General features: G+C 40.2%; 32 non-coding genes across 32 annotated transcripts; 18 read left to right on the top strand and 14 right to left on the bottom strand.

Moving 5' to 3' along the window:
• Window positions 1–31127: 31127 nt before the first annotated feature.
• trnaa-agc lies at window positions 31128–31200 on the bottom strand. The gene has a single exon. It is a non-coding gene; the product is annotated as a tRNA-Ala (tRNA).
• A 122-nt stretch (window positions 31201–31322) lies between these two features.
• On the top strand, window positions 31323–31404 carry trnas-gcu. Its single transcript has one exon. It is a non-coding gene; the product is annotated as a tRNA-Ser (tRNA).
• A 669-nt stretch (window positions 31405–32073) lies between these two features.
• trnaa-ugc lies at window positions 32074–32146 on the bottom strand. The gene has a single exon. It is a non-coding gene; the product is annotated as a tRNA-Ala (tRNA).
• Window positions 32147–32268: 122 nt separating this feature from the next.
• Window positions 32269–32350, top strand: trnas-gcu. The gene has a single exon. It is a non-coding gene; the product is annotated as a tRNA-Ser (tRNA).
• Window positions 32351–33019: 669 nt separating this feature from the next.
• Window positions 33020–33092, bottom strand: trnaa-agc. Its single transcript has one exon. It is a non-coding gene; the product is annotated as a tRNA-Ala (tRNA).
• A 122-nt stretch (window positions 33093–33214) lies between these two features.
• On the top strand, window positions 33215–33296 carry trnas-gcu. The gene has a single exon. It is a non-coding gene; the product is annotated as a tRNA-Ser (tRNA).
• A 669-nt stretch (window positions 33297–33965) lies between these two features.
• On the bottom strand, window positions 33966–34038 carry trnaa-agc. Its single transcript has one exon. It is a non-coding gene; the product is annotated as a tRNA-Ala (tRNA).
• A 122-nt stretch (window positions 34039–34160) lies between these two features.
• trnas-gcu lies at window positions 34161–34242 on the top strand. Its single transcript has one exon. It is a non-coding gene; the product is annotated as a tRNA-Ser (tRNA).
• An 860-nt stretch (window positions 34243–35102) lies between these two features.
• Window positions 35103–35180, top strand: trnas-gcu. Its single transcript has one exon. It is a non-coding gene; the product is annotated as a tRNA-Ser (tRNA).
• Window positions 35181–35847: 667 nt separating this feature from the next.
• Window positions 35848–35920, bottom strand: trnaa-agc. Its single transcript has one exon. It is a non-coding gene; the product is annotated as a tRNA-Ala (tRNA).
• A 122-nt stretch (window positions 35921–36042) lies between these two features.
• On the top strand, window positions 36043–36124 carry trnas-gcu. Its single transcript has one exon. It is a non-coding gene; the product is annotated as a tRNA-Ser (tRNA).
• Window positions 36125–36793: 669 nt separating this feature from the next.
• On the bottom strand, window positions 36794–36866 carry trnaa-ugc. Its single transcript has one exon. It is a non-coding gene; the product is annotated as a tRNA-Ala (tRNA).
• Window positions 36867–36988: 122 nt separating this feature from the next.
• On the top strand, window positions 36989–37070 carry trnas-gcu. Its single transcript has one exon. It is a non-coding gene; the product is annotated as a tRNA-Ser (tRNA).
• A 318-nt stretch (window positions 37071–37388) lies between these two features.
• On the bottom strand, window positions 37389–37461 carry trnaa-agc. Its single transcript has one exon. It is a non-coding gene; the product is annotated as a tRNA-Ala (tRNA).
• A 442-nt stretch (window positions 37462–37903) lies between these two features.
• On the top strand, window positions 37904–37985 carry trnas-gcu. The gene has a single exon. It is a non-coding gene; the product is annotated as a tRNA-Ser (tRNA).
• Window positions 37986–38654: 669 nt separating this feature from the next.
• On the bottom strand, window positions 38655–38727 carry trnaa-cgc. The gene has a single exon. It is a non-coding gene; the product is annotated as a tRNA-Ala (tRNA).
• A 122-nt stretch (window positions 38728–38849) lies between these two features.
• On the top strand, window positions 38850–38931 carry trnas-gcu. The gene has a single exon. It is a non-coding gene; the product is annotated as a tRNA-Ser (tRNA).
• Window positions 38932–39598: 667 nt separating this feature from the next.
• trnaa-ugc lies at window positions 39599–39671 on the bottom strand. The gene has a single exon. It is a non-coding gene; the product is annotated as a tRNA-Ala (tRNA).
• A 122-nt stretch (window positions 39672–39793) lies between these two features.
• Window positions 39794–39875, top strand: trnas-gcu. The gene has a single exon. It is a non-coding gene; the product is annotated as a tRNA-Ser (tRNA).
• An 852-nt stretch (window positions 39876–40727) lies between these two features.
• trnas-gcu lies at window positions 40728–40809 on the top strand. Its single transcript has one exon. It is a non-coding gene; the product is annotated as a tRNA-Ser (tRNA).
• An 859-nt stretch (window positions 40810–41668) lies between these two features.
• Window positions 41669–41750, top strand: trnas-gcu. The gene has a single exon. It is a non-coding gene; the product is annotated as a tRNA-Ser (tRNA).
• A 668-nt stretch (window positions 41751–42418) lies between these two features.
• On the bottom strand, window positions 42419–42491 carry trnaa-ugc. Its single transcript has one exon. It is a non-coding gene; the product is annotated as a tRNA-Ala (tRNA).
• Window positions 42492–42613: 122 nt separating this feature from the next.
• trnas-gcu lies at window positions 42614–42695 on the top strand. The gene has a single exon. It is a non-coding gene; the product is annotated as a tRNA-Ser (tRNA).
• Window positions 42696–43364: 669 nt separating this feature from the next.
• Window positions 43365–43437, bottom strand: trnaa-agc. The gene has a single exon. It is a non-coding gene; the product is annotated as a tRNA-Ala (tRNA).
• Window positions 43438–43559: 122 nt separating this feature from the next.
• On the top strand, window positions 43560–43641 carry trnas-gcu. Its single transcript has one exon. It is a non-coding gene; the product is annotated as a tRNA-Ser (tRNA).
• Window positions 43642–44308: 667 nt separating this feature from the next.
• trnaa-ugc lies at window positions 44309–44381 on the bottom strand. Its single transcript has one exon. It is a non-coding gene; the product is annotated as a tRNA-Ala (tRNA).
• A 122-nt stretch (window positions 44382–44503) lies between these two features.
• Window positions 44504–44585, top strand: trnas-gcu. The gene has a single exon. It is a non-coding gene; the product is annotated as a tRNA-Ser (tRNA).
• An 860-nt stretch (window positions 44586–45445) lies between these two features.
• On the top strand, window positions 45446–45527 carry trnas-gcu. Its single transcript has one exon. It is a non-coding gene; the product is annotated as a tRNA-Ser (tRNA).
• Window positions 45528–46194: 667 nt separating this feature from the next.
• trnaa-agc lies at window positions 46195–46267 on the bottom strand. The gene has a single exon. It is a non-coding gene; the product is annotated as a tRNA-Ala (tRNA).
• A 122-nt stretch (window positions 46268–46389) lies between these two features.
• Window positions 46390–46471, top strand: trnas-gcu. The gene has a single exon. It is a non-coding gene; the product is annotated as a tRNA-Ser (tRNA).
• Window positions 46472–47140: 669 nt separating this feature from the next.
• On the bottom strand, window positions 47141–47213 carry trnaa-agc. The gene has a single exon. It is a non-coding gene; the product is annotated as a tRNA-Ala (tRNA).
• Window positions 47214–47335: 122 nt separating this feature from the next.
• On the top strand, window positions 47336–47417 carry trnas-gcu. The gene has a single exon. It is a non-coding gene; the product is annotated as a tRNA-Ser (tRNA).
• Window positions 47418–70552: the final 23135 nt, after the last annotated feature.

The following is a 70552-nucleotide window of genomic DNA, read 5'->3' as shown; positions in this document are numbered from 1 at the left end:
TATATTCCTATTCTGTTTTCCTCACTAAAAATATTTAAATATGCTGAACCATGAACCAATCCAATTCAAAAATACTTAAACATAAATGCCCTGTCTATCTATCTAATATATGTATAGATTAATAGAGATATATAGATCAAAAGATACATTTATATACAACAATATTTGACGTGGGGCGTTTATATTTTTGTTCAGTATATTTCAATTCAGCAAAAAAAAGCACATCAACTTTCTGCAAAAACACTTAGCAAAATATTTTTATTTTTTTATATATTTGAATTGGTGAATCTATTTGTATAATTTCAATTTTCTTAATTCTAGGGTTTAATGAAAATGCAGCATAAAGGGACTGAAGTCATTTTACCCCGGGTTCATTTTAGCAACATTGTTAGCAGTTCAGTAGGCAGAAGAAATAAAACAGAGACAAATAGAGGTTCCTGATTAATTTACTCTTAAACTAATATCTTTTAAATTAGCACTAATTTGGCTAATTTAAATAATAAATATTGCCAAACTGACATCTTTAAGTATATGTATTAATACCGGACTGTGATATTATTATGAATTTTCCCAACTTATTTCTTACATATTTTGTGTTGCAGTTTGAGTTATCCACAACATATTGATCTGATCATAATTGATCATAATTGATCTGAATTTGCTGAAAGCTTATTTGGGCTTATTTCCTAATTCATCTTAAATAAATCTGGATTTTCAGCATCCACAGTTCATAATGAACGTTGACATCATTGCATCATGATTGGCTGTTTATTAATAAGCCTTTGTAGTAAAATATGTGCATGAAAAACATCAGCTGAAGAGCTCCAGCTACACAAGCAGATTAGTTAAAGCCGGAGTCTCGGGCGATGAGTGCAGATCAAATCCTGAGTCTTCCATTGGTGAGTCTAAGCTTAACTTGATGTCTTTGTGACTTTTTGCACGACTCTCTGAGTGCAAAACTGCAGTCATCAGTTCTGATCGTTGGCTTAAAGCAACATGAACACTGACTTTAGGCTTGAATCTGCTGAAAGGTTGGAAAACACAAGGTAAGTTAAATGGATTCAGCAAGTTATTAAAGTTTGCTTCAAGGTAGATAACAGTAACGATTCCTCCATCAATCCCACTTAATTCATCTTACTATTTTAAATCCAAAGGTGCAAAACTCTAATTTTATCAGACGGCTGGGCTAACTCTGTCTGACCTTGAACTGGTGGGTGTTTTCTAAACCATGACGACTGGGCACTGTGAGTTCTTCTTGTTCAGGAGTGTTGTCTGCTGTTTGTTTTGTTCATTTCCACTTTCTTCACCTTCTGATCCGAAAAAACTACCGTTTTTAATCAAAGCCCCTATAAAACTATCTTTAAGAAGAACATAAACATAGGAGCTCATATCCTCTCATTTTTTAGGAATACATTTATGACTAAGTGATTAAATATGGCTGAATCAATTTCCTGATTACATGGTTTAAGAAACAAGCTGAAGTCCCTAAGCATATTAGGCTTCCTGGCATGACTTTGAGTGCATGTGTGTGTGTGTGTGTGTGTGGGTGGGTGTGTGTGCGTGCGTGGGTGTGTGTGTGTGTGGGTGTGTGAGTGGTAAGTTCGTTTATACCTGGATTATTGCCAGGAAGAGAGAGCCTGGAGTGGAAGTACTTCAAACCAGAAGGTTACTGGAAATCGGTTGCACAGGTAAATAAATAAATAAATAAATAAAGCAATTGTATGTTAAGCTTATAGTGCTGAGCATAAAAGAAACAGAGGAGTCCAATTATCCAATGAAGAATGAACATAGAGCTTCAAGTTTTTTGTGTGTTTTACAGCTTCAATACTTTGAATAAAAAATACAGAAATAGGTTTAAGACATGAATCATCATTCTGTGTTTATGATTCTCTTCGTACATTAGACATCGTAAAATATTTGTTTTTGACACCATTTTACCAAACAAGGAAAATGTCTGTTCCCAGGAAGAAATTGTAAATTGCAGTTAAGTTCTGCTGGCTTCACGCAGTTCAGAGAGCTTTACATGAGTTAGAAAGAAATACAAACAAGACAACAAAACCAAAAGAAAGACTAAACTAAATATTGGTTCCCCATGCTTATTAAGAATAAGTCGGCCATCATTTCTAAAATAATAGCGGTTTCTCTGGATCTTAAGTTTGTTCTGGATTACAGAGGTATAAAACTAAATGGTGGTTAATTATAAAACTAGATGTTGGTTCCAGTTGTTCTGGGTTTTGTTCTAGATTTGTAAAAAGCTAAATGTTGCTTCTCCATGTTTGATTCTTGTTCTGGGTTCCTAAGTAACAAACTAACAGGAGTTTAATATTTTCATAGTCACACAAGTCTAAATCTCTTTGGTCCCCATACAGTTTTGCCATCCAGCCATTAGATTTCTGGTATCAATGCGTTAAGAATTTTCCCAGTAAACTAAAGCTGTGGTGAAGACCACAGCACCACAGACTGATTTTTGGTGCAATGGCAAGAGTGTAGAGCCAAAAAGCAATACATGGTGATTATAGTGTGTGTTTTTTTTGTTGTTGTTATTTACAATGTGCAACAGATAAGAAATACTTAAGAAAATAAGTATTATACAATCAGGTCTATAAAGGTGAATGATACTTAATTCAGATTAGATGCAGTATTTCAGTGGTGAAGAGACCACATTTAACCCAGTTTGTGATGCCAGATAATGACACCTAAAACCTGACAGTGTATGAACTGGTACAGCAGCGTAGCCTCGTTGGAAGTAGCAGCGAGTAACATCCTTTACATGAATTGTTTTTGCCATCAAGGTGGAGGAGCAGATACGAATTTGAGTTATTATCCACAATGTGCAGAATCAGCACTTTATTAGTAATTCGATTACATCCACAAGATGGATTTCTGCTTGAGTATTTTAGGCCCGTCTTTGAAACCACTCGGCATGGTAATTGATAGTTTCCTGCGTTGGAGAGCCTTTCCGTGGAGCAGGTTTTTTACATTCTGGCTGCCAACTGTCCTCCATTGTTGCGCCGAGTTTCCGCGACCGACGCAGCCAAGCCGAGGGGATGAGCCGCTCAAGCTGCTCTGCTTTCTGACATGCACACACAAGCGCTCGGCTCATAAATAAATAAATAACAAATATGAATCCACCTTGTATTCAAGCAAACAGCAACGTGTCCTTCGGTGTTGTTGTCGAGCTGCACAAATGCACACTTAGTGTGACCGGAGACACCCAAAGAGAGAGTGTTAGGACTTGTGTGAGTGTGCTCATGAATATGTGCTTAATTCTCTGTGGCCTGCTGCCTCCTTCTGCTCTGTGTGATTAAAGAGCATCTCCAAGTCTGTAACAGTGCTGACAAGATAGCCGATAAGGTGACATTAATCTAACTCCGTGTCTGCCTTTAATCACTATTTAGGGGAACACGCCGCACACCGAGGCAGCTGCACCGCTGTCAGATCACAGGGACTCTGTGCTGCAGTCTTGATGGTGACCAAAGTCTTTTTCTGTGTTTTTGGTCCTTCTTTTGAAATATGCATGTAAACTTTACTGACTAATGAGATATGTATATAAATATATATATGTATTAGGCCTGTCAATAAGCAATAAATCAATTAATTGCATGATCTCAAACTCAATAACTTCCATTTGCATGATTTATCTCTTTCTCTTTTTTAAAATAAACAAAACTGGATGACAAATGTCTTCAGTCTGGTCCTTTGAGCTCAACTTCCCATTTTTATGAAGGACAATTTTGCTTGCAGATACGACATAATTTATTTCATTTGTTGCTTTTGTTGTTTATTTATTTTATATATTTAAAATGTCTTCCTGTTCCAGTGTTAAATGTTCATTAGAATTAAAAGTTTATTGATCTTTGAGAATGTGTTCTTGCATTATTATGCCATTACCATCATATTACTTGAAAATGGTCTCAAAACAACAATATTATTGTTTGTATTGCAATAACTTCTGGGACAATTTATTGTCCAGCAAAATTTGTCATTTTGAAAGGCATAATACAGTATTACCAGCCACTTAATAAGCATTACTACTTCTATGTCATAACCATGGGGTAAGAGGTTTTTTTTCCAAAATACATCAGTAAGTCACAAAAAATAAACATATCAAACATTTAAACTAGGAGATGTAATCAAAATGATTTTTTTTTAAAAACAAAACATTTTTTTCACCCAAACAGATACAGTATCTCTGAAATGTCAATGTTATATTCAAATGTTCCAGGATAATTAAATCAGCAGTGTAGGTTCAGTAGAGTGGGCAGTCACAACAAAGCAGCTCGGTTTAATTTGCTCTTCATTTGTTTGGCCACCAGAGGCCACTAAAGAGAGCCGTGTTGAAAAGCTTAGAGTTATGAACCTTTTCTATGACACTGCCTTTTGTGCTTCAGGAAGCTTCATTTGGCCATGGCTACTTCACTGCTTGGTAAGCAAATGTTTGTGTGTAAAGTCTAGAGGGGAAAGTGTTTGTGTAAAGAAGGAAAATGCTTCCCTGCCGTGTTTCACCCAGAATCTTTAAATGGTTGTAGACGGGTTTCTGCTCATGGAAACTTTAGTGTTTTTGTAATAGTGCTAAGTTTTAAGTAGATAGTAATTTTTTAGTAAATTGAAAAATGTGTTTATGTTTATTTATTCAAATATAAAGGGCTGAATTCTAGATTCTGGTAAACTTATGAGTAAGTAAATGATGGTTTAAGACTGTAATTTTGGCGTCGTTGGAGGGATTGTCATTGATTGGATTATCCCGATATTTTGACGTACGCCTGTCTGTATTCAAGCTTTCCATCTCTCGTTGTGTCTTATTTAATGGTGCCATATAGCTGATTAAGCTGTACTCTCACCAACTGCGGTGTTAGCGGCAGTCCTATTTAAACATCTTCATCCTAATTCTATTATGTGCTTAGGGCTGGTGAGCTGTCCATCTAATTAAACTGTGTTGTCAATCATCGCTGTCACGTTAAAGCTTGACTGACAATCCGATGCATGCACCAAAACTGTCATGTGTTCATCCATCAAGAGCTGTGGCTGGTGTATTGCACACATCACTGTAGGAAGCACACCCACAAGGATGGAGAGTAGATACGTACACTGTAAAAAGTAATAAGTTCACTTTACTTAAAAAAAGTTAGGAAACCGATTGCCTCAAAATCTTCAAGTAAAGTAGCTAATTCATTTTAAGGTGTTATTGCTAAAAATAACTATGTTTAGACCACTCAGATAAAGGCAGTAAACCTGAGTACCGTTAACTCAAAATCATTAATTGGGTTAACTGTAAAATATTCATTCAGACAACTCATGCAATGGCAGTAAACTTGAGTGCCGTTAACTCAAAATCATTAGTAAAGTTGACTATAAAATGTCAATTATGACTACTTCAAATTGTGAGTTATGTCAATTAAGCAGTACTCATAAAAATAAGTTATACTTACACGTTTAAGAGTTCACATTACTTGAAAAATATCAGGAAACCGATTGCCTTGATATGTTCAAGTAAGATGAACCAAAAGTGTTAAGTTATTGGAACGAAGAGCCAACAGACAACAGTTTGAATGGAAAAAAATGTTTAATAATTAAACAAGTTTACCTTAAATACAAGGTTCTCAAGTGTGGTTACATACACACTAACCTGGAAACAAAGTTTTCCATAGACTTTTATAGGGAAAAAAATGACATGACTTTTTTTGTAGGGTAGCCTTCAATCTAATATTGAATCCTTCAAATGGCCCTCAGTCTTTAAAACTTTGAGAATCCCTGCTTAAATGTCTTTGTTGACTGGTGTGAAACAAAAACTCAATTCTCAATACTAGAGCCCAACATTTATCATAACATTGATAAAGTAAATAGTGAAGTAGTGAAGTGAAGTAATGTTTCTCCTCATTAACATAAAACCATTTAGTAGTCTGCAAATGCAATGATGCTCTCTCCAACAAAAAAAGAATCAAACAAGAAATAAAAATCACTTTTCCAATAAGGGTAAAGGTATCAACGTTGATCCATAATGTCACATCACATTCACTCATTGCATCAGAAGATTTTTGAGTGATTGTATTTTTGGTTTTAGGGATTTATGTCCAAGTGAGAGAAGCACCCTTTGGATGAAGTCAAAGGTGTACTTCAGTTGTTGAGGGTACTCCAAATTCAGAGAATAAATAAGTCCAAAGAGCAAGCACATGGCATGTGGAAGATTCCCAAGATCATTCATGACAAGACTTCCTTCCAAAATGATGGCAGTACTTGAAGACTGGAGGTGCAGTGAGTCAGTGGAGGCCTGCCTGTCCTCAGGAATGATGGTCAGGATCCCAATGGGGGTGTGAGACACGTCTGGGTCTTCGCAGTCCTACCAATAGAAGCAACACCACAATTACATATCAACATAACACTTCTTTAGGGTGACCAGACGTCCTCTTTTTCCCGGACATGTCCTACTTTTCAGACCTAAAAAAATGTCGGGGGGGAATTTAAAAATCGTTAGGGATTTTGGTCAACTGCCTCAAAACACATTATATAGCTTAGAGTGCATTGTGATTACATTGCCACTCCGTTCCACTACTCCATTCCATGTTTCTTTGTATGGCAAAGAAATCGGTAGCACATGTACACACATGTGCTACCGATTTCTTGTGCTACCGTTGGTTCTAACCCCCCCCCCGTTGGCGCATGTGTGTCCGCCGATTCTACCCCCCGCCAACCAAAAAAGAAGTGTCCTCCTTTTCAGAAACCCAAATCTGGTGACCCTACACTTCTTCATCACGGCTGCTTCTCCTACAGTTTACAGCTGTCCCACCTATGGCAGTCTACTCATCATAAGCCTTCTATAACAGTACAGCGGCTTTTTTAACCCGTCTTTATCCTTATCCCTTTTCCTTTTTTTTGTTTTGCGCCCCGGACAGCTTTTTTGCTCTGCCGCTCCATCTTGTTGCCACTAAATAAACATGATATTTTCGACTAACGTTAGTCCCAGGCATCGCTAAATCATTACACATAAAGTTAACCTCAAAACCTGGACTTACGGATGAATTATACGGCCGAGATAACGAATATAAGTTTGCTAAAAAACAGTGGGACTTACTGTGACAAAACTTAGCTGCAGCAACCGTCGTATTGTTGACAGTTTGGTGCTTCTTTCAAACACGTCGTCACTCGTCAGTGTCCAATGCGCATGTGCGTTCAACGAGAGCTGCCGAATGATGCCGAGTTTTTTGCTGGTTATGCAGATGCGTTATGCTCACTCATAACTCCAAGTTCGGGTTACTTGCTGCTGATGAGTTTGATTACTTGCCTTAGTAGAAAGTTGTCTTTGCTAAGTTTAAGTTAGTATAGTCAACAGAGTAAGCTGGAATGAGTTCAGGTCACTTTTCTTTTTGAGTACACTTTACTTTTACATTTTACAGTGTAAATATCAGTATGTCTGAATTAAGAGTCAGCATCTTTCGAAGGACCCGATCTACGTAGGACAGGTCCTTCCAAGTCCACGAAAACCCGATGACCAGAAAAGAGAAGCTGTGAATTTGGACAGGTCTAGCCTTCACCACTTGTCCCTGCCACCACCTCAGCGTAACATATATCGCTTAGCAAGCATGACAGCGTTGCTGTCACACAGTTGGAGAGCTGCAAAAAAGAGATGGATCCTGAAATATTTATCTTCTTTATGTGCACATATTGGAAGAAGTAGACGATTTGTACAGTCGGCTCAGATATTTTCTTTTTTTTATGTAGTGGTATAGAAATACATATATTGCTATACAAATAGCTTTCAGGTGCGAGGTTCCGGTTGGGCAAAGTGGGCGTGATATATAAGAAGCCGCTGCGCCCAATCGGACACACATGTCTTCCTCAAGCTTGGCTGTGACTCGCGTCTCAGGGACTGACAGCCAAAAGGCATAACATCAGGTGCTTGCTGCTCTGATCTTGTGGTGGCAAAACGCTACTCTGCGGCTCTCCTCCTCCTCGTCGTCTGTGTGTGTGTGCGCGCGTACATGAGTTTGTCTGGATTGGGAGATCTCCCCCATATTACCATTGCTGCTCTGTTGACATCCCGGATTCTGCGCATTATCAACCTCGGATCGTGGTGGCGGCTACACGCCCTAATTGAAGTGGTGTTTGGCGTGCGGCATTGGCGTGCGGCACCGGCGCGCTCAATTCACCTCCTGTTGCGGCGTGGCCAGAGGGTCGCACCAGATTCGGACATTTTAATTTGTTTTTCTCTATTTTTGTTCCAGCCTTTTTGGTGTGATCTAACTATTTATACATTTAGGCTGATATTGTTTTCTTTTCGTTGTATATTTTGGATTGTTGTCATTATTGATTGTTCTTTTTTTCTCTTTGTTGGCAGTGCTGAGGCCCGGCGGCGGTGTTGGTGTAGTGACTGTGTCTTCTTTTTTTGTGTGCCGTGATTCCTGAATTTGGGTTGTCTCACTGCGTCTGGTGCTTTACAGGGGTTTTGTTTGCTGTGTTTGGATGGATACCGTCTTATAGTGGCCCCTTCCGCCGGTAACCTCAGCTACTGTAGTTACTTTTCTTTTTTCCATTTAGTGTTATAAAGAATTGGTTTTAAAAAGAATATTTTAAGAAGCATTTAATAAAAAGCTGTTTGTACATTTTAAAATTGTCTCAGATGTCTTAATCCATGCATGAGTGAACTTGTGTGTCCTATCAAAAAGGGGAGTAATATTCCTTGGGTGAAATTCCCAAGGTGGCGCTGTGGAGCAATTTTATTTGGGTTCAGAACTTTACAATTTCCCGATTTCAATCTAGTCTCGCCACATTTTTGGCGCTGTGAGCAGGATTCATGCTTTTTATGAACATCTGAGACAAGTAGTTTTTTAAATATTTGTATTTTTTTTGTGTGTTCTTCTCTTCTTTTTTGTTTGTGCAGATTGGCTAATCCGTCAACAGAGCAGCAGTGGTTTCGTGCAGAGCATCAAAGCGGTGGGTGAGGTGTTAACAGTTAACCTTAGGTTGTAATTCTGCACTGTAGTAATCACAAGAAGCAGAATAAGCTGGTGATAATTATGGAAGAAGAAATTCAGGAACTTAAAGATCTGGTAGCAAGCTTAAGAGCTGACAATGAGCAGTTGCGACAAGGACAGGCTAGTTTAAGTGCTCAGCCATCCACTTCATCAGCATTGCCTAATGCCCCTTCCACACCTAGTCTCCCTGTAGCAGAGAGACTGATTTTTGTGCCTAGAGATAGGAAATGTCCCATCTTTAGAGGAAGGACAGGTATAGGTTTGAGTGAGTGGACTGAGGAAGCGAGGGTGTGTATGAGAGCCCGACATCTGTCTGTAGCTGACCAAGCGTTTTCCTGTTTGACCACCTGGAGGAGAAGCTAGAAATGAAATAAAGTATCGCTCTAGTGCAGAGAGAGAGGACCCTGCTAGAATATTTGAGATCCTACAAGAGTTGTATGGTTGTTCTGAGTCCTATGTGGCTCTTCAAGAGGCCTTCTTTTCTAGAAGACAACAAGAGGGAGAGAGTCTTCAGGAGTTCTCCCTCGCATTAATGGGCCTTATGGAGAGGGTAAAGCAGCGTGCACCTATTGGTATGTTGAATTCTGAGACGCTGCTAAGTGATCAGTTTGTTGAACAGGTGTTGGACAGTTCCCTGAGACGTGAGCTGAAGCAGCTGGTACGCACGAGGCCTGACAGCACTTTACTTGAGGTTAGGGCCGCAGCAATCCAGTGGGAACACGAAGGGTTACCTCATGGTGGGAGGAGCTGTAGCCAGTCGCTTCCTTCAGTTTATGGCGTCCCGTATGGGGTACATGGTGGTCCTCAGGTAGCTTCCTTAACATCAGCAACGGAAATGAGTCAGATAAGAGAAATGCTTAAGTGTCAGCAAAAGCAGCTCCAGCAGCTTAGTGAGAGCATTTCTCATTTGCAGAATCTCCACCGCCCTAATCATCCACGCACCACTGGTCCAGTAATCTGCAGGCGGTGCAACCAGCCAGGTCATTTTGCGAGAGTGTGATGGGGTGCGTGTCCCCGTCCGAACAATGTCTGCCAGATTCAGCTGCCCAGTCCCGTGCTGCTTCTGTGGCGGAAAACTAGTTCCCACCGAACTGCTGAGCCACAGTTTGGGTGGGGATGCTATTGGCTCACTAGCCACTATTGGAAGTTTGGGTGCTTCTAAGTTGATTTCAGATTGCCCTCATGCAGATGTAGTCATGGGTGGGGTGACAGTCCCATGTTTGGTGGATACTGGTTCGATGGTGTCCACAGTTTCTGAAAGCTTTTTTCGTCAGCATATGGAGTCTTGGGGTTCAGAGCACCTCCAGTCGTGTCATTGGTTGGAGCTTAGAGCTGCCAATGGTCTTAAGATTCCTTATATTGGCTATTTGGAACTTGATGTGCACCTCTGTGGTAAATTGATTCCCCACTGTGGTGTTTTGGTTGTGCAGGACCCTGGTGGTGAGGTCCCAGCTAAAGTCCCAGGTGTTTTGGGGATGAATGTGATCAGGAAGTGTTACCAAGAACTGTTTGGGCAACATGGTGTAGCTTGGTCTTCTGTGTCTGGTGTTTCAGAGGCCCCTCAGTCAGTCATGCAGGCACTGCAGCAGTGCCAGTCTGCCAACTCACGAGAGCCTCGAGGTAGTCCTGGAAGGGTTAAGGTCAGGGGTATAATGGGTTGTCGGATCCCTGGTGGAGTCATGAAAATTGTGGCTGCCACATGTTCTGATGTCTACTCAGGTTCTACCGTTTTGTTTGAGCCTTTAGAGTCCGGATTGCCTTCTGGTTTGCTTGCTTCCCCTGCCTTGGTTCAGGTAATCAAGGGTACAGCTTATGTGCTCATTATTAATGTACGACAGAGGTGGTGGTATACCCCTGCACTGTTGTTGGCACCTTAAATGTTGTCAATGTTGTTAGTCTCCCTGCAGGAATTACAGAAGTCCCAGCAAAGGTAGCTACGATGGTGTGCCAGACAGCCTCAGTTAATGTGCAACAGCAGGTGGAGGACCTGGATTTGTCCTCTTTGTCTGTGGAAGGACAGGGTCAGGTAAGGTCATTGCTCAATCAGTATATGACAGTTTTCTCCTCCCATGATGGTGACCTGGGCTGTACTAATGTGATAGCCCACGACATTCCTCTGGTTGATGATGTTCCAGTTAAACAACGCTATCGGCGTATTCCGCCTTCAGATTATGAGGTGGTGAAGGACCATATAAATCAGTTAATTGCTTCACAGATCATTAGAGAAAGTAGCAGCCCATATGCATCTCCCATAGTCTTATTTAGAAAGAAACATGGGAGTATTCATATATGTGTTGACTATAGAAGACTAAATAGTAAGACCCGAAAAGATTCTTTCCCCCTTCCACGAACAGAAGAATCGTTGGATGCCTTGTCTGGTGCATGCTGGTTTTCTACCCTCGATCTCGCTAGCGGATATAATCAGGTTCCAGTTGTGGAGGCAGACCGTCCAAAAACTGCCTTTTGTACTCCCTTTGGGCTGTTTGAATGGAACCGAATGCCTTTTGGGCTCTGTAATGCGCCTAGCACTTTCCAACGGCTAATGCAGCGGATTTTTGGGGACCAACAGTACCAGTCTGTCCTGTTATATCTTGATGACATTGTTGTTTTCTCTTCAAGTGTGGATCAACATCTGGAGCGCTTGAAAGTGGTGCTGGGCCGACTTCAACAACAAGGGCTTAAAGCAAAGCTCAGTAAATGTTCCTTCTTTCAAAAAGAGGTACGTTATTTAGGACATGTGATCTCTGGTGAGGGGGTTGCTACAGATCCTAGTAAAACTGAAGTTGTAGCCAATTGGCCAACTCCCACTAAGGCTTCAGAACTTCGGTCATTCCTTGGTTTTGCCAGTTATTACCGTCGCTTTGTGGAAGGTTTTGCAAAATTGGCAGCTCCATTGCATAAAGCGGTGGCTCAGTGTGGTGGTACCGGTAAGAAACCTGATCGTGGACTTGTTGCATGCTGGACTGATGAATGTCAAAAGAGCTTTGAAGCATTAAAGGCTAAGCTAACAACAACGCCAGTGCTAGCCTATGCAGATTTCACTCAACCATTTATCTTGGAGGTTGATGCCAGCCATGGTGGCCTGGGAGCAGTCCTCTCGCAAATGCAGGCAGGGAAAGTGAGACCGATTGCTTATGCTAGTCGAGGCTTGAGACCCACAGAGCGAAACATGGCAAATTACAGCTCCATGAAGCTTGAGTTTCTGGCCCTCAAGTGGGCCATGACCGACAAGTTTAGAGAGTATCTGTTGGGAAACAAATGTATTGTATATACTGATAACAACCCTCTCAGCCATTTGTCCACTGCTAAATTGGCTGCCACTGAACAGCGGTGGGCTGCTCAGCTAGCCTCTTTGATTTTGAGATCAAGTATCGGTCAGGGCGGTGTAATACCAATGCTGATGCACTTTCTCGTCAGCATCCACCTGATCCGCCAGATGTGAAAGCAATGCTCCCAGGTACAGTTTTGCCTAAAGCATTGCAGGACGCTTTGGGGTTTGAAAAGGTTGAGGCAACCCAGGCGGTTGTTGCAGTTTTGCCGCAGCATACTACGGCTGAACTTTGTGCTTTGCAGCAGGCTGATCCTTTTTACAGGGGCGTGTTGGTGTTCTGGAGGAAAGGACAGCATCCCAGTCGAAGGAGCGAGCCCAGCTGTCCCGTCCACTTTGGTTCTGCTGCGGCAGTGGGACGGTTTGTCGAGAGAGATGGAGTTCTCTATCGAAAGGTATTTAGATCAGATGGTGGTGATGCTGTGTTCCAGCTGGTGTTGCCAAGTGTGCTAATTAAGGATGTTCTGACTAAAGTCCATGAAGAGCATGGTCACCAGGGAGTGGAGCGAACATTGGCGCTCTTACGGTCCCGGTGTTATTGGCCTCATATGGCCTCTGATGTGGCTCAATGGTGCCAGGCTTGTGAGAGATGCCAAGTGGCAAAGGATGTTCACCCTAAAGCTTATGGCTATATGGGACATTTACTGGCATCACGTCCTAATGAAATTTTGGCCATTGATTATACCACCTTAGAGCCCACCCATAATGGTTTGGAAAATGTTTTGGTCTTGACGGATGTTTTTAGTAAATATACTGTTGCTGTCCCTACACGGGATCAGCGAGCTGCCACTGTGGCTAAGGTTTTGGTGTCTGAATGGTTTTATAAGTTTGGTGTTCCTGCTCGGTTGCATTCCAACCAGGGTCGTAACTTTGAGAGCTTGCTTATCCAGCAGCTGTGTAACTTGTACGGCATTGTAAAATCACGCACACTCCTTACCATCCAGAAGGAAATGGCCAATGTGGCGCTTCAATCGGACACTGCACAACCTGTTAAGAACACTGCCTGTGTCCCGAAAAGAGATTGGCATGCCTGTTTGCCCCAGGTTCTTTATTGTTATAATACTACTCCTCACCAGTCTACTGGCGAGTCACCATTTCTCTTAATGTTTGGGCAGGAACCTAGATTGCCCCTGGATTTTCTTTTGGGTAGAGTTGAGAGTCCAGTTGGTGGTTCTGTCCATGAGTGGGTTCAAGAACATCAAGCTCGGTTGCAGGTAGCCTTTGATGGGGCCAGAGAGCACCTGAAACATGCTGCAGATCGCCAAGGCAGACTCATGATACTCAGGTGAAACATCGTCCATTAAAAGAAGGGCAACTTGTGTTTTGCGTGACTTTACTGCTAGGGGGCCTTATAAGACAAGGGACCGATGGAGCTCTGTGAAGTACAAGGTATTGAGAGCACCAAAGGAGGCGGCTCTGTTTACACCATTGTGCCTCTGGATGACCAAACTAAAGTAAGACAGGTGCACCGTACCATGTTAAAACCTGTGGTTGGTGTTGTTCCTCCTGATCACATTTCTCCCCATAACTTGCCTCCTGTAGAAAAGGGACTGTCTGAAGATAGTGGCCCCTTTGATTATGATCTGTTTGTTTGTGAAGAGCAACCCCTAGTGGTTGCTTCTGCCTTACCTTCTGGTAGGTTGCTGCCTCAAACTCCATCCCAGGAACTTGGGTCACCTACTGAACCCTCTACATCTTTGGCTGTTCCATCTACCAGCTATGCTGACCCAGTGGCCCTACGTCGCTCCAAGCGTCCAACTGCGGTCAACATACTAATGTGCACCATCTCCCGAGACATTCATCCTGGGAGCTCTTCTGCATCTTTGTCAACTGTGTCAGCGTTGTTTAGACCTTGGAACTGATTTTATTAGTTCTGAATCAGCCATCGTCGGGTCGACGATGCAAGAAGGGGGGGTAGAATGTAGTGGTATAGAAATACATATATTGCTATACAAATAGCTTTCAGGTGCGAGGTTCCGGTTGGGCAAAGTGGGCGTGATATATAAGAAGCCGCTTGAATCGGACACACATGTCTTCCTCAAGCTTGGCTGTGACTGCGTCTCAGGGACTGACAGCCAAAGGCATAACATCAGGTGCTTGCTGCTCTGATCTTGTGGTGGCAAAACGCTACTCTGCGGCTCTCCTCCTCCTCGTCGTCTGTGTGTGTGTGCGCGCGTACATGAGTTTGTCTGGATTGGGAGATCTCCCCCATATTACCATTGCTGCTCTGTTGACATCCCGGATTCTGCGCATTATCAACCTCGGATCGTGGTGGCGGCTACACGCCCTAATTGAAGTGGTGTTTGGCGTGCGGCATTGGCGTGCGGCACCGGCGCGCTCAATTCACCTCCTGTTGCGGCGTGGCCAGAGGGTCGCACCAGATTCGGACATTTTAATTTGTTTTTCTCTATTTTTGTTCCAGCCTTTTTGGTGTGATCTAACTATTTATACATTTAGGCTGATATTGTTTTCTTTTCGTTGTATATTTTGGATTGTTGTCATTATTAATTGTTCTTTTTTTCTCTTTGTTGGCAGTGCTGAGGCCCGGCGGCGGTGTTGGTGTAGTGACTGTGTCTTCTTTTTTTGTGTGCCGTGATTCCTGAATTTGGGTTGTCTCACTGCGTCTGGTGCTTTACAGGGGTTTTGTTTGCTGTGTTTGGATGGATACCGTCTTATAGTGGCCCCTTCCGCCGGTAACCTCAGCTACTGTAGTTACTTTTCTTTTTTCCATTTAGTGTTATAAAGAATTGGTTTTAAAAAGAATATTTTAAGAAGCATTTAATAAAAAGCTGTTTGTACATTTTAAAATTGTCTCAGATGTCTTAATCCATGCATGAGTGAACTTGTGTGTCCTATCACAAAGGGGAGTAATATTCCTTGGGTGAAATTCCCAAGGTGGCGCTGTGGAGCAATTTTATTTGGGTTCAGAACTTTACAATTTCCCGATTTCAATCTAGTCTCGCCACATTTATCTCAGGCTGAGACAATGTTCAGGTAAAATAAGTTGCGTTTTTCTGCAATCACAACCTGTACAATAGTTTCTGTATAGCTCAAAAGATCACTTACAATTACAAGGAATTACTTATAATTAAAAAAATGTATTGTTCTTCTCCTTCCTCTCCTTAGACCAGATCCCTGTACTGTAGGATAATCTCAGTGTTCCTGTCCTGGACCACATTTTTTTAAAGCATGAGGACACCAAGATCGATTTTCGCCTGAACAGGGAAGTCTTTGGCAGTGCTGTTAAATCTGCTGAACTAAGATTGACAAAGTGAACAGGGTGCTACAACTGACACCTTGGTTTTTCTTCTGTGGTTGATGAATGGCACATCCTACAGAGTGTTCTCCAGAGTATTTGGGATGCCTTGTTCCACTGTCCACTACATCGTCCATAGTGTTACAGAAGAGGTGGTAGCCATTCACCACCAGGTCATCCATCTCCCTAAAACGCCCAGAGCTCCTGGATGCAGCGCCCCCATGGTTGGCACACCAACAGTCTTTGTAAAAGCCGTGGGTGCAATCGATGGCTGCCACATCTGCATCAAGTGTCCAAGCCACCCTGATGGTCGTTGCTATAGAAATAGGAAACTTTTCCCATCCATCATACTGCAAGCAGTTTGTGACCATCAGGGTCACTTTTGATATATTCAGCAGTATTATAAGAACAGAAGGTAAAATAGTTACTTGATTGTGGCAATATGTGCCAGGAAAATACATTATTTTCCCTCTTTTAAAGTTACATCTTTATTTCTTCAGGCTGCGTGGCTGTTTCACCTTCATTTCTGAACAGCATACCATGTATTCATGTCTCACCGTTTTACATTCCCAGACATGTACAGCAGCCAAAGGCGGAAATGACCGGAGCTGAGTAATATTTTCATTAGAGAATTCATTGCGTGATGGAATCCTTGTTTGTTGCATCTCCATAAAATGATTTAGACGTTCGTCCACAGCAGAGAGGGCAGCAACAGCAGAGAGAGACGGAAATATAATCATCAAAGTTGATAACATTAATGATTCCATAGTTATTTTGCTTATCTGGGGACAAAAGTCTTTGTCTCCAAACAGACAAAAAATAAAATAATAAGATACAATGATAAGTTCTGAAGCAGAACACAGATAATATAATCTTTCAGCGAGAGTGTGTCACATTTGTCATATTTTGCCAATGTACTTCTCAAAAATACCAGTTCATCAATATCAGGAATGTTCTGCCCTCATAAGTTCACAAACTCTGAGCAATGAAACCCATTCGTTTCTCCTGCTACAAAACTTTCTCTCTTTTCTAGATTTTTATGAAACAGATACAGAAATACAACAGTCAGGAGAGGCACTTCTGTAAAACTCATTTGTGGGAGCTTTGTTCAGAAAGTGCAAGGAGGGATCAAAGGATGAGTTAAATCAGATCCGGCATCAGGAGAGAGACACTTGTCTCTAATAGCCTCGCTGAGTCACCCTTCAGGTACACAAAATCCATTTGATCTTGTCTAAATGGTTTTCTTGGCCTGTTCAATCCAAACTGGAAACCAACACATATTGAGGATGGAGAGGCAGAGTAGGGAGTGGTGAGCTTTAGATCGGTAGGAAATAAAGTTTCTTCATTCTGCTAAGGCAAATCACAAAGAGCTATTAGTGGAGCTATAAAAGCATTTTGTTCTGCGTACAACATCTACTGTACAGAACATGTCAGTCAGTAAATTCCACAAAAAATTACCTTACCAGTGGAGACCTTTTGAAATCTCAACCTACTACAGTGTTACATGCAACATTGGCTGATATGAACTTTGCAAAAGTGTGGTTTGGAATTTTACACAAAAATATTCTTTGCCAGCAATGTGGATTAATTTCTTCAAAAAATTATACATTCATAATGGCAGTTCTGACTGTCAATTTCAACCTTTCAATTATTGATCATGTTAAAGTATTATGTGCTGTTAGGCGGGTTGTGGAATTTTCCTGGCTAATGAAGCGGACACAACCCATTGTTACAAAAAAATATCAACGTTATTTATGATTATTTAGCAGCGTCAGTCCATAAAGATACAGTTTTATTGTTTGTAATGGCTATTTATAAGAGTATAACTTTAATGGAGCAAATATAAGAAAAGATGTTTTCAGAGGATAAACCAAAACACTGTTTAGTTGTGAGATGGTAAACAACTATAACAACTGGGAATGCAAACGACTCATCGACTTAGCATTAACTGTCAATCAATGGCTCATTAGTTCTAATTGATTAATAACATCTACAGACCACAAAGATGGAATGTGACCTCGAAAATGGACATCGGAGAAAGATGGAGAAACCTAAGATCATTGTTGGTTGCCGTTAGTAGGTCAAGTGGAGAACACATCACGTCCTCCAGCAGAGAAAGAGAAGATTTCTGCCCTCCCAGCTGTCAGTACAACACATCTGGAAGTGTGTTTGTCCATTTACTGGACAAGCACAAGTTCCTATGACGTCAACAGAACATGATTCAAGATACAGATAAAATTTGACCATGACAGCAGGGCGTGCTACGGTACACACACCATATGCTTCCCTGTAGTCAATGCATGTTGCAACTCCCTGACATTTCCAACACACCTCAGCTCATATCCGGGTTAGCACACATCATGACACAGGCCATCAGAAACAGGGAGTTCGGTCGTATGTAGGTGTGCTGTCTTTTGTTTAAGTTTACACCACTATTTATTTATCTATGTATTTATTTACAATATATGAATTTTATCTTTTGAGCCTTTATTTTGAAGGTCAAGCTTTCTGTGTACACATATCACACAAATTACATACACTCGTACATAACTTCCTCTCCCTCACATCACTGTTTCAGTTACATTCTAAAAAGTTGCTGATATTTTCTTACATCTCCTTTGTAAATATTTCCTCTTTTGATATAAACCGGATAGAAGATTGTATGTTCTTGAGTGTTACTGTAATATTTTATTTTAAATACAACTTTAATACAGTTAATACAGTCAACTGTTTCAAGACCTCTTGTGGCAAGTTAGTCAGATGTTATTTCTTTTTTCTTACACTGGTAGCAGAAAACTACACAAAACCAGAAGACAACTGATTTGTGTTTTTCTTTATTGTCTTCTACAGGTATGTGTGACACTATATTTTTATTTGTGTATTTGTCTGTATATGTATTTTTATGCACCTATGTGTGTATTTATTTATTATATAAGAAATATGAAGATAACACAGAATGATGATTCATGTCTTAAACCTATTTCTATGTAGAAGACAAACACCCAAAACCAGAGAGGAAAGCTGATTGGTGCTTTTCTCTATTGTCTTCTACAGATTAAATAATTACAGAAGAAACCACAAACTACTTGTTGTCTGCCTCGTCTTGTGATCCTTCAACCGGGTCTGTTACACAATAACTGCTATTATAGCTGAAGGTTGATTTTTCTTAGCAAGTACTTTTGTTGAAATAAGCAAGTATTGCACAATATTTCATTTACTTTCACAAGTTTTGACAATTTAATACCACTGTATAAAATGTCCAATACTATTTACAAAACTTAAGGACTCATGAAGACACACGTAGAACTCAACAAAACAGATTTAAAGGCCATGCTACATTGGCCATGCTACGGCTTCCAGCACAACCCTTCAGTCTACCTGTTAGAAACACGCACGCACATTGAAAGATAGATAGCCCCCATGTTCTAGTGTTTTAGCAACATTAGCAGAGTGAGCATCGACTGAGCCAGATGGCAGAAAAAAAATAAAAAATCATTATTCAGTCCATTACCTCAGCTAATTGATGCACTTACATACACACCCCACATATTTCAACCCCCTATATGCATTCAGACATCTTGCTAACTTTATCAACCTAACAACACTCGATCACTCACTCGCTTTAATATGCATCGATCAAGTACATCACCTGGACCGCAGCTCCAGATGTGCTGTTAATGGGTTTGTGATAAACATGCCACAGGCAAGCACACCACTGGGTCGGGTTATTAGCTAGGAATGAAGAGACTTTTAGCCTTCCTGTTTCTTCTACGGCTAGCATTCTACCATTAGACTTCTCTAGAATATTGAAAACATGGTTTTGCTGTCAAACATATTTAAAAAGTGTAAACTTACTTCCATAGTATACTACAGGTAGAAAATTGCACATAACTTTTATCAGTAAACTGTTTCCTAACTGATCTTTAGTATGTATTGAATTTGCATCAACAGGCATTGGGTATACATATGCCACATTGGCTGTATGGTAAGGGAAATTCACAACAATGGGATTAAGACAGAAGTAATATAAAGTTGTATCATGTGGATCATGGTCATCTAGCAGGTCCATACCAAGCTTTTTAAGGATCTTGTATTTGCAGATGACATCTGCATTTATTCCACATCCCATTCTCCTTTACACTCTGTTCAGAAAACAACCAGATCACACACACACCATCTGCTTTGTTCCTAGGGGAACTTCATCTGGAATCAAAATGCACCACCAGTTTCTCCTTCCACCCTTCAGATCCAAACCGTTTTTGTGTACCTTTATCATTTTTCTTGTAAATAAACTCCTTTTACCTTTCCATTTTGTATCTTGTTGGTGTTTCTTCATTTGGGTCAAGAACATACATGGAAACATAAAATGTCTACTTAGTGTTGGTGACACTGTCTATGTGGTTTCGTCCTGAAAAACACAAACCTTTTGAAATGACTTAAATGGAAATATTGGGACTGAATCAGAACCCAGACATCTTGGATCAGAGCATTTCTGAAAAGTACAAAAAAAATGTCTAAGTGAGAAAATTACGTTAATACAAGACTGATATCTTGCTGCTGTTTATTCCACTTTAGATTCAGGTTCATAAAGGCCCATGCATATTTTTATGTTACAATAACATGATGAATGATTTTATTTCAATAGAGTTTATCACATATTATTCAGCTGTACAGACATGGAAGCCATTAAAGTGAAATATGTGGGCTTTTTTATACATATACTTCTGACAGCTCTGACTATATGTATTAAGTAGCTGAACTCATTTGGTCCAGCTAAATGAAACCTGTCACTTTCATCATTGGTATAAAAATCCATGAAAATTGCTTTTATTCATAAAACTAATGACCCTGAAACAAATCTGGAAGATTAGAAATCTGAACGTTCACAGATTCTCTACTTTCTTGGCTATTTTAAAACCGTAGCAGCCAGGAGTTCTCTATACAAGCCTTTAAAAGACAGTAAACAAGGTGCAGGAAAGGATGTTGGATGGAAGGCTTTTCTGCACTGAGGCACGCGGTTCTAGGTATTTGCAAATACTCATGTTTTATGCATGAGAGCCAGGATAACAAACAGGAGCTTGGGGTCGGCGAAAATACAAAAGACACACACACAAAAAAAATCTAAACAAGAAAAGCGGCAGAGAAGGAAAGTTCCCCCAAAACTTGGCAGAATTCATCACTGCAGTCTTTCCAAATAGAGAGAAGTTGAGAGTTTCTTTCAACGCAGACCCAACGGAGCCATGTTCAGACATGACGCTTAGAAAGGCAGCAGATTTGTTTCCCTCTGCCCTCCTCTGCCTCGCCGTCTCCTCCAAGTCTTCCTCCCCACTCCAAATCCCTCATATTGTCTCGGTATCTGTTAGGATTAAACGTGTTGGTGTGCCAATAATTCCTCATTCTAATTTGTAAACAATGCTAAGTCCTCCTCTTGGAGAAATAGAGCTAAACAACCAACACAGCCGAAGAGCTATGGACCGGCTGAAGGAAGAGAGGGAAGGATGAGGCACAGAATTGAGAGGAACAGTCAAATGAAAGACAAAAGACGAACCAGAATCCATATTACTGTATTTGTGAACACGTGAACAAGTCCAAATGTCCAAATTTTATTTTGAGAAAAGATCAATCCTCACATTTGAAGTAGTATATATATAGGATGGATATATCCATCCTTGAGTAGCAAAAACCAAGGAGTCAGAAACTGTTGGATGGCTGCATGTTGTGTCTCCCTGAACCAAACGGTGTAACACCAGCTTTCAGGGTGTTCTTACTGTTTTGTTCAAGCAGAAAACACATTTTCGTTGATAGCTTTGGTTTAATGAGCACAACCTAACGAGTAAAAGCTTGTTGATCACTTAATTTTCTCAAGATAAATACTAGGTACGTTATAACATCACCTAGATGCAGAAACTGAATATTTAATGAGGTAACTCCAAAAACACACACCTACTTGGAACTCACTCATAAAAAGTTGTCTACTTTTGAAATATTTAGGTCATCATGGGTAAGACCGGAGGGAAACTAATACTTTAGTTCTGCATCATTTTTTCTGCCAGAGAGTATATTCAGTATCGAATTCAGCCTTACACATGGAAGCTACTTTCAGTGACAAGTTATTCACACAGCAGACAACATGCTCCATCCATTTTGTGCCTTTTTATATTATCTTGTGAATAAAATCCACTGGCTAATTGCTAGTCTTAAGCATAAAATGAGTTTTTTGTGAAGAAAGAAGCTGAATAATTCAGTTCACTTTATTCCCCAGAGGTAAGTCAACTCTCATTTCAGGTATACCCGAAATTATTTATGCGCATGTGAAAATGTGCTAACTGTTCAGACTTCGCTTTCTAGGTTATTTTGAGTTTTTTTTTTTAACCTGATTTTTTCTCAGATTACAAATTCATATGATCATTTCATGCTTCCCCTCATGAAAACCATGAAAAATTTCCCAGTAGCCCACAAACCTCCGTACACTTGGACAGAAGAACTTGACCAGCAGTAGCTTTGATTGAAGATGTTACACGGCGCCATGTGTGCACGTCGGTGAATAATTGAAGAATTTTACATAACAGTCTTATACTCTAAGTGGATTGAACTGCTGTGTGGTTGTGTGTGTGTTTTCTGGGGTGCTGCTTTTGTTGAAATACATCTCCATCAGTATTTAGCCCCATAACAAATGGGATTCAGCAAAATCTGAAGGTCAAATCGAATAGCAAACAGTGCCTCTCGGCATCATCCCTTTCTCCCATGAATCCTTAAAAAGCCACTCAGACTACAGCAAACAACGATACCTTTTGGACAGCAGCCATATCCTCAGCTTGTGGCACCTCTCTAATAACAAAATCTATCCTCCGTCATAAATAATGTAGGTGAAAAACTTAGGATTCTATTGAAAGGTTTCCAGCGTCGACCTGAATCCCAGATCAGTTCCTAAAGGAGGGGAGATTAAAGAGGTCGATATTTTCAGAACCCACGTAACACTTCAGGTATTACAGAGGAAATGTTTAGCAGTCACCAACATGCTAGAGAAAAATATGTTTTCTTTTAAGAAAAATAAGACTATCTGAACAGGATTCAAGAAGTTACACAAAAGAGTCGCTACGTCCAAGCATGTTCAAACTGGAGACGTGGATCTAGCAACAAACAAGGGAGAGTTTTCTTGATTTGTCATATTGCTACCACAAACCTCAGTGTGCTTTAAGATTTTAAGTTATAAGAAACATAAAATACAATGTTTAGTAGCGGAAATTTAATACTAAAGATGATAAAAACATATTTTTTACAAATAATTTTTAGAACTGTGAGATTAGGATCCTAGCTGTGCAGAGCTCGACAGAAGGACACATTTGTACATTCCCAATACTTCCTTTAACTCTTCCATTGGCGAAGTCTCTCCCGCGCAGACCGCCATGCCAGTGCCCGGACTGAAGACTTCTATGCAGAAGTTTTTACTGGGGCCATAAAGTTTGTTCAAAAATGTCTTTTTGAAAAATTTTAATTCTGATAGCTCAGGAAATCCATGAACTACATCTTAACATGTTTCATAAGAGATGTAAAGAGAAGCATCACGTGGTTACAACAAACTAAAGATAGTTCACATCAGGAGGTTGTCTCTGCATGACCAGGGTCAAATTGAGAAGAAGTTAATGCAGAAAACCCAATATCAGCTATTCCTGTAGTGAAAGTTAACCAAAAACTTTATCATTTAAATGAGTTTAGAAACCACTTATGTAAAAATGTGAAAAAACACATTTACTAAAAGAATGTAAATGGCAGCATAACTGCCTGTTGAAATTTTACATTGTTTTTGTGAATTTTAAGTAACAGCAAAGAATAAAAATGTGCACAATTATAAAATGTTTTGTGTTGCTGCCTATATTATCTCTAGCATGACATAAGCAGTGTAAAACGTGACTAACTTGCCTGTTCACTGTTTTACATTTCGAGCATTTCAAATGTTATTGGAGGGTTGCACAATAATAATAAAAAAACTAAAGTTGTAACAATTGGTGGTGCAATTAGAGACAGGATGAAATAGAACAACACATACACCCAACACAGTTTGTCCTAAAATGACAAACAGCCAACATGGAGAAAAAAAATAACCTAAGGGTCCCTTCACATTAGATTAAGACAACACTATGTCAACATTTTATGGTAGAAGTCAGAATTAGATTTTCGATCAACTACATGGATTCATTCGCACACACACACACCAGATGTGACTTTTAATATTTAGAACTTACTGGCCAGCCATCCTCACTTGCTAGCAGCAGCCAGCCAGCTTCACAACTCTCCCACTCATCCAGCCCATGACTGCTGCCTGTCTTCACAGCTGGCATACATCACACTGACTTCTCTTACGTAACCACTAAAGGTTTCAGAAAACAAGCTAGCTTAAGGGACTCAGTGACTTATCAAGTCCCTTCGTCATTATTTGCTCCTATTGGTTATTCCATCTTTGCTTCCGTCTGTTGAGGTATGTTCAGTACAGTTTTCAATTGAAATAATCCTTTTTTGACTTGAGCAAATGGTAATAATTTTATGGCTACTCTCTATTGAATTATTTTCCAGATTTTCCGACAGTGTTTTTCTGCCAGTCATTTTAGTTTTAAAATAATTTTTAAATGCGTAAAAATGGGATGTAACTGAAGGAATAAACCAATGTTTCCTCTACATTCAGTATAAAATTAGCTTGGTAAAACTCAGCTCCTTGTTCTTGTTTTACTTCGTGGTATTGAGAAAGGCTTGCTTTCTGGATGTGTAGACTCTGGTTAAATTTTACATGTTCACAATTGTTAACGCTCTTTCCTAGTCAGCGTTTTATGTACTTAACAGCTGTTTGCTTATGAAATTATCAATAACAGGAACAGCACTGATTAGGCCCCTCCCCTCCCATACAGGTAACTTGGGGAGCGGCCCTTCGAGAACGCGCTGAGGCCCGTTTTTTTTCTTTTAAATTTGTAGTAATGCCTCGACAACAGGGAGCTAAAGATGGGGCGCACAAAACAGAAAACGGAAGAGGGGGAAAGATAAAGATGTTGGAGAGACGAAGAAAAGATTTTCAAAGTGGTTGAAAGACAGAAGGTAAGTAATGTCACTGTATCAATAAGAGTTGCAAATATTCAGGTTAGCTTAAGCTTGGCAAAAATGACAGGTGGTGGTTGTTGTCTCCGCCCGTATTGAACCAATACGGGACGCGATTTATTCCATATTGCTATAAATGTCTGATAGACACACCTATCACACACATTTCAACAATAAGTGTAATAATAATGACCAAAACAAAACGCGGAAAATATTATGGTCACCTAAATTGTCGTTGCGGGACCTAAATAGGACCCCACGAACTGATGCTGTTGTCATGGTTACCTAGAGACGGACGCTACGCAGCTGCAGTGAGCTGCCATCAACCAGTGTCTTTTTAAAATGTCCACCGATACTACACCGTCCTTAGAAATAAAAGCTCTGGCTAAAGTACAGCCGGTAGTGGGAAGACACAGGCTAAACAATCACAGTGAAGTTTAATAGGGGCATTAAAATAAATGTGTCGGTGATATTCAGTGGCACCCAGTGGGTTTGATATCAGACAGAATGGATCAGGAGAGGAACCGCAGAACCTAAAGAACCAGACTTCAGTCTCTTCATCTCTCAGTCATTTCCTGAGACCGAAAAATAATATAGATGTCAAATCATACAAATAGATTAATAGTAAATAAATAAATATTGTGAAGAGAACATTAAAAACGTTTGTTTTGTGTAAGAGAAATGTTGATATCTTTTATAAATACTGTTTTGTGGTCAATATTATTTCACCATTTTATTAATGTGGGTTGCCAGTTTGGATAAGGCTTCCTATCAAGCCTTATCCAAAAACATGCTAACAAAAAGCCTCAGACCTGCAACTCATAGGCGGTTCTAGACACAGACTAACAGAAGAGGCTCTTTGGCTCACTTCTACAAGTTTATGTCCTGGGATTGGGGGAGAGGGATGGGGTGCCGGTGAGATGTTCGCATCCACCTCAAAAATATGTAGTTGCGCCCCTGCCCCTGTATTAAACATTCTAACAGATATAAATGTTAAAACATCAGTTGTCTAATTAATCTGTAATGTCTGTTATTAGTTGACGTAATTACTAAAAAAATAAATTAACCTTTCAGTTATATTCTAATTTATGGAATAAGTCTCTATTTTTCTCAATGATTGCCTACAGATGAAAACGGTTACCAAATTCTGTAATAAATTTTGTGAAGAATTATCACAGTAATATACCGTATTTTCCGCACTATAAGGCGCACCTTCAATGAATGGCCTATTTTAAAACTTTTTTCATATATAAGGCGCATTGCATTATAAGGCGCATAGAATAGACGCTACAGTAGAGGCTGTGGTTACATTATGCATCCATTAAATGGAGCTGCGCTAAAGGGAATGTCAACAGTCGGATAGGTCAGTCGAACTTTATTAATAGATTACAAAACCAGCGTTATGACAACTCTGTTCACTCCCAAAATGAATAAACATCTGTTTTGTTATTTTCCCCGAGGTAAAGTCAGTGACGTGGTAACATGAAGAGCAACAATTATATCACATAGTGGAGGGAAACTTTTCCTTGATTCAATAAACACGTAAAAAAACAGTCTGATATAGTAACACTCTAAATAGGGCAAAGCAATAACAATTTATCAATAACTCAACGTTGTTCAAATTTTAATGTCCATGTTCACAATATGACCAACCTTTTTCAGCTGTAAACACACAAAATAAACATGTAAAGCTCACTTTATTAATTTATTCCTCATCCACGAATCCCTCAAATTCTTCTTCTTCAGTGTCTGAATTAAACAGTTGGGTGAATACGGCGTCCAACATGCCCGGCTCCGTCTCTTCAAAGTCGTCATTAATAGGGTCAGTGTCGCTGCTGTTGTCCAGCAGCAGCAGCAACAATTCCTGCCTTCCTGAAAGCTCGGACCACAGCTGAGAATCATATATCAGCCCAGGCATTTACAATCCACTGGCAAATAGTGGCGTATGTCGTCCAGCGCTGTCTCCCCGTCTTGGTGAACGTGTGTTCGCCTTCTGTCATCCACTGTTCCCACGCAGTTCGCTGTATAGCTTTGAATGCCCTGTGCCACCGATATCCAGCCGCTAGCGGCTGGAATTCTTCTTCTTCGGCGGGGTAAAATGAAGTCGGCGGCTGCTTACCGTAGTTGCGAGGCCTGTGGTGGCTCAATATTGGTCCATATATAAGGCGCACTGTCGGCTTTTGAGAAAATTGAAGGTTTTTAGGTGCGCCTTATAGTGCGGAAAATATGATAGTTGCCTTTTTGTGGTGATTTGTAGCTGTGTTGTCTTTTCTCCAGCCCACCTGCACACCGTCACTGCATCTGCTGCCTCCTCTACAGCTACTTCTCCTCCCCCTGCTGCCACTCAGTGCAGTGTATGCAATAGTGGAGTAAAAAATATATTTTTTTATAGCTGCAGTCCCTCGTTGCCCAACTCCGTCTGAGTCCACTGCCCGGATACAGCTGTTTACCCACGGTGAGTATCAGGTCATGCACACAGTGTTCTGGGTTGTTCTGATGTTTGTTTGTAATTTTAGTTTGACTTATTCTTTGATTAGATCAGCCTTGTTCTTGTGTTTCTTTACTTCAATATGTGCTTTTGTCCAGTTATTGTTAGAGTAATATTCCTAGTTTGTGTTCTGTTGCTCGCCCCCTCTGCCATTTTCTGTCTCTCTTCTCAGCCTGCAACCTGCCTGTTGATGATGTGTGATTAATTGTGTTTTATCTTACAGATGCTGCTGCTGCTGGGGATTTCTCTAAGGAGGAAGATGACCAGGAAATGGTCACTGTGGCCTCACAAGTTGAGGAGCAACTTCCTCCAGGTATGTAAATGCCAAACAAGGTTTTACAAATATTCCTGTGATATAACCATTCAATGACACAATCTTTTATTTTATTGTACAGATTGAGTATCATTCTTCAAAGCTAAATGGTAATTTTAAAGGTGTATGTGAACTTTGTTTATCACATTTTTACCCTAATCATCAAAGCTCATTGTCACCTCACCACTCCCCCTATAGTCCCCCCTCCCTCTGCAGCATGTTGTAGTCAATTAACTTGTAATGTGTTACGGTGCTGTTCTTTACACTTGGCTAATCTCATCTCACTTTTCTTCTTTTATTTGCTCTAATGGTGCTCAGGTGAAAATAAGACTACTTTCACTGATTTCTTCCCTAACATCACTGTCTCATTGTATCACCTTTTTACTAAACGTCATGCTTTGCACTAAATGTTGTAGCCTTAACAACCTGCAGTTCTGAGAAAGGCATGTGGTGACAATCCTTATTTAACAACAAACTAATTGTGTCACTTTTTTCTCCAACAGCATCTGCTGCTCATGTTGCTGCTGCTGCCCCTGTTGCAGCCCCCTGCAGAGCTTCCTGGTCACTAGAAGGAGCACCTCCCATCCTTCCAGCAGGACTGGATCAGGAAAACTATTTTCTGCAGAAACATGAAAACTGGGTAGACGGAGCTGAGGCCCCATCCTCAGTTCAGGCGCAGGTCGCAGCCATGTTCAGTGAGTGGACAGAGCTGAAAGTGCGCCTGGACATCTGGCACTTCATGCGTCGGTTTGCAGCAGGAGTCATCATAGAGGCTCACCTGCTCCACCATCATGGCGCGGCTGTCCAGGTAAAGGTGGAACGGTGGCATATTTTGTCATTTTTAGCCTAATATTTAAAATCGCTGCCAACGGAGCAGGTCTGGGATTCATGTGTACAAAGGTCCATGAACTGAGACAGAATATAGTTAAATGCAGTTGAATAAAACAAAGTCAGAAATGTAAAGTTGATTTCAGTTAATAGATGCAATGCATTACATTTGCATAGCACTTTGTCAACTAAAATCAGACTAAAACTATAAAGATTTACTCTGAAATAAATCAAAAATAAAATTGCATGTTCTTTTGTCATTTGTCTATTTTTGGGTTTAGTCAAAAGTGCATCTTCAAGCTGGACCCGGAGGATGTCGCCGCTCTCCGGCTGGCCAAGCGGGGCGAGCTCCTGGCCAGAGGTGGCGTCCTGACGTCCCAGACGGCACTGGACCAGCTGATAAGCAGAAGAGAGCTGGCACTGCACTTCCGGAAAAGAACCAGGGGCGTAGAGGAGACGGCCAGGAGGATCAGGGCTCTCATCGATGAGCTGGATGGCGAGAGCGGGAAGGACACCCTGGGAGTGCTGCTGCGGGACCACGAGCGCATCCAGCAGGTCTGGCTGGACCAGCTGTGACACATTCCCTGCATTCAGGACCCAGAGGGCTTCCCTCTCTACCTGAAGAGAGGGACCCTCAAGAAAGGTGGTGTGGAGCTCGGCTGCTACCGCTGCGCTCGTGGCTCCACCTCCCTGGAGTCCTTCCACCTCCACCTCAACCGCTTCATCGCAGATAGCTGATTAACATTTTTAATGTTTCCTCTCTGCTTCTCTCCTGCTTGTTTTAAACTGAATACATTTCCTTTGTCCTGCAGGGACCAGCGCCAGTGCTGCCCACTTCCAGGCCTACCTGCTGGAAGGCCTGGAAGTGGAACCTGAACCGGATGGAGGAAGCAGTTAGGGGAGCCGCCGACTTGAGGATCTACGGCAGCATCAAGAGGGAGAAGCTGGACAGACTCAGCCAGAAGATCCTCCGGCCTCCCGGAGTGTACACGGGTCAAAAATGATCACTGTTGACTCAGAAGTGTTGACCAAAACTCCAACAAGTCAAACAATTATACATCTGTATATTAAAGTGCAACAGTTTATTTATTTATTTTTTTCCTATGTTCTCAGCTCTGTTAAGTCATAGTACAGATGCAAAAGCAGCTCATTTAATTTAATTCCACTTCAAATACCACTTTTTAAAGGTACATTGTAAATAAAAACTACACTTCTTTCAGACTGAGAGTTAAATGCAATGTTTTTTTTTTAAATTTCTGGAAATGGTTTTCAGCACAAAGGCCAGCGATGCCTGCTTCATAGTTTAACTATATAGTATCTGAAAGTTTTCTTAAGTACAGCAAATAGCCTTTTTCTTAACTTTATGCTTCTACTTTACTTTTCTGCCACTTCTGATTTGCATGTATAAATACTTATTTTGTTCCAGTTCTGGACTATCTTCTTTTGCAGGAGAACTACTTGGGATGGAGTACCTGTACAGCCAGTCCGATTGGTCCCTGACTGCTGTTGTCGACCGGTTGGTGGAGAAGATGGAGGACGAGGAGGCGGCTGACAACGGCTTTGTAGAGGAGGAACCGGAGGACCTGACGGTGCCCGTCCTCTATGAAGCCCTCAACACTGCCTCAGAGGACAGCAGCATCTCCCTGGCCTTGCGGTTATCTTCCTCAGGGCCGTCCACAAGATCCAGCCAAGGACTGTCTCTGCCAAAGCCCCCTGCTCTAATGGGTGCAGCGCACGATCCTGCAGGGTACTCTGGGTCCAGCACTCCACTCCAGGTCCCTGTGAGTAGCTGCAGTGTTACTCATCAGCTGCAGTGTTACTCATATTGTATGTGGTTTAATGCTGACATTTTTCCTTCCATTTTGTATTTTAATTCTTATTTGCAGGCTCCGGTTCTTGGCCCCCGACGGCATCCCTGGCTGGGATAAGGTGCAGGACTTGGGTGAGTACCTGGTGTCCCTCCGTGAGGCGTTCTACTTGGAAAACCAGCAGAGTGATTCTCACGAACCCAACCTTTTGAATGTCTTAGAAGATTTTAGGGGCATACTCATAAAAAACTCAAAATAATCCACTTTTATTTGGACAATCATTATTTCGAATATTTGGCACAGATCATTGTTGGTTACCAAAATAAGTTTTTTAATGTTTTTTAACTGTTTTTGGAGTCACAAATTCATTACCGTAATGTGTCCTAAGGGGAAAAAAATGATTTTGCCTAAATTTATCATTATAAATAATCAAGCAGGTTTATTAAAAAATTCAAAAATTTGTTTAAATATACATAAATTAATAAAACATGATAATATATAATAATTTCCTGTTAAGTAATTCAGAATATTTTAATAAAAGTGAGTGTCCGGAGGTTCAACTCTCATTTCCGTTGCGCCGTGTTCAAAGTACTGGAATATTCACAGCATTTTTTTAAATAAAGTTTTTCTGACCCAAGATGCCCCACAAAAAAGAGGAGACAAAAGATGGCTACAAGGTAAGATTGTATGACATCTTTTGATCATGATAACTGTTAAGTTTCTCCTTCTATATGCCGATTTTTACACTATAGGTTATCATTACCGTAATGTATAATACGTTATGCTCTTTAAAAGTTGTTAATAAGAAACTTTCTTGTACAGAAGAAGTTAAGGAGTTCACACTGTTTGTGAGAAAAGTTTAACTGAGTCCTCACGACATGCTAGAACATTAAGCTAGAACATGTGGATGTCATTCATTACCATAATACATAACTTTCATTACCGCATAATCTGAGGCCAGTTGCGGTAATGAGAGACAAGATTACGGTGATGGAGTATGTGACAAGACACTATCTTAAGTGAAAAGACTAAGTTGCATGGAGTCAGACATTCTGGAGAATGCAGGTATCGATCCCGCTACCTCTCGCATGCTAAGCGAGCGCTCTACCATTTGAGCTAATTCCCCACACACTTACAACAGAAAGGATCAGAAAATCTCAGGATTTTAACTTGGGACCATCCCAACGAACATCGAAAACTTTTATGCAAATCTTCATCATCTCAACCTCACTCTGAGCTGGAAGCAAGGATGAGGTGGCCGAGTGGTTAAGGCGATGGACTGCTAATCCATTGTGCTATGCACGCGTGGGTTCAAATCCCATCCTCGTCGGATACTTTAAGTTGGGAGATGACGTGTCCTGAAATGGGTATCAAAACTGTGGTCTGTCAAAAATGTACATTGGATAGTCAATAGCAATATTGTCCTGGATGAATGCTTTTAGTCAAGGCTACATTGCTGGTTCTTTTTAATTATCTCAGGACCTGTTACAAGGTCAAGAAAAGAGCAAAGAAGCCAAATTCCATAACATCCATTTTGGCTACTGGGTCATGAGTATAGACTCTTGAGACATACCCCAGTACTTCACGAGATACTCAATCTTCATTGATGGGACATATAAAAGAGTGAGACGATTGGTGAAAGGATTTCTGGAGAATGCAGGTATCTATCTTGCTACCTCTCACATGCTAAGCGAGTGCTCTACCACTTGAGCTAATTCCTCACAAGTTTTCTAAAGAAAGGGTCAGAAAATTTCAGGATTATCAGTAGGATTCATTCAATAGTTGAATGAATCGTACTTCATCCTACCCCAGTACTTCACGAAGAGATCGTCGTAAATCCATAGAGTGTCTTGTGGTATGTGACAAGACGCTATATTAAGTGAAAAGACTAAGTTGCATACTTCACGAAGAGATCGTCGTAAATCCATAGAGTGTCTTGTGGTATGTGACAAGACACTATCTTAAATGAAAAGACTAAGTTGCATGGAGTCAGACATTCTGGAGAATGCGGGCATCGATCCCGCTACCTCTCGCATGCAAAGCGAGCGCTCTACCATTTGAGCTAATTCCCCACACAACTACAACAGAAATGATCAGAAAATCTCAGGATTTTAACTTGAGACCATCCCTTCGAACATTGAAAACTTTTGTGCAAATCTTCATCATCTCAACCTCACTCTGAGCTGGAAGCAAGGACGAGGTGGCCGAGTGGTTAAGGCGATGGACTGCTAATCCATTGTGCTATGCATGCATGGGATCAAATCCCATCCTCGTCGGCTAACATAAGTTGACAGATGACGTGTCCTGAAATGGGTATCAAAACTATGGTCTGTCAAAAATGTACATTGGATAGTCAATAGCAATATTGTCCTGGATGAATGCTTTTAGTCAAGGCTACATTGCTGGTTCTTTTTAATTATCTCAGGAACTGTTACAAGGTCAAGAAAAGAGCAATGAAGCCAAATTCCATAACATCCATTTTGGCTACTGGGTCATGAGTATAGACTCTTGAGACATACCCCAGTACTTCACGAGATACTCAATCTTCATTGATGGGACATATAAAAGAGTGAGACGATTGGTGAAAGGATTTCTGGAGAATGCAGGTATCTATCTTGCTACCTCTCACATGCTTAGCGAGTGCTCTACCACTTGAGCTAATTCCTCACAAGTTTTCTAAAGAAAGGGTCAGAAAATTTCAGGATTATCAGTAGGATTCATTCAATAGTTGAATGAATCGTACTTCATCCTACCCCAGTACTTCACGAAGAGATCGTCGTAAATCCATAGAGTGTCTTGTGGTATGTGACAAGACGCTATATTAAGTGAAAAGACTAAGTTGCATACTTCACGAAGAGATCGTCGTAAATCCATAGAGTGTCTTGTGGTATGTGACAAGACACTATCTTAAGTGAAAAGACTAAGTTGCATGGAGTCAGACATTCTGGAGAATGCGGGCATCGATCCCGCTACCTCTCGCATGCTAAGCGAGCGCTCTACCATTTGAGCTAATTCCCCACACACTTACAACAGAAAGGATCAGAAAATCTCAGGATTTTAACTTGGGACCATCCCAACGAACATCGAAAACTTTTGTGCAAATCTTCATCATCTCAACCTCACTCTGAGCTGGAAGCAAGGATGAGGTGGCCGAGTGGTTAAGGCGATGGACTGCTAATCCATTGTGCTATGCACGCGTGGGTTCAAATCCCATCCTCGTCGGATACTTTAAGTTGGGATATGACATGTCCTGAAACGGGTATCAAACCTGTGGTCTGTCAAAAATGTACATTGGATAGTCAATAGCAATATTGTCCTGGATGAATGCTTTTAGTCAAGGCTACATTGCTGGTTCTTTTTAATTATCTCAGGACCTGTTACAAGGTCAAGAAAAGAGCAAAGAAACCAAATTCCATAACATCCATTTTGGCTACTGGGTCATGAGTATAGACTCTTGAGACATACCCCAGTACTTCAAGAGATACTCAATCTTCATTGATGGGACATATAAAAGAGTGAGACGATTGGTGAAAGGATTTCTGGAGAAGGCAGGTATCTATCTTGCTACCTCTCACATGCTAAGCGAGTGCTCTACCACTTGAGCTAATTCCTCACAAGTTTTCTAAAGAAAGGGTCAGAAAATTTCAGGATTATCAGTAGGATTCATTCAATAGTTGAATGAATCGTACTTCATCCTACCCCAGTACTTCACGAAGAGATCGTCGTAAATCCATAGAGTGTCTTGTGGTATGTGACAAGACGCTATATTAAGTGAAAAGACTAAGTTGCATACTTCACGAAGAGATTGTCGTAAATCCATAGAGTGTCTTGTGGTATGTGACAAGACACTATCTTAAGTGAAAAGACTAAGTTGCATGGAGTCAGACATTCTGGAGAATGCGGGCATCGATCCCGCTACCTCTCGCATGCTAAGCGAGCGCTCTACCATTTGAGCTAATTCCCCACACACTTACAACAGAAAGGATCAGAAAATCTCAGGATTTTAACTTGGGACCATCCCAACGAACATCGAAAACTTTTGTGCAAATCTTCATCATCTCAACCTCACTCTGAGCTGGAAGCAAGGATGAGGTGGCCGAGTGGTTAAGGCGATGGACTGCTAATCCATTGTGCTATGCACGCGTGGGTTCAAATCCCATCCTCGTCGGATACTTTAAGTTGGGATATGACATGTCCTGAAATGGGTATCAAACCTGTGGTCTGTTAAAAATGTACATTGGATAGTCCAAAGCAATATTGTCCTGGATGAATGCTTTTAGTCAAGGCTACATTGCTGGTTCTTTTTAATTATCTAAGGAACTGTTACAAGGTCAAGAAAAGAGCAATGAAGCCAAATTCCATAACATCCATTTTGGCTACTGGGTCATGAGTATAGACTCTTGAAACATACCCCAGTACTTCACAAGATACTCAATCTTCATTGATGGGACATATAAAAGAGTGAGAAGATTGGTGAAGGGATTTCTGGAGAATGCAGGTATCGATCCTGCTACCTCTCACATGCTCGGCGAGTGCTCTACCACTTGAGCTAATTCCCCACAAGTTTTCTAAAGAAAGGGTCAGAAAATTTCAGGATTATCAGTAGGATTCATTCAATAGTGAATGAATGGTACTTCATCCTACCAGTACTTCACGAAGAAGAGATGGTAAATAAATCCATAGAGTGTCTTGTGGTATGTGAAAAGGCACGCTATATTAAGTGAAAAGACTAAGTTGCATACTTCACGAAGAGATCGTAAATCCATAGAGTGTCCTTGTGGTATGTGACAAGACACTATCTTAAGTGAAAAGACTAAGTTGCATGGAGTCAGACATTCTGGAGAATGCGGCATCGATCCCGCTACCTCTCGCATGCAAGCAGCGCTCTACCATTTGAGCTAATTCCCCACACACTTACAACAGAGGATCAGAAAATCTCAGGATTTTAACTTGGGACCATCCCAACGAACATCGAAAACTTTTGTGCAAATCTTCATCATCTCAACCTCACTCTGAGCTGGAAGCAAGGACGAGGTGGCCGAGTGGTTAAGGCGATGGACTGCTAATCCATTGTGCTATGCATGGGTTCAAATCCCATCCTCGTCGGATACTTTAAGTTGGGATATGACATGTCCTGAAACGGGTATCAAACCTGTGGTCTGTCAAAAATGTACATTGGATAGTCAATAGCAATATTGTCCTGGATGAATGCTTTTAGTCAAGGCTACATTGCTGGTTCTTTTTAATTATCTCAGGAACTGTTACAAGGTCAAGAAAAGAGCAATGAAGCCAAATTCCATAACATCCATTTTGGCTACTGGGTCATGAGTATAGACTCTTGAGACATACCCCAGTACTTCAAGAGATACTCAATCTTCATTGATGGGACATATAAAAGAGTGAGACGATTGGTGAAAGGATTTCTGGAGAAGGCAGGTATCTATCTTGCTACCTCTCACATGCTAAGCGAGTGCTCTACCACTTGAGCTAATTCCTCACAAGTTTTCTAAAGAAAGGGTCAGAAAATTTCAGGATTATCAGTAGGATACAATAAATAGATTAATGAATCGTACTTCATCTACCCAGTACTTCACGAAGAGATCGTCGTAAATCCATAGAGTGTCTTGTGGTATGTGACAAGACGCTATATTAAGTGAAAAGACTAAGTTGCATACTTCACGAAGAGATCGTCGTAAATCCATAGAGTGCCTTTTGGTATGTGACAAGACACTATCTTAAGTGAAAAGACTAAGTTGCATGGAGTCAGACATTCTGGAGAATGCGGGCATCGATCCCGCTACCTCTCGCATGCTAAGCGAGCGCTCTACCATTTGAGCTAATTCCCCACACACTTACAACAGAAAGGATCAGAAAATCTCAGGATTTTAACTTGGGACCATCCCAACGAACATCGAAAACTTTTGTGCAAATCTTCATCATCTCAACCTCACTCTGAGCTGGAAGCAAGGATGAGGTGGCCGAGTGGTTAAGGCGATGGACTGCTAATCCATTGTGCTATGCACGCGTGGGTTCAAATCCCATCCTCGTCGGATACTTTAAGTTGGGATATGACATGTCCTGAAATGGGTATCAAACCTGTGGTCTGTCAAAAATGTACATTGGATAGTCCAAAGCAATATTGTCCTGGATGAATGCTTTTAGTCAAGGCTACATTGCTGGTTCTTTTTAATTATCTAAGGAACTGTTACAAGGTCAAGAAAAGAGCAATGAAGCCAAATTCCATAACATCCATTTTGGCTACTGGGTCATGAGTATAGACTCTTGAAACATACCCCAGTACTTCACAAGATACTCAATCTTCATTGATGGGACATATAAAAGAGTGAGAAGATTGGTGAAGGGATTTCTGGAGAATGCAGGTATCGATCCTGCTACCTCTCACATGCTAAGCGAGTGCTCTACCACTTGAGCTAATTCCTCACAAGTTTTCTAATGAAAGGGTCAGAAAATTTCAGGATAATCAGTAGGATTCATTCAATAGTTGAATGAATCGTACTTCATCCTACCCCAGTACTTCACGAAGAGATCGTCGTAAATCCATAGAGTGTCTTGTGGTATGTGAAAAGACGCTATATTAAGTGAAAAGACTAAGTTGCATACTTCACGAAGAGATCGTCGTAAATCCATAGAGTGCCTTGTGGTATGTGACAAGACACTATCTTAAGTGAAAAGACTAAGTTGCATGGAGTCAGACATTCTGGAGAATGCGGGCATCGATCCCGCTACCTCTCGCATGCAAAGCGAGCGCTCTACCATTTGAGCTAATTCCCCACACAATTACAACAGAAATGATCCGAAAATCTCAGGATTTTAACTTGGGACCATCCCAACGAACATCGAAAACTTTTGTGCAAATCTTCATCATCTCAACCTCACTCTGAGCTGGAAGCAAGGACGAGGTGGCCGAGTGGTTAAGGCGATGGACTGCTAATCCATTGTGCTATGCACGCGTGGGTTCAAATCCCATCCTCGTCGGATACTTTAAGTTGGGATATGACATGTCCTGAAATGGGTATCAAACCTGTGGTCTGTCAAAAATGTACATTGGATAGTCCAAAGCAATATTGTCCTGGATGAATGCTTTTAGTCAAGGCTACATTGCTGGTTCTTTTTAATTATCTAAGGAACTGTTACAAGGTCAAGAAAAGAGCAATGAAGCCAAATTCCATAACATCCATTTTGGCTACTGGGTCATGAGTATAGACTCTTGAGACATACCCCAGTACTTCACGAGATACTCAATCTTCATTGATGGGACATATAAAAGAGTGAGAAGATTGGTGAAGGGATTTATGGAGAATGCAGGTATCGATCCTGCTACCTCTCACATGCTAAGCGAGTGCTCTACCACTTGAGCTAATTCCCCACAAGTTTTCTAAAGAAAGGGTCAGAAAATTTCAGGATTATCAGTAGGATTCATTCAATAGTGCAGTACTACTCTAACACTTAAGAGATCGTCAGAATCCATAGAGTGTCTTGTGGTATGTGACAAGACGCTATATTAAGTGAAAAGACTAAGTTGCATACTTCACGAAGAGATCGTCAGAATCCATAGAGTGTCTTGTGGTATGTGACAAGACACTATCTTAAGTGAAAAGACTAAGTTGCATGGAGTCAGACATTCTGGAGAATGCGGGCATCGATCCGCTACCTCTGCTAGCGCTCTACCATTTGAGCTAATTCCCCACACACTTACAACAGAAAGGATCAGAAAATCTCAGGATTTTAACTTGGGACCATCCCAACGAACATCGAAAACTTTTGTGCAAATCTTCATCATCTCAACCTCACTCTGAGCTGGAAGCAAGGACGAGGTGGCCGAGTGGTTAAGGCGATGGACTGCTAATCCATTGTGCTATGCACGCGTTGGTTCAAATCCCATCCTCGTCGGATACTTTAAGTTGGGAGATGACGTGTCCTGAAATGGGTATCAAAACTGTGGTCTGTCAAAAATGTACATTGGATAGTCAATAGCAATATTGTCCTGGATGAATGCTTTTAGTCAAGGCTACATTGCTGGTTCTTTTTAATTATCTCAGGACCTGTTACAAGGTCAAGAAAAGAGCAAAGAAGCCAAATTCCATAACATCCATTTTGGCTACTGGGTCATGAGTATAGACTCTTGAGACATACCCCAGTACTTCAAGAGATACTCAATCTTCATTGATGGGACATATAAAAGAGTGAGACGATTGGTGAAGGGATTTCTGGAGAATGCAGGTATCGATCCGGCTACCTCTAACATGCTAAGCGAGTGCTCTACCACTTGAGCTAATTCCTCACAAGTTTTCTAAAGAAAGGGTCAGAAAATTTCAGGATTATCAGTAGGATTCATTCAATAGTTGAATGAATCGTACTTCATCCTACCCCAGTACTTCACGAAGAGATCGTCGTAAATCCATAGAGTGTCTTGTGGTATGTGACAAGACGCTATATTAAGTGAAAAGACTAAGTTGCATACTTCACGAAGAGATCGTCGTAAATCCATAGAGTGCCTTGTGGTATGTGACAAGACACTATCTTAAGTGAAAAGACTAAGTTGCATGGAGTCAGACATTCTGGAGAATGCGGGCATCGATCCCGCTACCTCTCGCATGCGAAGCGAGCGCTCTACCATTTGAGCTAATTCCCCACACAATTACAACAGAAATGATCCGAAAATCTCAGGATTTTAACTTGGGACCATCCCTTCGAACATCGAAAACTTTTGTGCAAATCTTCATCATCTCAACCTCACTCTTAGCTGGAAGCAAGGATGAGGTGGCCGAGTGGTTAAGGCGATGGACTGCTAATCCATTGTGCTATGCACGCGTGGGTTCAAATCCCATCCTCGTCGGATACTTTAAGTTGGGAGATGACGTGTCCTGAAATGGGTATCAAAACTGTTGTCTGTCAAAAATGTACATTGGATAGTCAAAAGCAATATTGTCCTCGATGAATGCTTTTAGTCAAGGCTACATTGCTGGTTCTTTTTAATTATCTCAGGAACTGTTACAAGGTCAAGAAAAGAGCAATGAAGCCAAATTCCATAACATCCATTTTGGCTACTGGGTCATGAGTATAGACTCTTGAGACATACCCCAGTACTTCACGAGATACTCAATCTTCATTGATGGGACATATAAAAGAGTGAGAAGATTGGTGAAGGGATTTCTGGAGAATGCAGGTATCGATCCTGCTACCTCTCACATGCTAAGCGAGTGCTCTACCACTTGAGCTAATTCCTCACAAGTTTTCTAAAGAAAGGGTCAGAAAATTTCAGGATTATCAGTAGGATTCATTCAATAGTTGAATGAATCGTACTTTCCTAACCCAGTACTTCACGAAGAGATCGTTGTAAATCCATAGAGTGTCTTGTGGTATGTGACAAGGCGCTATATTAAGTGAAAAGACTAAGTTGCATACTTCACGAAGAGATCGTCGTAAATCCATAGAGTGCCTTGTGGTATGTGACAAGACACTATCTTAAGTGAAAAGACTAAGTTGCATGGAGTCAGACATTCTGGAGAATGCGGGCATCGATCCCGCTACCTCTCGCATGCAAAGCGAGCGCTCTACCATTTGAGCTAATTCCCCACACAATTACAACAGAAATGATCCGAAAATCTCAGGATTTTAACTTGGGACCATCCCTTCGAACATCCAAAACTTTTGTGCAAATCTTCATCATCTCAACCTCACTCTGAGCTGGAAGCAAGGATGAGGTGGCCGAGTGGTTAAGGCGATGGACTGCTAATCCATTGTGCTATGCACGCGTGGGTTTAAATCCCATCCTCGTCGGATACTTTAAGTTGGGAGATGACATGTCCTGAAATGGGTATCAAAACTGTGGTCTGTCAAAAATGTACATCGGATAGTCAAAAGCAATATTGTCCTCGATGAATGCTTTTAGTCAAGGCTACATTGCTGGTTCTTTTTAATTATCTCAGGACCTGTTACAAGGTCAAGAATGAAGCCAAATTCCATAACATCCATTTTGGCTACTGGGTCATGAGTATAGACTCTTGAGACATACCCCAGTACTTCACGAGATACTCAATCTTCATTGATGGGACATATAAAAGAGTGAGAAGATTGGTGAAGGGATTTCTGGAGAATGAAGGTATCGATCCTGCTACCTCTCACATGCTAAGCGAGTGCTCTACCACTTGAGCTAATTCCTCACAAGTTTTCTAAAGAAAGGGTCAGAAAATTTCAGGATTATCAGTAGGATTCATTCAATAGTTGAATGAATCGTACTTTCCTAACCCAGTACTTCACGAAGAGATCGTTGTAAATCCATAGAGTGTCTTGTGGTATGTGACAAGGCGCTATATTAAGTGAAAAGACTAAGTTGCATACTTCGAAGAGATCGTCAGAAATCCATAGAGTGCCTTGTGGTATGTGACAAGACACTATCTTAAGTGAAAAGACTAAGTTGCATGGAGTCAGACATTCTGGAGAACGCGGGCATCGATCCCGCTACCTCTCGCATGCAAAGCGAGCGCTCTACCATTTGAGCTAATTCCCCACATAATTACAACAGAAAGGATCCGAAAATCTCAGGATTTTAACTTGGGACCATCCCTTCGAACATCCAAAACTTTTGTGCAAATCTTCATCATCTCAACCTCACTCTGAGCTGGAAGCAAGGATGAGGTGGCCGAGTGGTTAAGGCGATGGACTGCTAATCCATTGTGCTATGCACGCGTGGGTTTAAATCCCATCCTCGTCGGATACTTTAAGTTGGGAGATGACATGTCCTGAAATGGGTATCAAAACTGTGGTCTGTCAAAAATGTACATCGGATAGTCAAAAACAATATTGTCCTGGATGAATGCTTTTAGTCAAGGCTACATTGCTGGTTCTTTTTAATTATCTCAGGAACTGTTACAAGGTCAAGAAAAGAGCAATGAAGCCAAATTCCATAACATCCATTTTGGCTACTGGGTCATGAGTATAGACTCTTGAGACATACCCCAGTACTTCACGAGATACTCAATCTTCATTGATGGGACATATAAAAGAGTGAGAAGATTGGTGAAGGGATTTATGGAGAATGCAGGTATCGATCCTGCTACCTCTCACATGCTAAGCGAGTGCTCTACCACTTGTGCTAATTCCCCACAAGTTTTCTAAAGAAAGGGTCAGAAAATTTCAGGATTATCAGTAGGATTCATTCAATAGATGAATTGAATGAATCCTACGTCATCCTACCCCAGTACTTCACGAAGAGATCGTCGTAAATCCATAGAGCGTCTTGTGGTATGTGACAAGACGCTATATTAAGTGAAAAGACTAAGTTGCATACTTCACGAAGAGATCGTCGTAAATCCATAGAGTGCCTTGTGGTATGTGACAAGACACTATCTTAAGTGAAAAGACTAAGTTGCATGGAGTCAGACATTCTGGAGAATGCGGGCATCGATCCCGCTACCTCTCGCATGCTAAGCGGCTCTACCATTTGAGCTAATTCCCCACACTTACAACAGAAAGGATCAGAAAATCTCAGGATTTTAACTTGGGACCATCCCAGAACGAAAACTTTTGTGCAAATCTTCATCATCTCAACCTCACTCTGAGCTGGAAGCAAGGATGAGGTGGCCGAGTGGTTAAGGCGATGGACTGCTAATCCATTGTGCTATGCACGCGTGGGTTTAAATCCCATCCTTGTCGGATACTTTAAGTTGGGAGATGACATGTCCTGAAATGGGTATCAAAACTGTGGTCTGTCAAAAATGTACATCGGATAGTCAAAAACAATATTGTCCTGGATGAATGCTTTTAGTCAAGGCTACATTGCTGGTTCTTTTTAATTATCTCAGGAACTGTTACAAGGTCAAGAAAAGAGCAATGAAGCCAAATTCCATAACATCCATTTTGGCTACTGGGTCATGAGTATAGACTCTTGAAACATACCCCAGTACTTCACAAGATACTCAATCTTCATTGATGGGACATATAAAAGAGTGAGAAGATTGGTGAAGGGATTTCTGGAGAATGCAGGTATCGATCCTGCTACCTCTCACATGCTAAGCGAGTGCTCTACCACTTGAGCTAATTCCTCACAAGTTTTCTAATGAAAGGGTCAGAAAATTTCAGGATAATCAGTAGGATTCATTCAATAGTTGAATGAATCGTCATTTTCCTACCCCAGTACTTCACGAAGAGATCGTCGTAAATCCATAGAGTGTCTTGTGGTATGTGAAAAGACGCTATATTAAGTGAAAAGACTAAGTTGCATACTTCACGAAGAGATCGTCGTAAATCCATAGAGTGCCTTGTGGTATGTGACAAGACACTATCTTAAGTGAAAAGACTAAGTTGCATGGAGTCAGACATTCTGGAGAATGCGGGCATCGATCCCGCTACCTCTCGCATGCAAAGCGAGCGCTCTACCATTTGAGCTAATTCCCCACACAATTACAACAGAAATGATCCGAAAATCTCAGGATTTTAACTTGGGACCATCCCAACGAACATCGAAAACTTTTGTGCAAATCTTCATCATCTCAACCTCACTCTGAGCTGGAAGCAAGGACGAGGTGGCCGAGTGGTTAAGGCGATGGACTGCTAATCCATTGTGCTATGCACGCGTGGGTTCAAATCCCATCCTCGTCGGATACTTTAAGTTGGGAGATGACGTGTCCTGAAATGGGTATCAAAACTGTTGTCTGTCAAAAATGTACATTGGATAGTCAAAAGCAATATTGTCCTCGATGAATGCTTTTAGTCAAGGCTACATTGCTGGTTCTTTTTAATTATCTCAGGAACTGTTACAAGGTCAAGAAAAGAGCAATGAAGCCAAATTCCATAACATCCATTTTGGCTACTGGGTCATGAGTATAGACTCTTGAGACATACCCCAGTACTTCACGAGATACTCAATCTTCATTGATGGGACATATAAAAGAGTGAGAAGATTGGTGAAGGGATTTCTGGAGAATGCAGGTATCGATCCTGCTACCTCTCACATGCTAAGCGAGTGCTCTACCACTTGAGCTAATTCCTCACAAGTTTTCTAAAGAAAGGGTCAGAAAATTTCAGGATTATCAGTAGGATTCATTCAATAGTTGAATGAATCGTACTTCATCCTACCCCAGTACTTCACGAAGAGATCGTCGTAAATCCATAGAGTGTCTTGTGGTATGTGACAAGACGCTATATTAAGTGAAAAGACTAATTTGCATACTTCACGAAGAGATCGTCGTAAATCCATAGAGTGTCTTGTGGTATGTGACAAGACACTATCTTAAGTGAAAAGACTAAGTTGCATGGAGTCAGACATTCTGGAGAATGCGGGCATCGATCCCGCTACCTCTCGCATGCTAAGCGAGCGCTCTACCATTTGAGCTAATTCCCCACACACTTACAACAGAAAGGATCAGAAAATCTCAGGATTTTAACTTGGGACCATCCCAACGAACATCGAAAACTTTTGTGCAAATCTTCATCATCTCAACCTCACTCTGAGCTGGAAGCAAGGATGAGGTGGCCGAGTGGTTAAGGCGATGGACTGCTAATCCATTGTGCTGTGCACGCGTGGGTTCAAATCCCATCCTCGTCGGATACTTTAAGTTGGGAGATGACGTGTCCTGAAATGGGTATCAAAACTGTGGTCTGTCAAAAATGTACATTGGATAGTCAATAGCAATATTGTCCTGGATGAATGCTTTTAGTCAAGGCTACATTGCTGGTTCTTTTTAATTATCTCAGGAACTGTTACAAGGTCAAGAAAAGAGCAATGAAGCCAAATTCCATAACATCCATTTTGGCTACTGGGTCATGAGTATAGACTCTTGAGACATACCCCAGTACTTCACGAGATACTCAATCTTCATTGATGGGACATATAAAAGAGTGAGAAGATTGGTGAAGGGATTTCTGGAGAATGCAGGTATCGATCCTGCTACCTCTCACATGCTAAGCGAGTGCTCTACCACTTGAGCTAATTCCTCACAAGTTTTCTAAAGAAAGGGTCAGAAAATTTCAGGATTATCAGTAGGATTCATTCAATAGTTGAATGAATCGTACTTTCCTAACCCAGTACTTCACGAAGAGATCGTCGTAAATCCATAGAGTGTCTTGTGGTATGTGACAAGACGCTATATTAAGTGAAAAGACTAAGTTGCATACTTCACGAAGAGATCGTCGTAAATCCATAGAGTGCCTTGTGGTATGTGACAAGACACTATCTTAAGTGAAAAGACTAAGTTGCATGGAGTCAGACATTCTGGAGAATGCGGGCATCGATCCCGCTACCTCTCGCATGCAAAGCGAGCGCTCTACCATTTGAGCTAATTCCCCACACAATTACAACAGAAATGATCCGAAAATCTCAGGATTTTAACTTGGGACCATCCCTTCGAACATCGAAAACTTTTGTGCAAATCTTCATCATCTCAACCTCACTCTGAGCTGGAAGCAACGATGAGGTGGCCGAGTGGTTAAGGCGATGGACTGCTAATCCATTGTGCTATGCACGCGTGGGTTTAAATCCCATCCTTGTCGGATACTTTAAGTTGGGAGATGACGTGTCCTGAAATGGGTATCAAAACTGTGGTCTGTCAAAAATGTACATCGGATAGTCAAAAACAATATTGTCCTGGATGAATGCTTTTAGTCAAGGCTACATTGCTGGTTCTTTTTAATTATCTCAGGAACTGTTACAAGGTCAAGAAAAGAGCAATGAAGCCAAATTCCATAACATCCATTTTGGCTACTGGGTCATGAGTATAGACTCTTGAGACATAACCCAGTACTTCACGAGATACTCAATCTTCATTGATGGGACATATAAAAGAGTGAGAAGATTGGTGAAGGGATTTCTGGAGAATGAAGGTATCGATCCTGCTACCTCTCACATGCTAAGCGAGTGCTCTACCACTTGAGCTAATTCCTCACAAGTTTTCTAAAGAAAGGGTCAGAAAATTTCAGGATTATCAGTAGGATTCATTCAATAGTTGAATGAATCGTACTTTCCTAACCCAGTACTTCACGAAGAGATCGTCGTAAATCCATAGAGTGTCTTGTGGTATGTGACAAGACGCTATATTAAGTGAAAAGACTAAGTTGCATACTTCACGAAGAGATCGTCGTAAATCCATAGAGTGCCTTGTGGTATGTGACAAGACACTATCTTAAGTGAAAAGACTAAGTTGCATGGAGTCAGACATTCTGGAGAATGCGGGCATCGATCCCGCTACCTCTCGCATGCGAAGCGGCGCTCTACCATTTGAGCTAATTCCCCACACACTTACAACAGAAAGGATCCAGAAAATCTCAGGATTTTAACTTGGGACCATCCTTGAACATCGAAAACTTTTGTGCAAATCTTCATCATCTCAACCTCACTCTGAGCTGGAAGCAAGGGCGAGGTGTCCGAGTGTTTAAGGCTATGGACTGCTAATCCATTGTGCTATGCACGCGTGGGTTTAAATCCCATCCTCGTCGGATACTTTAAGTTGGGAGATGACATGTCCTGAAATGGGTATCAAAACTGTGGTCTGTCAAAAATGTACATCGGATAGTCAAAAACAATATTGTCCTGGATGAATGCTTTTAGTCAAGGCTACATTGCTGGTTCTTTTTAATTATCTCAGGAACTGTTACAAGGTCAAGAAAAGAGCAATGAAGCCAAATTCCATAACATCCATTTTGGCTACTGGGTCATGAGTATAGACTCTTGAGACATAACCCAGTACTTCACGAGATACTCAATCTTCATTGATGGGACATATAAAAGAGTGAGAAGATTGGTGAAGGGATTTCTGGAGAATGAAGGTATCGATCCTGCTACCTCTCACATGCTAAGCGAGTGCTCTACCACTTGAGCTAATTCCTCACAAGTTTTCTAATGAAAGGGTCAGAAAATTTCAGGATTATCAGTAGGATTCATTCAATAGTTGAATGAATCGTACTTTCCTAACCCAGTACTTCACGAAGAGATCGTCGTAAATCCATAGAGTGTCTTGTGGTATGTGACAAGACGCTATATTAAGTGAAAAGACTAAGTTGCATACTTCACGAAGAGATCGTCGTAAATCCATAGAGTGCCTTATGGTATGTGACAAGACACTATCTTAAGTGAAAAGACTAAGTTGCATGGAGTTAGACATTCTGGAGAATGCGGGCATCGATCCCGCTACCTCTCGCATGCTAAGCGAGCGCTCTACCATTTGAGCTAATTCCCCACACACTTACAACACAAAGGACCAGAAAATCTCAGGATTTTAACTTGGGACCATCCCAACGAACATCGAAAACTTTTGTGCAAATCTTCATCATCTCAACCTCACTCAGAGCTGGAAGCAAGGACGAGGTGGCCGAGTGGTTAAGGCGATGGACTGCTAATCCATTGTGCTATGCACGCGTGGGTTCAAATCCCATCCTCGTCGCATACTTTAAGTTGGGAGATGACATGTCCTGAAATGGGTATCAAAACTGTGGTCTGTCAAAAATGTACATCGGATAGTCAAAAACAATATTGTCCTGGATGAATGCTTTTAGTCAAGGCTACATTGCTGGTTCTTTTTAATTATCTCAGGAACTGTTACAAGGTCAAGAAAAGAGCAATGAAGCCAAATTCCATAACATCCATTTTGGCTACTGGGTCATGAGTATAGACTCTTGAGACATACCCCAGTACTTCACGAGATACTCAATCTTCATTGATGGGACATATAAAAGAGTGAGAAGATTGGTGAAGGGATTTCTGGAGAAGGCAGGTATCGATCCTGCTACCTCTCACATGCTAAGCGAGTGCTCTACCACTTGAGCTAATTCCTCACAAGTTTTCTAAAGAAAGGGTCAGAAAATTTCAGGATTATCAGTAGGATTCATTCAATAGTTGAATGAATCGTACTTCATCCTACCCCAGTACTTCACGAAGAGATCGTCGTAAATCCATAGAGTGTCTTGTGGTATGTGACAAGACGCTATATTAAGTGAAAAGACTAAGTTGCATACTTCACGAAGAGATCGTCGTAAATCCATAGAGTGTCTTGTGGTATGTGACAAGACACTATCTTAAGTGAAAAGACTAAGTTGCATGGAGTCAGACATTCTGGAGAATGCGGGCATCGATCCCGCTACCTCTCGCATGCTAAGCGAGCGCTCTACCATTTGAGCTAATTCCCCACACACTTACAACAGAAAGGATCAGAAAATCTCAGGATTTTAACTTGGGACCATCCCAACGAACATCGAAAACTTTTGTGCAAATCTCCATCATCTCAACCTCACTCTGAGCTGGAAGCAAGGATGAGGTGGCCGAGTGGTTAAGGCGATGGACTGCTAATCCATTGTGCTGTGCACGCGTGGGTTCAAATCCCATCCTCGTCGGATACTTTAAGTTGGGAGATGATGTGTCCTGAAATGGGTATCAAAACTGTGGTCTGTCAAAAATGTACATTGGATAGTCAAAAGCGATATTGTCTTGGATGAAAGCTTTTAGTCAAGGCTACATTGCTGGTTCTTTTTAATTATCTCAGGAACTGTTACAAGGTCAAGAAAAGAGCAAAGAAGCCAAATTCCATAACATCCATTTTGGCTACTGGGTCATGAGTATAGACTCTTGAGACATAACCCAGTACTTCACGAGATACTCAATCTTCGTTGATGGGACATATAAAAGAGTGAGATGATTGGTGAAGGGATTTCTGGAGAATGCAGGTATCGATCCTGCTACCTCTCACATGCTAAGCGAGTGTTTTACCACTTGAGCTAATTCCCCACAAGTTTTCAAAAGAAAGGATCAGAAAATTTCAGGATTGGCAGTAGGTTTCATTCAACAGAAGATCAAAAGAACTTGTGGCAAACCCTTTACCCATTCTACGTTAGATTGTAGTATGTGACAGGACACTCTATCTTAAGTGAAAAGACTAAGTTGCATAAAGTCAGAGATTCTGGAGAATGCGGGCATCGATCCCACTACCTCTCACATGCGAAGCAAGCGCTCCACCATTTGAGCTAATTCCCCACAAGTTTTCAAAAATAAGGGTCAGAAAATTTCAGTATTATCAGTAGGATTCATTCAATAGACGGTCAGGAGAGATCGTTGTACACCGTTGACCTATTCTATGTCAGATTGTGGTACGTGACAAGACACTCTATCTTAAGTGAAGTAGGTTTCATTCAACAGAAGATCAAAAGAACTTGTGGCAAACCCTTTACCCATTCTACGTTAGATTGTAGTATGTGACAGGACACTCTATCTTAAGTGAAAAGACTAAGTTGCATAGAGTCAGACATTATAGAGTATGGGGGTATCGATCCCGCTACCTCCCGCATGCGACGCGAGCGCTCTACCATTTGTTATAATTCCCCACAAGTTACCAAAAAAAGGGTTAGGAAATCTCAGGATTTTAACTAGGGTCCATCCCATCGAACATCGATAACTTCTGTGCAAAGCAGGCTGCACAGTGGCACTGTTGGTAGAGCTGTGGCCTTGCAGCAAGATGGTGCTGGGTTTGATTCCCGGCCCTGGGTCTTTCTGCATGGAGATTGCATCTTCTCCCTGTGCATGTGTGGGTTCTCTCCGGCTTCATCCCACTGTCCAAAAACATGACTGTCAGGCTAATTGATCTCTCTAAATTCTCCCTAGGTGTGAGTGTGTGTGTGAATGGTTGTGTGTCCTGTATGTCCCTGTGTTGCCCTGCGACAGACTGGCGACCTGTCCAGGGTGTACCCCCCCTCTCGCCCGGAACGTAGCTGGAGATAGGCACCAGCAACCCTCCTGGCCCCTCTACGGGACAAGGGTGAACAGAAAATGGATGGATGGATGGATGGATGGATGGATGGATGGATGGATGGATAAACCAAAACACACCAAACTGTACTGCATGTGTACATGTTCAGGTTATCAACGTCAAGCTATAGCATAACTAACCTACTCCCCACTTTCTTCAAATATTTTTTAAATTAAAACTTCTTGATTCCCTGTTGTAGTGTTGACAATTAATAGCAGAATATTGCATCCCTTTTTCAGATTATTTGCTTGATTGTGTCATTTTCCAGATTACCAATATTCCGGACTCAATGCTATGCAATTGCGCATGTGGCACACAGTTGTGCACATCAAGTCGTGTGATGTTCAATCCACTAATATAGAGGACTTGCCATTTATGTTTTACAAAGGAATTTTAAAAAGCAGTTATGCGCTAGCTGATAATGTTTTGAACAGTGTGCACAGCTGTTTCCGAGATTCAGGGTCATAAAGGAAAAATAGTTGTGGAAAATATTGGTGGTATTTTTTTTTTTTTTGCACAAATCCAAGAACGATGTGAGGTTTTTAAGTAATTTTTACACAATTATCAAAGTGGATTTTTTACACAATTTCTTTAGCAGTTGTTATACACATTTAAAATTGTAAGAATTAATTATGTAGAACGTGGCTATCTGAACTGCTGTTCCTAGCCAGCACAGAGAATAGACATACAGTTAGTCCACCTACAGTTTTTAAGGAACATTCCAACCCGAACCACCGTCCAGGTGAACAACCCAGGTAAGTACCCCATCTGTCCGTTGTCAGAAGAGGCATAACAGTTCAGGTAAGTAACCCAGGTAAGTAACACACTCTTTCTGTTGTCAGAAGAACAGATGAGTAAACAGTTTGTTACAGGAAAAGCCCCACAGTTCAAGGAAGTACCATCTTTTTTCTTTCATTCGTTAGAAAAGACCACTCCCTCCCAGGTAAGTACCCACATTTTAATTTTTTAGAAAGGAGCACCACATTCCAGGTAAGTACCCACTTTTTTCTGTTTTAGAAAGGAGCAACACAGTCCAGGTAAGTAGTCAGGCTGTTCCTTTTTATGTTCCAGAAAGGAGCAGCACCTCCCAGGTAAAAGTACCCACCTTTATTGTGTAGAAAGGAGCACCACATCCAGGTAAGTAACGTCCCATCCGTTGGAAGGAAGGAAAACTAACCTGGTAAGTCCAGTCTCCTTAAAAGAAACCACATTCTCCCCAGATGAGTGGTGCAATTACCCGGAATAATATACAACAAAACAAAGGACACAACTGACAGAGGATTGCAGGTCGACCTTCGACCCCTCAGAAGTTCTGAAAGCAATACAAACCATAACAACCACTTGCTGAACCTCATTTACACTAGTTGTACTGTTCCTGGATGCCGAGCCCATAACAGGTGCAATAAAACAAGGCAAAGTTTAGTAAAAAGAACGCGCCATCCAATTTCATGACTCACCATTAAGAGTATGATTATAAACCAACAAGTAAATCAAGTTTTGCCTTCCACCTCAGTTCTCTTAAAACCACAGACTTATGTGGCATCAGCATGTATGTCTGCCGGTGTCCCACTCTGTCCCTCCCTCACATTTAAATTCCTTCCAACCCAAAAAGATCATTTTGTTTTACCATGGTACAAGCATACCTTAAAAACAAAGCTCATAATCAACACACCTTTATTTTAAGGGGTACATTTAAAATATTAATACAATATAATTTTAACAAACTTAAACAAAATATAACAAAATAAATAAAACTGAAACTTAGAAAACATTTTCGTCAACTAAAATAAATCAAAACAGTAATTAATGGGGAAAAACTGTAACAGGAAAATAACATGCGTTTACAAAATCAACTAAAATACACTGAAATTACACTCTTCATCTTTGTTTTGCCCACAAGCACTCTTTTTCAACAGTTACAAGTGTTTGGAGGCACTTAATGCTACTTAACCTGCAAATGTTGGTAGCAAACAGGACACTGCACAGGTGCCATTCACTAAGCACCTGCCTAATAAACACCTACAGGATCGAAGTGAAAGCATCAACAACAGGGTGGCGATCGCCGCTAGGCCGTAGCGGCGCTGAACAAATTTCCCTTGTTTTCCACCTTGAACTATACAGTCTAATCATTGCTTTGCTTTCAGTTGCAGCACCAGATGTTTTCAGCTGGAGAGATGCTTCTATTCATGCCGCACTTCAGCACCAAACAGCAAACACAGCAGCCACAGTAAACAGCTCACAGTCATAATTAACATTGAGAACAGACTGGGGCTTTAAGCTGAGAAAGAGTCCAATTCCCTCGGGACTCGACTGAGACTGAAAACAAAGTTGATTATTTTTATATTTAGATTCACCAGCTGAACGCCACAAAAATTTATCTTGAGTCATCGTTCTTTTAACAGCTGGTGACAACACACCACGCACGTAGAAATGACTACATCTGCCTTCAAGTGTTTAAATACATGCATAGCGAGAATTATTCATATTTAAAATGAAGATTTTAGGTAATTATTGACAAAACTCTTATCTACCTATCACACACATTTTAATGAAGCTGATTTGTCAGACTGAAGGCCCTAATACACTTAAAGCCAAACAGTTAACGAGCAGTCACATGGTTTAAGCCCGTTCATATTCATACATTTTTCATATAGAGAACAATGATATCACATTTTCTATCTGTCAGTCACTGCTTGGCTGAGGGATGGCGTCACTGGTCGCATCACAAGAAAGACTCCCTTCGTTTTTCTCAAAATATCAGCAGATTTGCTGAGTATTTTTGGGAGAATGATGGGTAATTTTGAATGTAGAACAGCTATTGAGGGGTTATGGATGAAGGATAATCGCCACTCAAGGATGAGACAATAAATAAAAACTCAAAGTAGAGGTCGTAGAGGGATAAACTTGGTTGTCTGAGGAGTTTATGGTGACGCCCGACACGCTGATGAAGTCGATAAGACTTAACGGTTCTGAAGATATTTCAGATTCAGCCAAAAAGGATGAGACTAAATGACTGCAAGTCCCAATAGGAGGGTCGCATTGAGTTAGTATTAGTTAGGTTTATGCTATAGGCTCGCAGTTTGTCATGATGGGTGGTTGGAGTATGGATCCAGATGCAGTAGGCAGGAGACATCAAGCGGTGTTGAATGTTTAATATGAAAAATAAAGAAGAACAAAAAGTGACCAGTCCAGGTGAACACAAAAATAACTAAAGACACGTGGGGATCATCGAGGAACATGAAAAGAGAGCAGGGAGCAGGAGTAACAGGAAGTAAGAAACATGACGAACTGGCAAGTAGTGACTGAGAGAGAGAAGCTTAAATCTTGGGAGGTTGATAATTGGCAACAATGGACCTGGGCTGATGAGCTTGTTGATTGCAGGTGTGAGTAGTTGGGGCAGAAGCAAGCAGAGGGGAGGAGAGAAGGTGGCAGAGGGAAGTGGGGAATATTACACAGGAGAGTAAGGGAAACATAAAGGAGCAGGAAATTATTTCGACAGTAAAGTAACACTAAGACTAAAGAAAGCATGACGAGAAAAAGACTTAAGTCATGAGGGGAAACCATGAAAGAACTAAAACAGAAACCAGGCTGTTCTAAAAGCAACTAAAACACAGAGCTAGAGTAATTAGTAGGACTAAAAGAAATAACCTAGCTAGAATCACTAAAGAAAGATGGACATAGACTCAGACCTATAAGATAACCTGAACCTGGGGTAACGAAATAACTAAAAAATAGATAACAAGAGGGACTGAAAAGAGAACAAGACAAATCCAACCAAAAATAATTTGCATCAAATAGTGAAACTAGAATGACCCTGATAGGAAAAACTAAAGTGAACTAGAGAATAACTGCTAAAACAGAAACACACACAAAAAAATTACACTTTAAAACTCAGAGTCTTGACACTGTTTGGAGCCAATCCAATGGGAATATTGTTCCTCAATGACACTTCTGTGATGCTGGATTTCCAAGATTACTTGGAATCTTGGAAAAAAGGGAATGAGTGGCTTGTGAGCTGGGAGAGTAGAGAGTCGATCCTCTCGTTGATTGTGTTGTGCAACAGAGTTTCCGGCAGGTCATCAAGAAACATTGAAGAGTTTTTCCTAGCAAGTTTCCTATACTTAACAGAACTTTTAGGTAGCAAGAGTGTAAATTAATAAACAGTGCCGATTTACTGTCTTACAAAGCCAATCTTTGGTTTATAATCTTTGTTTGTAATCTAATTCAGTCCAGTGCCCCAGGAAGAAAATTTAATTACAGTAGATTCTTATCAGACAATGCTGAAATGACTTTTAAAGAATCTCTTCCATTTGTCATTTTTGCATCACTGAAGAGTAAAGCAGGGACCACTCACCTAATTTGTTCCCCTCTCTCCAATTGATTGCTGTGTTAATAATGTCACAACTTTATTGCTCAGAGAGAATGTTGGCTTCTTGTTTTAAGGTGTATTCACATCAGTCCTGTTTGGTCCACTTTAATGGAACTCTAGTTCGTTTGCCTAAAAAGTCTGGTTTCTTTAAGGAGGTGTGGATGCGCAACCAAACTTTGATGTGGACCAAAAAAAGTGAACTTTGGGCCACCAACACACCTAGGTGTGGGTTTGGTTACTGTGAACTATGATGTGGTGCAGAGGCAAACCTGTGTGCCAATGTGGGAGAAATGTATTGTGGTCTTTTGCCAAAGACAGAAGAGAAATCCTACAACCACTACAATCTGGTACCACTCTATTATTGTTTACATTCCAGCTGGAAGGAAGCTGCACTCAGTGTCTTCTTGAAAGGTTTTTTATGTCATTTACTTAAGTGGCTCTTAGTGCAGTGGCACCACAGCTGAGAGCAGAGGGTGCAAAAGGTTTTTCAAAGGATTTGGTTAGTTTGAAACAGAGCTGTAAATGTAACATATGTTGCAACTTTGGTTCCCAGTTGAACTGGAATGTCAAGTGTCAAAACACCCTTAATTTACATTGCTTAGCTACAAGGGAGTGGGTTCTGCTCCTAGTCCTGTGGTTTATCAGCTCACCAGGGAACTAGAAAGAGTTGCACCAACTAGTTGACTTTTAGACTAGTCGGGAACTGGTATAAACAATGTGTAAGTAACTTATGAAAGGCAGTGAAAGACGAATGTTTACCGCCACCGGGGATGAACCCAACATACGAGACGTGATGGCAACGGCAGCAACTAAAGTTGAACAATTTTCTACTTTCTTGTGTCGCTTTGCAAGCCTGCATTTTCACATCTATGTGTACAAGCTCAAAATTTCACATGCACAAATTTTGCCAAGAAACCATTGCCTCAACTTCCATAGGACAAGAAAGGAGAAGTAGCAACGTGCCTCAACTTCCATAGGACAAGAAAGGAGAAGTAGCAACGTGCCTCAACTTCCATAGGACAAGAAAGGAGAAGTAGCAACGTTCCCTCCAGTGTGCTGAGCCAATTAAACTGTTACTACCATAAATGAGCTCCTTTACTTTTTAGAAAGTGTCATGACTGGTCTTTCAAAAATGTTACTTAATCTGCTTATTTAGGTTGTTCTATTTCCTTCTTATTCATCACATGTAATGAGGCCGAGCACACGTCATGAGTAACCTCCATCACTAAGACAGAGAGGTTGTCAGCCATGTTTGTAATGTAACCGATCATTTTTGTTTCTTGTACTCTCTAACTGGGCCTGACTCAGAGTGACAGCTAAATGGCTGACATGCAAAAATTATAGGCTGCTAGGCGTCTGCTGTTGAAACACTTCAAAAGTGGATGTCACCTGCAGCCTGCCAACAGTGTCGCCATGCCAAATCGAGAAATAAATATCTTTTAGATAGCAAATCAAAACAGGATTTGCTCTGTACCGTGTCATAATTTCAGCAAAAATCTTAGCTGTGTACGGATTTATCTGCCCACCTGCAGAACATCCACTTCAGGGAAATCTGAGCTGGCAGTGACTCATGTTTATTCAGTGGCAGCCACCTGCAGAGAAAAAGAAAATGCGTTCAATTTGTTCAGCGAAAAGAAAGATAATTGTTTTCCTTGCTCTTTTTGGGTTTGAGAAGAATCATGTACACAAAGCTGTGGAAGTGATTCTGTTCGCGAGGAACTGGAGACTGATTGTAAAAAAGTAAAAAATAAAAAAAGAGCTGCATCTATTACATAACGCTCCAGGTCTTGAGTTATTGTTGGGAGTCAGAAAAGGATAAAAAGTTCAACGGTGGAAAAGTTAAAATGGACAGTAAATAATTTTAGATTTTTAGAATTGAAGTTACATGGTGGCACAATCGGTCTTTTGGGTTGAGGTGAAATTACTTTTTTCATATTTTCACATACAGTCAGGTTGGTTGGGGTAGATTCAATATATGAAATTATCTTATCAAATTAAACCTAGTTTGATTATCCAAAATATAATGTGAAAACAAAAAAAAAAAAAAAAAACAGCTGAAGACGAGCAAATACTGTAAACATTCTATAACCATCTATAACCACTGTTGAAAGGTTTTAGTATTTGTGTAAATTTTGGACAATTTGTGCTGTTTCATGGAGATTTAGAGATGATTGCAGTAGAAATTATGTGCACTCATCACAGCAATTCTGGCAAAAAAAGGTCTATGATTAACATATACCTGTGGGAGCTAAATGATTTCAGTGAAAGTGCAGTAGAAGCTTTCAGTGGTAATTGTGCCAGAGAGCCAGGTTGAGACTAATCTTTTGTTCAGCTCTTTGTTTGAAGTTCTGATCACTTTTTTTTAGACTTTAACTTGAACAGTCTTTCTAAATCAGAAAAAGATTAATGGTCCTTTCTTCATCTGGTCAGTTGCAGTATAACCTTTCCATATATATTTCATAATTCTTGGTCCATTAACAAAACTGAAGTTATTCAAGAGGCAGAGAAAATAGAATAAGTAGTCAAATACGAACACCTACACCACTTGTGTAGCACACAAGTAGAGTTTACATCGAGCCATAAAAACCCAACCCGGCATTGTGTCCCAGTGCAATCCAACCCAACTTTTTAACTTTAAAGGCCTGAGTCGGAAGTAAACTCCACATATTATTTTAATTGGGATTTTACTGTTTTCCACCAGGTACGTCAGCTGGGTAACTTCTCCTATTTGTATTTTTTGCTTAACATCTTCCAGTGTGTTGTAACCACAGGGTGAGTCAAGAGCAAATCCTCCTTTATACAACATAAAAACATCATAAACACATCACACATTCACCAGCTGTGAAAACCGGTAACAAACATTACATTTTGTGACGTGCCATCATTAAATTCATCATGACACATCAAATATGTTGGTTAATGTTCCAGTGACTGTGGGTCAAAAGACTCAAGGCAACTCAAGGTTCTAGCCTTGATTTGAAGGCTAAAACCTTGATTTTTAGTCTTGATTTAAAGGGACTCAGTATTTCAGCTGTGGAGTTTTCTGGACGTTTATTTCTTCATCTTCTGCTAAAATCTGAATTAGTGAGAAAATATAGATATTGAATCAGAGTTGCCCCATGATTGAACCTTCCAATGAAAAGTTACCTGCTGACACAAAGAAACTCCAGTTCTTTACATGAAATTCAAGCCAATTGAGTTTTGGACCAGAGAGTCCTGCTCAACTCTTCAGTTGTTCCAGGACTATGCTATGGTGAAAAGTACCAGATGCTGCGCTGAGGTCCAACAGAACCAGCACTGTGATTCTCCCACAGTCTGCATTTATGGTTTGTCTCACGTGAAGTGTACACATCCTTTGGAAAAGTAAAGCAACATAAACAAGGATGGTACAGAATGAAAATCAGAGATTAAACGCTAAGCAAAAACACATTCATTCCTGCTGCAAGACTGACACTCTGGTATGAGAGGGAGAGCGAGTAGAATCAGAGAAAGAAGCACAGAAACTAATTATATCGCTGAAGAAAAGATTGCTACTGTGCACCAAAAATTTCATTTTGATCAATGCTTCCCCTGCAGAGCAAAATGTGCTTCTTTTATTAGGCCAAAGTTTAATAAAGGCAACTCCAGCTAAAGTAAATGATTATTTTCCAACTAATAAACGCTGCAAATATTTTACAGGCAACAGATTAAAAGGGTGTAAACTGCGGTTCAGAGCTTCTCTCTCTCAGATGAATTCTCCATTGATTTGGTTCTAAAAACAGTCCAGCCTTTTTCTCCTTTGGTCTGTTTCTTCCACTGTCACCACTTGGAGCTATAAATCAGAGTTAGCTGTGACTAATGTCTACAGCAGCATCTCCTTTGTGATTTGTGGAATCATTATACTTATGCCTCAACGGTCCTGGTAAATGGAGAGGAGGGATTACAGGGTTGTGAATGTGACGCTTTAATGCAAGTCATTTCAGTCAAAAAGCTCTGATTGGTAGAGAAATCTCCACTTATTCATCACACTCTGGTTTCTTCTTCTAAGTAAGGATGAGTTATGTGACGATATAAATGTGGCTGCATAAAGGAATGAAAGTATGTCCCATCCTGCCCCATTATCACGTGGATTAACCATGTTTTTCTTAACCTCCTTCTAAAACTACAATTGTTTTCACCATAAAACAAAATAATAATAATACTTTTCATAAAGTATTCCCAGCCTCTCACTAGCTGAAACATACAAAACAGGAAGAAATAAAATGCATGTAATTTCAAACATTAGACATATTTAAATGTTGTGATTTTTTTCTTAGATAAATTGATCCCAGGCGAGTCGGACGTCACTACAACCAGAGCAGTGAGGCAGTGAGGCACTGACTTTTTTTTTTTTTTCCCCACCAGGGGGTCCTTTTTGTGGGCTCTAGTGTCCCTTTTTTCATAGTAGGCTGACAGGAAGGGGGGAAGGAGAGGGGGGAAAACATGCGGCAAATGTCGTCGGGTCCGGGAGTCAAACCCGCGCCAGCCGCGTCGAGGACTGAAGGCCTCCAAACATGGGGCGCACTAACCTCTACGCCACCGGAGCACGCCCTGAGGCACTGACTTTTAATCAAAATCAGATTTACAAATAATTTTGTGCATGCGGACAACGCTGGAGGGCCAAAAGACTATTCTTTTACATGTCATGCATAGCTGTGCTGCCGTCGTAGAATAATTCCTTTATTTCAATCAAACTTGGACATGTAGATATTATTAATTTTGTGCTGTGCTCCACAGCAAAGGGAAAAACCGTTAAAGTACAACTCAAAACCACGTCTTTCTCGCTCTCTGTATCAGCACAGCTACGCACAGACTCATTGCCATAGCAACTGACAACACAACCAAAAAAAACCCCAGAAATATTTCCCACTCAAAGAGCAGAACATTCAGTCTGTTACAGTGGTATAATTTTAGACTTGATGTTTATTTTGCGATTATTAAGTGATTGTTGTGGTACGAGGAGAAAACTATAAATATATCGCTGCACTTGACTTTATAGCTAGCTGGCTGTTACTGTCTCTTACTCCACAACTGGAGTCACAATGTCTGGGATCATGAGCGCCCCCTGCCTTGAGACAAGAGAACTGCCTGCCTCACCTCAAATCTGTTTTCTACTGTTTCTGATCGCTCCTCAGCACACGAAACACGTTACACACACAGTTGGTGGCAAAAAGCACTGTACATTATATACATAAGCTAAATTATTGAAACTCAGTTTATATGTAAAATGTTTTTTAACCATTTTATTGGTGACGTACAGACAGGAGGAGCATGCTGTCATAGAATGGCAGCCAGTGCAGTTAGTGAGAGGTTGATCAATCCAAGGTGAGGTTCAGCTTCCTGCTGCCTCACCAGCTTCGCTTCTGAGCATTTGAATGGGAAAATGCACAAATTCAGCAATTTTGAAGAAAATATAATCAGAATTGGTTAAGCTAAATGAAAAATAGGTACTTTATAGTACAAACCACAGAGTCAAAATAGCAAAATATACTATTTTATCATTATTTTATATTATTTTTCCATGATGACAGGTGAGGCTCTGCCTCCCCAAACTGCATGTCACTGAAGCAGAAGAAAGACTCAATAAGCAGACCGGATAAAAAAATTTATTGTCATTCTAAAATATCATATAAGTAAAACTGTGATTCCAATACAAATGTGTGCAAAACTGCTAATGTCGAGGAAAAAAAAAAAACAATTCTGTTTTTATAAAAAAAAAAAAAGATTAAAATCAGATGTGAATATGGTTTTTACACATTAAGTAATTAAAAAACATTGCCCAATGGAAACATCCAGTTGATGATCATGCGACTCTTGTGATGTGTCGAAATTAGCGCGTTTCCATTATGCAAATTCATCTTTGAAATATCAAATTGCGCAATTATATGGTCAGCAGCTACTGTTCCCCTAACGTAAAAAAAAACAAACAGTTTTACAATTGTGTTGTTTCCAAATTTAAAAAAAAACAATTAAAATCACACATGAATAAGTTTGGTGTGTCAACAACTACTGACCGAGCAAAACAAGGGTGGTTTGAGATGGAAGGTTTTGATTGTAGACTCAGGAGACTCAGAAGGTAAGCCTGAGAAATAATAGTCAGAATCAATTAACGTAACAATAAGTTAAATCGATAGGGAATTTAAAAAATCTGAATAGAAGACAAGAGCAAGCTAATGTAAAGGAGAACAACAATAAAACGGCTTGGTTGTAACAAGGGTCAGGAGACAAGAAAAGATGGTAAAGGTGACTTTTGAATGAGAGCGGACAATTAGGCTTTGTTCCCTGCTGACTGCAGCGCTGCTATTAGCTCTGGAAACAAGTGTGCGCACACACTCACAGACTCGTCCACAGTCTTTCTGCTGGCTGACTTGTGCATCCCGCTGAGACAAGCTGCTATTAAATGCCAGCACCATGTCTCCACTCTGTCATTTCTTCTGTCTTTCCCTTCATCCTCCTCTATCTGTGTCCATCTGAGCTCTTCAGTCAGCCTCCGTCCCAGAACCACTGCAGCCGTTTTCATTTTTTTCCTCAAATGGCTTTGATCAGTTCTCTTGTTCCTCATCATATCGTCTGTCACATTTGGTTTGTCTCACTTATTTAAAACAAATATTGTACTGCGGAAAATGTGGTAATGCTAAGAAAAATATGCCACTTTTAGCTTTAATGTCTGGTATGTCACTGAACAAGAGCCTTTCAACTATGACACAAATTTGTCATTGCTAAATTTATGTAAACACATTCATTTTTTCTCTGCTTTGCTTTTCACAAGATGTAAATATGTTTAGCGTATCTTGCTAGACAGACTGTTCAGTCTACTTACTTTGCTTTTTCCCATGAAATTTTTTAAAACTGAAATAGACAAATAAAACACTTTAGTGTATTTTACTATTGTGAACTTCTCCATAATGCTGTCTGTAAAAAACTCAACCATTCTGTGCAGTATACCATAAACATACCCAAAAAAACACATTCGTACTGCACGTGTGAGCATTAGCATAATGCTAATGGCTACTGCAAGCTAACATGTAAACCTATGGAAAACTTCTAGCCCAGTCTCAAGCACTAGCATGCTAACTCTAATTCCAATGACCCATGTAGACCTTCTCCCTACTTTGCTAAACAATGATTTATGAGACACACTCATAAATCACTAGAATCATACCTCATGTTTTCATCAGAAAATAAAATGAACATTATTTTGTAACTTACAGATTTATGTGAGCCAAATATCAGCATATCTACTGTTCTGGAACGTTCTATTTTCACAAACACCACCAGGGGGTGCCAAACATCAATTAAGAACAAACTTTAATCAAAATTTTAATTACATCTTTATATTTTCCTGATATATATATATATATATATATATATATATATGTGTGTGTGTGTGTGTGTGCGTGTGTGTGTGTGATTGGATACTCAAAACATGTAGCCTTATAGATTTGTTAAAATGTCATAAAAGCACACTAGTTCCAGCTTTGGTATTTTATTAAATCTATAAAGAAGCATGTGAGTATTTAGAACTGACCTTTTTTTTAAAACTTAATTTACCAAAATAATTGACCATTTCCAAGCTTCATCCTAGGAGGGCCAGCACTCGTTCCTATTTTTATCAGGAAGAACAAACCATGCTATTTTTAACTGCTGCCTTAGTTAGCAAAAGCAAAACATGATGACAGAGTTCCCCTCACCTTGAAAAGAGTCACCCGGTGTATCGCTGTCGGCTGTTCACATGATTATTACTGTAATGGGTTGTAATGAACACAATTTCAAGCAGAAGTTAATGGAACATGAGACAATTTCTCATCGTTGGTCACTGTCAGAAGACATTTGACATCCAACCGAAAGCTCAGCATGCCGCATTATGACTAAGCTCACCTCGTTTTAGCCATTTGCATTTAAAGTGATGTTATTTTTCTCAGGTTGGTAAAATTTACTCATTTCATTCCTGCTGGCATTGCAATCCCTCTGAAACCTTACAGAGGGGGAGCAGAGTACCTATAGATAGATGCATGTGGCGTCATCTTTTCTCTGGAAGGATTATTTCTTTTTCTCCACCTTCTTATCCTTCTTTCCTGTGAAGAACTGAAGCTTATTCCTTCATTTTTCAAGGCTCAAGGCCTTGAAACACATTGAGAAAGGGATGCTCTTAACGCTTGTTTACTTTTGTTAAGTGTCATTTTTAAAAAAGATGGGGTCACTAGATAAAGTTACAGATAGATAAAGTCCAAGGTCACCTTTTCTACTTAAAACATCAGAAAATTTAATAAAGTTTACGGCTCCAAGGACTTTACAAAGCAGTCAGCGGAATAAGACACCAAACAACATGATGGGTCATCTTTAACAAACATCTTGTTTTCTCAACTCGACTCAGTTAAAACTAAAGAGCAAATATGAGCGTTAAAATATTCACTTCAGTAATTTTATGCTATGGAGTTAACATGCTTTATAATGTTAAAAATTAAACGCTAAAAATCATATTAATTATTTTTATAAATGGACTCATAGGTCTTGTGATGATAACTTTTGCTGGATGATAAAACTAACAGTAATTATTGTGATAAATGATGATATTGTCTTTCTGAGACCATTTTCAATTAATATATAATATACAAGTTCACATTCTCAAAGATCAATAGACTTTAATTTTGTAAAAGAAAAAGAAAAAACACTTAAAACTGGAATTGGAAGATATTTCAAATATCCAAAATAAAACATGGCGACCAATAACCATAAACTGAAATAAAAAACAAAGCCATACATAAAACGGATTATGAAGTCACCGTGAACAAAATTGCCCTCCAGAAAAATATTCATCACCTGAATTAAAATTATCAAGCTCATTTTAACTTATTGTTGTTATAACTGTGACAGGCTGCTGCGTCACATCTTTTTTTTTTTTTTTTTTTTTTAAACTGTAAGATTAAAATACTTTCTTCCATTTATTTCTACCAAGATTATGCGCTGGAAAAAAAAGACCTTCTGGCAATTAATTGCAACTACTAATTAATCTGATATGTTAAGGCCACGAAACTTCCCCATCAGCGCATCTCTGCCATCTGTGTGACGATCCCCAGACAATACAAGGAGCAGCCATGTGCTCAGTGCAAGTGGGTTTTGATGTGGTGTGTGTGTGTGTGTGTATTATTTTTTTTTAAGTATCCTTACCCCTACTATTCCCTGAGGTTTACCATTGTTGTTCCTGTGCACTAATTGGATTAATTACAGCCAGCCTGCATGCAGGTCCCTGAAGTACTGTGCAGTTTGCTTATATTCAGGTTGTCAGATATACAGGAGATTTGAACATACATATTACTTAAAGAAACACACATTTACACTTGCAATACACATCGAATTCGATCAACATTCGTGTTATGAATGAATTATGTTAATTTGTTAAATAAATGTATAATTAATATATATAATTATATTAAACTGTATATTAATATGATATATATATATATATATATAGAAAGTGATTAGAAATGATCCAATCAAATGTTTTCTTGAGCTGATTTGAAATTTCATCGTAACAGTGCTGCCCGTTTTTAGTGGCACCACTGGTTAAAATCTATACTATGGTTAAATAGTTTAGGCGACTGTTGGGGGTGAAGTGGGGGGAACTCCTGGATGTCCCTGCCATCTCACTACCTCAGATCAATACTAATCCTGGAACATGCTGAATCCTTCACTCAGCACGTCAGCAATATGTAGTCACTGGTGCTTTGATGCAGTGGAGCAGCACATCTAAAGGATGTGTTAAGCTGCTGGCCCCTGGCAGAAAAAAGAAAAACTTGTTCGCTTTCAGAAGGAGTTGTACGTGTGCCAGCTGACCGTGAAAACGGCACAATGTGAACAGCAACAGCCATGAATGAAACTTATTCAGGTGTACGTAGCGCTAGTACCTAAAAACAACCATTTTATGCCACACAGAAAAAGTGATGAAGTTTGATATTAATCTGTCAACATAGGTTTTAATCCACTAGTATTTTACAATGTTCTATATAAGCTGTAGTGGACACTGCTAACTATTAAGGTAGTTGTGCTAACCATAAAGCACTAATCACTGATATTAGTTCCACTAACACTAAAGTGCTACACCAACAAAGTATTTAGCAGAAGCTAATGCCAAAGCTCAGATTATATCTACTTTTGAAACACTACAACTCTAGAGAACCAATTTAATTTTGACATTATAATTTACATTTTTTAGAATGTCCTTAGTTATTGTAATGTTCAAATCTTCTCTACTGTCTGTGTTTTATTTTATTACTTTATGTTTGTTTGAAATAATGTTCATGATTGGGGGAAAAAAAGAGAAACCTCGAGGAGAGGAAATTAAACTACTGTGAAAGCAGTCTTCACCCACTTCAAAATAAAAGCATGACTATAAACAGCTAACTACAGTAGATAGCCAAAACTTCTACACAGATGTCAAACTTTCTTCACCTTAAAGTTTAGAAACTATAGTACGCTTTAGAATTTATCTTGAAAAACTGGTTTAGGGGCTCAATGTTTTCAAAGTTAGCAAAAAACACTAGCGTGCTAAACAAAAAATTAGCTCCACTATAAGCGTATTAGTGGAAGTGTACCCACCACTAAATATCAGTCTTAAGCTCTAATCTGTGAGGTGATTATACATCCACACATTATTAGGAATACTGTTAGAGATCATAACACAACAGACTGAACTCGACAGATGTACGAGGTAACATTTGGATTGGTAGTTTTGACATCCATCTTGGTGAGGTGGACCATGGCGTCACGTGCAAAGGGTCAACATGGATGCCTCCTCACGATCCTCTCACATGTTCCTGTTATTGAAAGCTAGTTTTGCCTTTAAATGTCTTAATAAAGTCTGAGGCTTTTGGTGGCCAGGTTCTCATCTATTATCATAATTCTCATTTATCTCCTGTCATATTGACATGATGATGTATCTGTCATTATAATTAGCAAATCAACTAACTGGTTTTATTTATCTGAGCAGAAGGTTCTCTGTGCCATAAACAGCAATAAGATGGATGTCCACCAGATATGAAGTCTGCTAATTGTTACTTACTTGGCAGATGGTGGGCTTGTCGTCTGTCCACTCTGATTCATATAACTATGACATATTAATAAGACACTACAGCTGCTGGTTTTAGGATCAGCAGCTTTAAATACGTTCTAAAAGAAATGCACAATATAAAGAAACTGAAATCATTATGCAATGTTCTTCTGTCTCTGGTTACAAACAAACAAGACAAGTCCTTGCACATTTGTCAAAAATATAAGACTGGGATAAAATGTGTTATAGGGACCAAACTTTTACCTTGATTACTAACTTGTTAAATCATTAAATATATTTTTTGTACACAAAATTAACTTAAAGAACAGCTTATTCCGAAAAAATATAATTAAAGCCAGATATTTAGATTGAATATTCAACAATCTTTAAATTCAGAAGTATCATACTTTGAGCTGGGTATTGCAAGATACATTTGGTAAAGAACAGTATGTGGGAATATCGAAGTAAATTCTGAAGACAGCTAGCAAGTTAAAGCCTGGACACAAATGGGTCCTCCAAATGGACAAAGCACATAGGATACTGTAAAATTACTTACAGGTTTACATTATATGACCTCATTATCAGGCCAGTCACAGTAACATATTTTAATGGATGATAAATTGGCCCAGAAGTCATCCTGATAAACCATAATGTTGATGTTTTAACATCTCAAAGAGGGCGCACTAACTTTTAACTTTTAATTTCTAACATTTAACACTGGAACTGGAATATGAAAAATAAATGAACAAAACAACATAACATATAAAATGGCAACTGAAGTCTGTAAACAACATTGTTCTTTAACAAAAGGGGCTAATGAAGACCAACACAACAGACTGAACCCTTTTCTCTTTGTACCAAAGTCTGAACGACTAAAGTCTTCAGTCTGGTGCATTGGTCAAACAATGATGCAAATGGAAATTATTGCGTTGTTTTAATTTTTCATGCAATTAATTGGTTTATTGCGACAGGTTTACCCGTCTTTTAGCCTTTCCATTTGACGTTCAATGGCAGACAGGCCTGTAAGAGAGGCCTTCTATGGGAAAGGACTCCCACAGTTCAGTCAGTTACATTGTAGGATGATACCAATGCCGTTATCAGTGTCTGTGGTCTTAGCTACCTTTAGCTCATTAGCAAACGCCTCCCCTGTGGCTTTGGGCCTTTCTCTTGATCCTTCTTACCCCAGGAGGCAGGACCTCATGTAGGTGTGATAGCTGTTGAGGATTTGTTCCATTTCCAAAGAGCCACACCAATGTTTCTGCTCTTGTAGCTCATAGCAACCTGATTCTGATCTGCCACAAAGCCCCTGATTACCTACAACAGCTCTTTGTACTCACCCTGGTGTGAATGTTTGAAAAATCATTTACGTGGACAAATGTTCTTTATTCACACAATCATTCTCATCTTAAAGTCTTGTTGTCTCAACTTTGAGGCTCAGATTTAAATACTGACCAAAGCCCAATGCTCCCTATCGTCTACCGTTGTGGTCTGAGTGAACAATGCCCATCTCTGGTTTTGCTGAAACAGGCTATAACAAGGTCATGTCAATTGGTGTGTTTCCATTGACCATGTATAATTGCACAATTTGACACTTGTAAAATAAATTTGCTTAGAGGAAACAGCAATTTTGAAAAAGAACAAAAAAACTCTTGTTTGTCAATAAAAAGTTTTGGCACCAGCATAAGGTGACTTTTCTTTTTGTCTGTTGCAAAACTGCAAAGGAAACACTTTAGTTTCGCATCACGACTCACATGATCAACAACCCATAGGCTTCTATGGGAAAGAAGCCTATGGGAAAGAAGACGTGGTTTGTACCACGTCTTCTTCGTGGTACAAACCACGAAGAAGACGACGACGTGAAGTGGCTGGAGGATCGTGGCGCCTCATGTTTTTTCAACGACTTGTCAAATGAACAAACCTATTCATGTGTGATTTTAATTGCGTTTCTTATTTAATGGAAACACTGCAATTGCAAACTGCTTTTTTTTCTCGATGTTAGAGGAATACTGATTAAGTTTGCGCGCATTTTGTAATGGAAACGCAGCTACTCTGTTGATGTGGGTGTCCAGAACTGAGGCACAGTCGGGATGAAGCGAGGTCATATGACCCCAACGGCAACAGAGTGGTTTTTCTCTCATTCTAGTTAAGAAGTTTAGTTTAATTTCACTTGTTAGACAGGTATTAATATAAACCTACTGCCTGAACCTTTTCAATTAAGCTGTTTAAATCATTGCAGTGTTTTCAATCATGAATTATTTGATGACTGGCTGAAAAAAAAAAATTTAATCAAAATAATCAATCAAAAATCCATCAGTTTCTTCTCCCTTCATATTTTGGGTGATATTTTTGGTTCTGTTCTGACATTTGTAACAGAAAACAAAGCAGCCATTTTTTTCACTGCTGTGTCCCGTCCCCTGCGCTCCATCGGATGTAAAGAATGTGGGAAGTAAGAGAGGATGAGTAAGCACTTCGGTGACATCTATCGACGTTCCTCTGTGCAAAGCACCCGACCCTCTATGTGGGAATCCATTGTGGCAGCTCAGAGATTAACTATCAAAAATTGCAGTTCGAAAAGTTGGAAATAAAACCTCAGTCCTGGATAAATTAAAGTTTCTTTCACATTTTTATTCTTTGAATAAAATGATTTTACTTTCGAAATGAGTTGTTGGTGATTTTGTTTGGTAGTGGTTGTATAATGCTTAAATACATATAAGATACAGGCCCAAGTTAAAAAATTTTTTATATATGGTGAGAAAACAAAACTCTTTGATTACCAGGCTCTGTGTTCTGCAGCTTAACTAAGGCGATATTGATCATGACAGAAAAACCTACTGTTTTTTTTACCACAAAGTTTTTACACAACCTTTTACTCAGAAATGAAATGTTTATTTATTTTAGATAATATAAGGTGAAATTAATGAAGCTGTGTGAGTTTGGTTTTCTACAGAGCCTGTCTGGTGAAATGGGACAAAGAAATAGAAGAATTGTGTTCACAGCTTACCATATTTTTCAGATTGTAAGTCGCTACGTTTTTCCCACCCTTTCAACCATGTGGCTTATAGACCGGTGCGGCTTTTCTGTGTATTTTTCTTCAACCACTAGGGGGCACTTTAGCAGGAAGTGAATCCTTGGAAGTCAAAATTGGAAATCAAAGAAGAAAGTGGTTATTTTTATTTACACACACATGCAGGCATGATGGAGAAATTTCTTCAAACTCATATGATGCAGGTCTTAAATTATAGCACCACTTTTGGGCTACATGACTGTGAAGACAAAATCTGTGGATCTTTATTTTTTACTTTGCTTTAGGTTTTGCTATATTTTGATGCAACAACAAGGCTTTGAGTCATGGCTGAAGGAAAACCTTCTTAATTCTTTGGTTTCACATTTCTGGCTAAGCTACTAATAAGATAACATTTTTGCTGACTCAAGTGATTGCTGATTCAAGTGTTACATGTAAAAGTTGTAAGCCCCCTAACCCTGGATTTGAAGACATCTTGGTATAAAGTAAAAACAAACGAGTACAGACTTTGAAATGACCAGATCCTGAGCCTGGACACAACATTATTTACTGTCAGAAAGCAACGACAGCTTTGTATTTGATGGAAAGCAAATTAGATTGACCCGACGCCACAGCTCCCGTTGGCCTCCATGCAATCCCTGTGTGGCCCAGAGACCACTGTAACTCTATCCTATAAATGTTTCATTTCTTTGGCACGCTGTGAACACTATAGGGTAATTTCCAAATCTCTGAAGCAATCATTTTCACTGTGCCACCTTTTGCCCTCCATCTGTTTGTGCTGCCTTCAGGCTTTACTTCCCTCCGTTGGATGTGTGCGTGCGGCGATACAATGCCTGTACCCTTATCTTTTTAATTACTGTGATCTGCTGGCTTCTATTTCTGTCCGGGCTGTATCTCCGTACAGGAGCGTACCTCTGAGTTTATCTGTTTAGCTAAATGTGAATCGCTGCGTCCCGATCCAAAGCCCCTTTGTCGACCGAATGTCAAACACGTCTGATCCACACCAGGTGAGTTATGTTGAGCCACAGGGAGAACACAACAGCTGGAGGAAATCCTTTAGCTACGAGGGGCCACGAGGGTAGGAGGGAACAAGGATTTCATGGGTGAAAGATTGCAGATACAGCTTCAAAAACCCATTATCCAGGCTTTGAGATTAACCTCCTATGGCCGAGACAGTTTGGTCAGGTGAAAGGAAGATGAAGGAGATGGGGTCTCCTTGTGCAGATGAGCAGATGTATCAGCTTTCCTGTCGTTTTTTCAAATGTGGATGTTCTTGTCTGGAGTGGTGATGAGACGTATGGGAACCGAATCTTCAGGATCCCTTCACTTCAAAAAGCCGCTCGCATGATCCATTTTTGGAATTATTTTTTAAATGATCCACGTACGTTTTTGAAAATGTACATGTTTCTAAGAACAAGCCATTTTATCCTTAATATAGCTTTTATTTTAATTGTTTTTGTGGACAAAGTTCACAAAAAAGTTGAATTGTCTGTATGAACCGAATAAAAGGTTTGTGGGTATTAATAACACAGTTAACAATTACAGCAACGCTGTAAATTGTACTTGATAATAAAATGTGTTTAAGCACCAAAACATTTAAGTTTAATGATCAAATGTAGTCTTTTTCTTTAGGTTAGTTGTTATTCCCAATAGAAAGACAAAGTCCAGAGAGTAGGTGGAAGAATTGGCCGGAGGGAGCTGAAGGATGACCTCCCTGCTGGATGCTTGATGAAAGCGACAAGCTGCGATAAGCCTGAGGAGCACGGAGGGCCGGGAGGGGGAGGAGGTCAAGGTTTCCGTCACAGCTGAGGCGGAGGTCAAGCATGAACTGAGGGCTGGCATTGGCAGAATACCAACTACCATGTCTTGGTTTCGCTTTTTTTTTTTTTTACACTGTGACCAATCAGACAGGTGATGGGAGTCCTGCTGCAACAGATTTTTGTACTTCTGTGTTGCTTTCTCCTGATGCGGTTGCATTAAATCCTCCAGCACACAATGAAAAGGTAAAGGAATCTAATAATAATTTTAAAAAAACCTTATTTGTACCTTTTTTTACCAGAAGATAACCTTCCCACGTTGGTTTTCTTCACATTTAGTGCATAGTTTTCTCAGTTTGATCACCACATAAAGCAGACTGTAGTAACTACATAATATAATGATTCACTTTCTATATTCACTTCAGCATTCTGAATGCTAGTACCAGAAATTAACAGCATGATCTACATTCTAGTCCAACAAATAAAAAAAGCATTGTCATTAATAACTATCTGACCACTTGGGGGCAGACCTAGAGACTGATCCCAGGCAGTCTGCTGATCTTTTGCATATTAAATAACATGAGAGAATAACATGACAAAGGAAGTTACTTAGGCAGTCTTAATGCAATTGAACACTTTAAATTGCACAGCCTTGATCCCAGTGTACACTACTGAGAGAAGGAAGCACACCAAGAACAACACGCATACATTAAAAACAGTAACAAGTTGGTGCTCCGGGAAATCCTCTTCATTTGCTCACATTTAGACCCACCTGGTGCACGTTTCTCAATACACCAGTTTACATGACGAGACAAAAGTAGGAAGGCCACGGTCTGACTAGCCAAACACGGCTTTGAAATGTTTGGGTAGAATGATTATATTTCGATAATCATTATCTTATTATCGAGCTATTATTGACATTTTCACCTGAAACTGTTACAGCGTTGAACTTACACTTTTTTGACAGAAATCTAGAGCCAATATCAAAACCAATGGCAAAAAACAAATGGCAGTTTAAAGCCTATATTTGGAGTGGTGTCAGGCATTTTCCAACTGAATGCAGATGACTAATTAACAACTAATAAAGCCAATTGTGGATTCTCTGTGGCTCTCCTGCTGTGTCAGAACCTATAGTGGACGTTTAAGGGCAAATACCACTAAAGATATTGGTTTTGTAACAGTTACATGGTTTATAATTAGCAGTTTATAGTCTGGCTGCTGCTTCTTCCCAGTCATAGAGCTCAGCCATTTTTAAATTGAGTCTAATCAGTCAGTTAATGAGTTTTATGGGTCTGAAACACATTTCATTTTAATTCTTTTGCACGTAAACGAGAACTGTTTGATTTTTGCCTTTGGTGATGCAGTTGTGCTCATTAGTCAGCAGTCTGCTCTCGTTGACCCTCCCTACAACAACCAGCACATTAGACACAGGAACACTCATTTAATTCACTTAATCAAATTATCCAGAGCTACTTTTGTTTGTCATACATCCACAATTTGAAGAAGTCATTTTTTC

This window comes from Gambusia affinis, linkage group LG09, assembly GCF_019740435.1.
Source record: "Gambusia affinis linkage group LG09, SWU_Gaff_1.0, whole genome shotgun sequence".
NCBI lineage: Eukaryota > Metazoa > Chordata > Actinopteri > Cyprinodontiformes > Poeciliidae > Gambusia > Gambusia affinis.
This window is presented reverse-complemented; position numbering and strand designations above follow the sequence as displayed.